At 35.3% G+C, this 63,791-nt stretch overlaps 5 protein-coding genes and 1 long non-coding RNA gene across 7 annotated transcripts; 1 reads left to right on the top strand and 5 right to left on the bottom strand.

The window, feature by feature from the left end:
- Nucleotides 1-5,896: 5,896 nt before the first annotated feature.
- Nucleotides 5,897-8,000, bottom strand: LOC125202121 (CBS domain-containing protein CBSX3, mitochondrial-like). Its single transcript, XM_048100462.1, has 6 exons — nucleotides 7,844-8,000; nucleotides 7,019-7,289; nucleotides 6,861-6,942; nucleotides 6,430-6,503; nucleotides 6,294-6,354; nucleotides 5,897-6,209 (listed from the first exon to the last, which is right to left on the bottom strand). Exons 2-6 carry the CDS (start codon nucleotides 7,274-7,276, stop codon nucleotides 6,067-6,069), a joined length of 618 nt encoding a protein of 205 aa, XP_047956419.1. The 5' UTR covers nucleotides 7,277-7,289; nucleotides 7,844-8,000; the 3' UTR covers nucleotides 5,897-6,066.
- Nucleotides 8,001-20,223: 12,223 nt separating this feature from the next.
- Nucleotides 20,224-20,751, bottom strand: LOC125195202. Its single transcript, XM_048093389.1, has one exon. It carries the CDS (start codon nucleotides 20,749-20,751, stop codon nucleotides 20,224-20,226), a length of 528 nt encoding a protein of 175 aa, XP_047949346.1.
- A 265-nt stretch (nucleotides 20,752-21,016) lies between these two features.
- On the bottom strand, nucleotides 21,017-23,140 carry LOC125213610. Its single transcript, XR_007174976.1, has 2 exons — nucleotides 22,615-23,140; nucleotides 21,017-21,240 (listed from the first exon to the last, which is right to left on the bottom strand). It is a non-coding gene; the product is annotated as an uncharacterized LOC125213610 (long non-coding RNA).
- A 288-nt stretch (nucleotides 23,141-23,428) lies between these two features.
- On the bottom strand, nucleotides 23,429-27,691 carry LOC125201995 (MLO-like protein 1). Its single transcript, XM_048100304.1, has 14 exons — nucleotides 27,346-27,691; nucleotides 26,849-26,906; nucleotides 26,540-26,769; nucleotides 25,539-25,655; nucleotides 25,378-25,438; nucleotides 25,160-25,254; nucleotides 24,960-25,034; nucleotides 24,766-24,854; nucleotides 24,645-24,694; nucleotides 24,506-24,546; nucleotides 24,162-24,371; nucleotides 24,012-24,079; nucleotides 23,866-23,926; nucleotides 23,429-23,766 (listed from the first exon to the last, which is right to left on the bottom strand). The coding sequence occupies exons 1-14, from the start codon at nucleotides 27,469-27,471 to the stop codon at nucleotides 23,533-23,535; spliced, it is 1,515 nt and encodes a 504-aa protein (XP_047956261.1). The 5' UTR covers nucleotides 27,472-27,691; the 3' UTR covers nucleotides 23,429-23,532.
- Nucleotides 27,692-34,812: 7,121 nt separating this feature from the next.
- Nucleotides 34,813-41,365, bottom strand: LOC125219090 (auxilin-related protein 2-like). Its single transcript, XM_048120961.1, has 8 exons — nucleotides 40,436-41,365; nucleotides 37,518-39,144; nucleotides 37,267-37,411; nucleotides 37,073-37,170; nucleotides 36,911-36,976; nucleotides 36,143-36,232; nucleotides 35,525-35,701; nucleotides 34,813-35,335 (listed from the first exon to the last, which is right to left on the bottom strand). Exons 1-8 carry the CDS (start codon nucleotides 40,990-40,992, stop codon nucleotides 35,297-35,299), a joined length of 2,799 nt encoding a protein of 932 aa, XP_047976918.1. The 5' UTR covers nucleotides 40,993-41,365; the 3' UTR covers nucleotides 34,813-35,296.
- Nucleotides 41,366-59,167: 17,802 nt separating this feature from the next.
- LOC125201707 (TLC domain-containing protein 4-B-like) lies at nucleotides 59,168-62,502 on the top strand. 2 transcript variants are annotated; one of them, XM_048099929.1, is made up of 9 exons: nucleotides 59,168-59,386; nucleotides 59,571-59,684; nucleotides 60,178-60,266; nucleotides 60,340-60,475; nucleotides 60,790-60,864; nucleotides 61,065-61,186; nucleotides 61,277-61,352; nucleotides 61,814-61,873; nucleotides 62,123-62,502. In XM_048099929.1, the coding sequence occupies exons 2-9, from the start codon at nucleotides 59,598-59,600 to the stop codon at nucleotides 62,255-62,257; spliced, it is 780 nt and encodes a 259-aa protein (XP_047955886.1). In that variant the 5' UTR covers nucleotides 59,168-59,386; nucleotides 59,571-59,597; the 3' UTR covers nucleotides 62,258-62,502. The 2 variants fall into 2 exon arrangements, with proteins under 2 accessions (XP_047955886.1, XP_047955884.1); XM_048099927.1 differs by lacking the exon at nucleotides 59,168-59,386 and having other exon boundaries at nucleotides 59,413-59,684.
- The last annotated feature ends 1,289 nt before the right edge of the window (nucleotides 62,503-63,791 follow it).

The following is a 63,791-nucleotide window of genomic DNA, read 5'->3' as shown; positions in this document are numbered from 1 at the left end:
AACATCAACACTTTGCGTGAGTATCGTTTTTATAGTTGTTTTTTCATTTTATTTATTTATGTTATTAACTATTCACGTTTTATTTGTTACAGCTTCAGACATTAACCCGTGTTTTCACATCACGCTCGGTTTTGACCCAGCGGACGCCGTAGAATTAATGCATGGTATTAACAGAGTTGTTCTTGACTGCCTTAATGATTGCGGTGAGATTGAACGTACGGTCTTACCCTCCATATAGCGCACTGATGTGGATAATATGTTGTCAAAGCAGTATGCCTATCCATGGCGGTTCGCCCGAAAAATGCCACAGGAATATGGCGTATAAGTATGGCGGGATATGACGGTCATTAATTAAATATATAAAATAATATTTATATATTCATATATAACTCAAAAAATTAGAAGATAATAAAAATATAACATTAAAAACTTTAAAAATATGTAATAAAGCATAAAATAGAATGCAATTATATAAAAGTCTACTAATTAAAGTCTTTAGTTCAAGTGTTCAACAAAACATAAAACCATGATAAGCTCTATAGACATCAATCATCTAGCTCAACATAGTCTTCTAGTTAATCATCACTATCATCGGCATCCATTTCATCTTCATCCTCCCTTGCTTCATCCTCTTGATCTCCACTTACACTATCCTCAAATTCTTCCTCTTCCAATTCTTCATCTACAAGCTCAAGCCTTTTCCCTCCCCCTTTCCCTTTTCTAGGTATGATAGGTTCTTTTTTCTTAGAAACTCTAAGACAACTTGAACTAGATGTAGAAGATTATTTCCTCTTCTTTGACCTGTATATGTCCTAGACCCGAAGCCTTATACACCATGTTCCAATCAAGTGTATCATCATCATCATGAACCAAATGATTACTACCATCAATATCATCATCATCATCATCATCATCCAACTCTCCAACTAGCCACTCATTGCTCTCATCAATATCATCGAGAATAATACGATCAAATCCATCGGTTGCACTAAGCTTGTTCTTATCATGCAAGGAGCTGACTGTTGGTCGCTGGAGGCCTGCTGTTGCTGGAAGGTGTTCGGCTGCTGTAGGCGGCGGCGGCGGAAAGTGGCTGGGCAGTGGCTGAGTGGGGATGAGTTCGGTTTAGGAGGCAGATTGTGAGTAGGAGGCTGTAGGGTGCTGGGCTGCTGGAGGCGGCGACGAGTGGCTGGGCGGCAGATTGTGGAAGAAATGGAGATGGAAGAAGCGGCAGATTGTGGAATGAGTAGCCGTTGGTTGAATTAGGGTTTAGTCTTTCATTTTAATTAAATATTAAATGGGTTAGAATTGTTGGGGTGGGCTGGTTTAGTTTTGGGCCTATGCAAAATTCAATTAAAAAGTAAAAAACCCCATTAAAAAGTCAAAATTGGCCTACAATACCGCCATGGCGCCACGACCGTGGCGGGCATAGCGGCCACCACAAAAAATTGTCATGTATCGTTGTGGCGATGACATTTTCATTAAAAACTGATATGCTATAGCGCCATATCCCTGCCATAGCCGCTATTTGATAACTTTGGTGGATATGTCCCGGGATTTTATCCGAAGAGCTCGGGGTAGTGGTCAAAGAGGTGTCCGAACAGGCGGGCATGGTTATTCACGTCATTTCAGAATGTCCCAAGACAAGTAAGGGTCATCACAAGCCGCAAATGAAGAAAATATGAATTCTGATGACAACTTGGATTTGGATACACTCGTCGACAACGTTGAGAATGAGCCACAAATGCAGAATTCACCAGCACCAGATGCCTCTAGTTGGTTTCCTACCTGGTCAGACGCGCCTCAGTCAAGTTGGGTGACTCTAATGGATAGAGCTGGGTTACCATTGCAGCCTACTACACACCAGCCTACTACACGAGATTCATTCTTTGCAGGTGTTCATATCATGCACTCTCCAACAAATGAGGAAATTGATGATGATGCTCTACAGAGTAGTGCATAAATGGATCGTCCCAGGAGTAGTGCCTACATGCGCCCCACGAGCACTGAACATATAGACCCTCCTAGGAGTAGTGTACAACTGGATCGCCCTAGTCGTAGTGCACATACATCGCATCCCGACAAGGAACGCTCCAGACCGAGTTTCACTCGGACATTTATGGACATGTTACCACTTAGAAGGTTTAGACGTGACAACAGAGGAAAGAGCCCGACTAAATATACACCATCATCCTTTAAGTAAGCCGTTATTGGATTGGTTTTGAATTGAGTTCGTCTTTTTTTTTTTGCGCGATGTGTTTGTACTTAGTTTATTTGGTTTTATTACAGGTGGTTTGTTTAATAAATAGGGTAAACTCTGTCGAAATTTTTTATAAAACTTAGTCGCATATTCCTTTTTTAGATGTCCTACTTAAATTCACGTCTTGCAGTCCAACATCTCCGCTCCTCAATTACTTCACCCATTATCCATACCCATTTCTTCACTTCGGGGACTTTGTGTCTTTGTAACACATTCGATATGACGTGCACTAAACAGTATCGGTGATAACCTACTGGTACCTCTTTCCACACATCAGAGTGCATGGCATTTATAATGCCTTGATGTCTGTCTGATATTATGCACACTTATTTTTCATACTTTATAATATGTACTCTGACAAGATTCAAAAACCAATTCCAACTCTCATTGGTTTCTTCATCAACAATAGCAAAAGCAACAGACAAACAGTTCTTATTTGCATCGTAACCAACTGCAGCAAGTAATTTACCTTTCAGTCTTCCACGCAGGCGAGTCCCATCAATTGATAAAACCGGCATTGCTAGTTGAAACACCTCTATAGCTGGCCCAAATGCCCAGGATACGTAGCGGAACACCATTTTATTACCTTGACTCAATATAGGGTCATGCAACCACTCAACGATTGTCCCAGCATTTTGACTTTGCAACTCAGTCAGGTAGATAGGGAGTTGTCTGAATGACCCCTCCCACCCACCATATATAAGCTCAATAGCTTTTTTGCGAGCATACCATGCTTTCTTGTAGTTGATTTTCACGTGAAATTTATCTTTGATATATGTAACTACCGCAGAAGGCTTGAATTCAACATCGTTTTCAATTTGATTCCGAATACAGAGAGCAATCATGGATAATGTAAGATTATCATGTTCACTTGGATCGTGATCTCCCATACAACAATGACGATCAACCCATGAGTTGATGGACCAACTACCATCGCGTTTCTTAAACGTTGCTTTAACCTCCCAATTACATGGGTGTCGTTAGCCGAGGTCCTTGCCTTTTCTTTTCGGACCAAATGGGTCCCTACGAACTTCATGTCATCTTCTTGATTTACTATCCATAACCTCATACATCCGACCTGTTCCCACATGCCATAATGTTACAACAGTTTTCGATTGCAATTTGCTATCAAATTTCGTTCCCACATCTATGTCTCATATAATGATCATCTCAATACCACACATCTTCTTCCCCCACTCCATGGTCATCTGAATGTAACCTCAGCGGCCTTCACATGGTAATGATCGAAAAAATGGTAAGTTGGTAACCCTTCAGGCACATAGTCGGGAACAGGTTGCTCCCCACGAAGAGATGGTTGTACATAGTTCTCAACCATCATATCAAGTGTCTCATCATATGTAGAATCTTCACATGATTCTTCACTATAATCAAGATTAGTTGGTTGAGAACTACCTGAATTATCTGACACCTCCATAGTGTCGTCTTGGGGGAGGGGGGACAATCAGAACAATCAGAACCATCACAATTATAAGAACCATCAGAACCATTAAATGCCACATTTGGTACATCTAGTTGTTCACCAACATCCCTCCCAAATATGTTGAATTCAAAGTTACGATGTTCATCCCTCCTAGATGTCCCAACATCAAAACTATGATGTTCGTCTCTCCTAGATGTTCCAACATCATGATGAATGGTAGGTGGTTCAAATTGCAAAGCAGTACTAACATAAGTATATTCAATAAACAGTTCAATTTGAAGTGAATTTTCAGCAAACATATACTCCAACAAATTCTCATCCACTGGTGTAGCTATATAATTGACCACTTCACTAAAAGCCACAGGATGCCTCCATGTTAAATCAATCGTATGTGCATCCAAATCAATTCCAATTTTTTCACATATTATTGAAACTAGCTGATAATAAGGTATCATTTCATTCAATATAATAAATGATTCTGCACAAGGGGGATCATAAGCAACACCCAAACCTAGGAGCTGAATAAGTTTCTTATTCCAATATAAACTCACAAACACCATCAATCCTGCAAAATAAGTACCATTTGTTGCTAGTCGTTGTTGAACCATTCTATACTAGAGGAATTGATATGAATATAGAGAAGAGAGAAATTGGTGTGATAGGAATGAAAATGTTGTGAGTTAAATAGGCAAAAATTACTTTTATATAAAAAAAATTGGGACTGGGGTCTGGCCCCTGCGCCCACAACGCCGGGAGAAGCCGCAACCGGGCGCGACCCCTGTGCTAACAACGTCGAGACGAGTTGCATCTGGGCGCTGCCCCGGGCCTCTCCACCGTCCCTGAGCGCAATCTAGGATCCGCCTACCCCACCTCCAATGTGTGTGAACCCGGGCCGGAACTTAGGTGCGGTCCGACCCCTCTTTTTGGCTAGTGCTGCGGATGGCCTTAGGCCATCCACAATGCAGTGGACAAACTAGGAGTAGGACCGCACCTGGGGCCCGACTCGGGCCTGCATGGTTGGAGGTGGGGGAGGACGGGTTTGGGATGCGCCTGGGGCTGGTGGTGAGGCCTGAGGCTGCGCCCAGTTGCGGTCCGACTTTGCGTTGCAAGCGCACGGGCCATGCCCATTTGCGGCCCATCCCGGTGTTGTGGGCGCTCGGGACGAACTCCAACTCCATTTTTTTTCATAAACTTTGATTCTTTTGATATTTTTTCCTATTTAAACTCAACAACATTTTCATTCCTTCTACATTATTCCTATTAATTTTTTGAATATAATTGTTCAACATTTTTAACTTTTAGGAAATTGAAATTTTTGAATTTTTATAAGGTTTGTGATTTTTAATTTTAGAATAAACAATGAATTTTTCGTAATATAATTGTTCAATATTTTCAATTTTAAGTAAAAAATAGTTTGAAGTTGTGAATAGTGTCAATTTAATATTTGTGGCTTGATGGGGCCAAGATGGCGTCCGCATGATGGTTGTGAGAATTGTGGGAGTTGTGGCCTAGCGCAGAAAATGAAGAAAATAATGACGTGGAAGGATCTTAGGGACTGTCTTGGAATGGGGTCGTGGTTGCCCCTAGACCTGAGGTCATTGCATATTTTATTTGTCAAGTACTCCTAGTGTATTTAGACCATGTACAATGCTCGACTCCAAAATGAGAGAGAGACACGAAATTGTATTGGGTCATTATGAGACAATTGGAAATTTTAGTTGAGCGAAAATGAGAATCATTCATCAATTGTGATTTTTTGAGAACTCTCATATTCTCTACATTTATTTATTATTAAGTTATTGGACAACGCAAGTACTACAATTCAACTGAAGTAATCGAATAGGATAAAAGGGTAAGATAATAAAGATAGCATAAGTGATTTAGCTATTTGGATAGGCACAAATAATACAAGTAGTATTTATATTTGTTAGTATTAGTATGATTTGATTGCTCAATACACAACATCAACTGAGAATACAAAGCAACTAGACAAATTTTGTTCAATTTTTTCTAGTAGATACTGTAATTGCAAAAGAAAATGCGACTAGTGTACCTACTATAATATTATTGCTTATATATAGAGATGTGAGATTGGATGTTCTTTAATTCATATTTATATTCTTTAACCCTAAACCTCTGTGACATGTTTCAATCCAAACACAGCCTAAAATAAAAAATTATAACTGCAATTTAAGTAATTAGAGGAAGAGCAGTAAGTAGTTTCTGCATATTATTACTCACAAATTTTCACATCAATGTCTCAAACACATTTCCACAAGATGCATAAAACCAACAGCAGATTAGTTACAGTGTTAAGGTCCTTTCTCCTCTTCAAACCTCCTTCATTTTCGTCGTCGTCTTCGCGGGTCTAGTAGCCCCCCTGTATGTAAGCGTTCAAGCGGTTCAGCTCATCGCGATGCTCCCTCACAACGGCACTCACCACGTCCCCGATCGACACCATCCCCATCATCCCACCGTTGTCCACCACCGGAATGTGCCTGATGCGATTATCTGCCAATTCAACGAGCCAATCAAGACCTTACCCTGTCACCGGCCAGTTTAGGTATTAATTCTTCACGGAAACAAAACGAGTACCTGTCATCAGCTGCATTGCCTTGAGAACTTTCGTGTCCGGGGTTACAGTGATGAGCTTATTCTGCAATCAACGTGTGGCGTTAGTTCCATTTTTTCATCAGGCATGAACTAAGGTTTTTGAAGCGGAGAAGAATACCTCTTCGGTCATGATGTCCCCGACTTTTGTCGACTTGGATGATCTTCCCTGGACTATGATTTTCCGGAGATAATCTGGATAACATCGAAATTATAAGCACCGAAGCTGCTATGGAAACAAGATACATCACCACAAGCAAGAATTTCATCTATCCGAGTTTCGGTTTAGCATAGAAGATTCCTTAAAAAATCGAGTATCACTTCAATAGTTTACCTAAACGAAATGACCAAACAGTTATCCGATTAACGAGTTTTAAGATTTGAGTTCTCGGATTTCTGCTAACCACAAGAGAGTCCACAACATCATATCTTTTACTCGACTCAATATGTTTATATTAATGAAAAGGAAAGGTTTGGAAACTATTTCGAAGTTGTATTTAAGCGTAGATGTGCAAGATTGAAGGCGGAACTCGTTAGTACTAAGAGAGGTACCTCTTTCAGTGATAATCCCCGCGATTGAGTTCTGTTCCCCTGGTTTAACGACAACAAGAGCTCCCACATTGTGCTGAGTCATCTGCAACAGAGAAACGGAACGGTTCAATCAATAATCCTCACAAGACATCAAAAAGATGCAAATTGCAGATGCATACCGACTTGACAGCATCGTAGACAGAATCATCAGTGGTGCACCAAAGCCAGGATCCGTCCGCGCCCTTCCCTTTGGCGGTCAGAACATCGGAGATCTTGGTGCTCTCAAAGCCGTGCTCCTCAATGCGGGCTGCAGAGGTGGACTCGTGGCGAGAGAAGATGAGCGCCCGCATTGCTGGAGGGACGACACGCACGTGCTGCAGGACAGCGTTCTTGAGCACGCCCCCGTTTGAGAAGATTGCTTTAATTCCTCCTTGCATTTTGCCTCTGGAACTGAAACAATATGATTTCACAAAAATCACAGTTTTTAGTACTCCATCCAAACTAACAATTAGCAAATACTACTATTCTTGCAAGATTCAACAAAACAATTCTAGGAAAGATTGACAAACACAGCAGGGAATATAGATAGATCCAACAAGAATGTGTACACATAAAGCAAAACTGTTTTCCTATATGCTTTATTCTTACTTGCAGAGTCTACCAAACAAGACTACTAAAATGAGGATCCAATACATCTAATCACATACACATATTATATATCCCTCATATTTTTCAGGCTTCAATCATATAAACATTTCAGATTCCAATCTACTCCAATATAACCTTGTACAAAGCTTGATTTTCTCCAACACACACAAAAATGACAAAATCCCATATCACAAAATTCATGAAATCACAGATTGAAAACATAATCAAAACAGAGATAAATCTTCAAGAACTATGTTTTACCCGAAACACAGTTCACATACAAGAACGATTAATCACACATTAAAAAGTCCCATTCTTGACACACACACATACAAAAAGGGGGATAGAGAGAGTACCTGAAGTGATAAATTTGTGGAAGTGGGGAGTTTGGACTGAGTTAGAAGAGTGAAGTGAAAAAGTAAAAGTCACAAGAAGAAAACCCTATGCAGTTAGAGCAATCCCTACTTTCACAAATTTAATAAGACCGCTTCTATCTCTCTCTCTCTATCCATTACGGAGGTCACTCTGTATCAGCAAATGGCCACTTGTCACCTACACCGTGACTTGATCATCATACTTTTCCTATTTCTTACATTTATTTATTACCAAGATCGAAACTTTAATATTTTTTTGATCCAATTTTACGTTTTTTATAAGGATTATCCAACTGCGATTAAATTGAGATTGAAGATTGAAACGGTTTTCATTGTAGGTGAAAACCCTTTAATATTTTCAAGATCCTGTGTTTGTTATGCAAATTAGAAATAAGATTAGGACGAGAGGAGTTTGGTATATTGGTGAATCGACAAGAGACAATAAGTGGTGGGGACAATGTTACATATTTCTGGTATGAAATTATTTATTGAAGTTAACAATATGTGTCTTTTAATCATAGTACATTGTCACGTCGATATCAAAAACTAATTTATTGCGAATCATTATATATTTAATTAGATTCAATGAATTACATCGTTTTAGATTGAGATTCCTCTATTAATTTTATAATAACTAGAATAAGTTAATAAATAAAAAAAGGGGTAGGGATCGAGTATATATGATTGAAGACTTGGTAGTAGATGATACTACCTGCTAATAGTATAAAATTGATAAAGTAGAGAAATGTATAAAAGAAAGAGATAAAATTAGTATTATTAGTGGAAAATGAATTTTAAAAGTGATGAATCTATTAAAAATAGAAGGTGATTGATTTTGTGGATAATTCAAAATGAAAAATAATACTACTCATTTTGATAAGAGTTTAAAGAATTAAAAATAATTACTCATTTTGATAATTTTTCTAAGGAATGGCAGGGAAATTCGGAGACTGAGAAATTATGTGTGAACAAGTACCTGACTAGTATTATATTATTATATACAATAATATTCTATGCATAGAGGCGTCAGACAAAGGAAAATCAATTAATAAACGAATATATCGTAAATATAAAACGAATATAGTAAGTAAAAAACCGAATGTATATTTAGGGTTTGTTGATATCACTATTGGTGAGTGGTCCTAGTATTGATGCCTAATTGCCCATAATGAAAAATAGATGTTGGAAGACATAAAATTATGACAAATGAAACAAAAATATTTAATGACAAATTATTTAGGCAAGATTTAAGGTGAGACAAGCTTGGATAAGAGGTTACAAATTATACAATATTTAATTAGCTGGGACCATATATAGAGTAATACTATTAAAATATATCAAATCCATGAGTCATCTTGCACTTGGAACATATCCATTACCTCAAACCATAATAATATATTAATATTTGAAAAGTAGGGATTCCATTATATCCAAAGCACTAGATTAATTAAATAATTGAAATACAATTTGGCAACTATCGATAGAGAAACTATCTCCTGTCCCACTCCATTACCATCATAATAATAATCTATATATCAATCAATGAATTAAAAACTTATTTCAACTGTTTGATGCTTTCGTTGAATGCAAATAAATACTATATATGATGGTTTAAATAAAACTAACCTGCAAACCATACAAAGGGAGTTCACATATCGACGTAAGCTTAGAAATTTGCCTAAATGTGATAAAGTGATTAGTAAACTTGCATGACACACATTCAATTATTTAATCTTTAAAAAGTTTATTACACGTTAAAAAAATTGCTTAAGAACGCGATATAACAACGATGTTTCAAGCAATTTTTCATCGATGCAAACACAGAATTAATTGAACCAAAAATCTCTATTGACCAATTAAGCACAAAATTACTAACAAAAATCTACATTTTTTATAGTGAATCAATATCTCATACCTGCAAAATCAACTAACAAGTGATTCTGATTGTGATCGCTGCTGCTCAACACAAGAACAAAATTAGAATCGATTCTTATCCAAGAGGGGAGATCTCCGGGACCAGCCGACGTCCCTATAAATAATTTGAAACGCGGAATAAATGCTCATTTCACTCTATTCTCCAACTACCTGTTATTAATTATTGTATTCTTTAACGATTTGCAACAGAATTAGCATACAAGAATATAGACCTAGATTTTTAATAGAATTTTTAGGTTGAGCAGTAAATAAACTTTACTTGTGTTCGATTTTTGCAGGTTTATCAGATTGTTGAATCCATATTGTGGAGGTCCATTAGTATTTCAATATGTTGTAGGAACTATTTCTAGTACAATTATTTTATAGAAGAAAGCTAGGAAATCTGCTTGTAGAGACTTCACGTATTATCTGGTGACTTTTTTGTGTTCAAGTAAATGAAAGGGCCCAGTAGATGAATACCCATTTGGACTTTTGGATTGTTGGGCTAATGAATTTTTATTATTTATAGCCCAATTATAATTATATAATCTATATTAACTAAGTCTAGCCCATTTCATTTTACATTCTTGAGATCAGTCAATGCAACACATTGTATGATCTGAGATGTTACATTAATCGCGTGGAGAGAGGGGCAAAGAAAGGTATGGGAGTTTCCTTTATTGATTGGATGGATTTCATAAAAATAATCTTGTTTGATTAACTTATCCTTCAAATACTCAATAATAACCAATAAAATTAGCATTATGGTTCAATTAGGAACACCAAACTAGTTCAGATTGTACTATAATAAAATCATGGGATACGTATCAACTAGTCATTGATTAAACTAAAAGAATACAGTTACTACTACATAGATGATATATATGGCTTATGGCATCATGTTTCCATTAATGAATTGCAAGCTAGATGCTCATGTCACAACTTCATTGTTAGTATGAAAGTAAAATCAAATTCCTAAACACCCAATAAAATTTAGACTCAAATCCAAATGCAAATGAGATCACAAGTGAGTCCTACTTCACTTCAGATTCTATTAAAAAACACCGTCTACACTCATACACTACTTGCTAGCTTATTCATTGTAGTATTAGTTATTAAACAATTTATAAAATTGAAATACAAATGAACAATATATAACGAAATTATTCCATTAAAAAGCATCCTAAAAATTAAAAAATTACAATTATAAAAAAATTTAAAGTTCTAAAAATAGAAAAGTATTTCATCGACCTTGGTGCAAAGTGCAATGATCATGTCGTTGTGCATCTCACATGCCATCTACATCGATAATGTATCCCTTCAGTTCGACCAACTGTTTGACCTGCATAATGAGGTTGAGTGCTAGGAGACGGGGTGGGTTCCGCACCTCTCCCACTCGTGGAGTTGTCAACATGTTGGTCACTTATTTATTTATTGTCCACATGTTTATAACTTGGTATATTTATGTTTATTAAAAATGGAGCAAGGTTCAAACCCATTTCCATACAGAAAATAACCCTTAACCAATTATACAACCAAGTTAACATGTATTTCTAGCCTGATTTATGGTATAAAACAGTTTCATGTATGCTATTGAAGCATTTCTATTGATCAACGTTGAGAGGTGTCGCCAACATATTACGGATGATACAACTTGTGTTGGTTGTGGTGGAGCTCAAGAATCCATTGATAACGTCTTGAGATATTCTCCATTTCTATCCAAGAGATATTTGGTTCGGGTTTATTTCTATCCTATTTTAGTCTCAGGCTGATTGAAAATCAAAACTTAAAGGAAAGAAGTAGATGGTTCCTCTTGGAGTACACTTTTTGGTTGATTTGTTGGAGTCTATGGAAGAATAGAAATACCAAGGTGTTTGAGGGTGAGACGTGCATGGTCGGTGGATAGCATGATGAGTCAGAGTGGGGCTTGGGAATGGGTCAGTGCTCAATTATGTTACACGCAAAACCGTGATCAAAGTTTGAGTTGGTTTAGGGGTTCTAATAACGAGCTGATATAATCGTGGTTTTTTTATAAGTTATAGACCAAACGAAAAACATTAAATTCTTCACCGGTTGTTCGGTAAAGATCACCTCCAATATGGTACTATAAAACATCACCTAATACACCAACAAGAAATTAACATGCGGATATTATTTAAAAATTGATAAAAATACTGCCACTCCAAATTCCTTCGCCAAACACCCTTTCTCTCTCTACCTCTCATCCCCACTCAAACTTGCATTTTAGCAATTTAAACCGGACAACATCAAAATCCGGCGTCTTCAATTTCGACGGCAATGATCTCCCTTGCTGGAATTCAAAGAGTCGACGACCTCCACTGCGGGAAGCCGATGATGGTGACGAATCTGAATTCAAGCAATAAAATTGAATACAAAGAACAGAGGTAGAGAGATTTACAAATTCTAATCAAAACTGAAAGTACTGCCACATGCACTCCCGAAGAAGAGAATGCAAAACAATGTTGAAAAACTTCCCGTCTCTTTTCTTCTTACATATTTGTTCTTTTGTGCATTGTGTAACCATGAATTTAATCTTCCACATTAGCATAAATCATCAATATAGTTTCAGATTGGAAGCAATGCTTGAAAATTAAGAGGGAAAAGAGAGATTTACTGGTGGTTGCAAATTTATGAGGGAAGGGAGAGATTTATAGTGCAGTAAGGGTGTTTGGCGTGAGTAAATCTGGAGTGGCAGTATTTTTATCAATTTATAAATAATATCCACATGTCAATTTCTTGTTGGTGTATTAGGTGATGTTTTATAAAATGTCGGACCGTTGATTGTTGCTTCGTTTCATTTGATAGACTAATGACAAATGCTTAACGCTTTATAATTATGTATGTATAAGACTTCTTAGTTCTGACAATATTTTGTGATTGTAATTTATTTTTTAAATTATTTCATTGTTTTTACAGGGCGGACACCCTTCCTAAATTTTTTTTTCCCTTTCATCCTACTGCTAAATCTTTTGAAATTTTAAAAAAAAACAGTCTATAGCCCTTCCTAAATCAATGTTATTGAAATTAAATCTGGAAATCAAAATTTGCAGATGTGAGTTGAGAAATATTTGGTTGTTACTGCCGTTTTGGGGAAGAAGATGACCCATCCAATTATAAAATAATTGATTATTCCTTGAAGATTGACCGTTGATCTATAATTAATTAGGTTGATAAAGGGTTTCTTGTGCTTTAATATTGTAAATTCCAATGCTTACTCTTGTTATTTTCTCTTTACTTTCTTAAACTACAAATTAAGAATGAAAATATGAAAATACATGTCATGATTAATTTTCTTACTCTGACTTAGTCCGAGTTTTAAGAATTATAGGAGTATTAGAAAATGAATGAAAAAAATTTGTGGAATATGAGTTATACTTTTATATACTAGTTTTACTACGAATTTAAAAAATTATATTAGAAAATGAATGAAAAAAATTAGTGAAATATAAGTTATAATTCTATATAATAGTTTATAATAAATCGTGATTAGGATGAGTTGGTAGAATGTGAAGTCCACTTATCGAAATAAAAGAATAAATGAGACCATTATTCATAGATGTATGAGAAAAGGAAATAAGAGACAATTATTCGCGGACAAATGAAATATATAGTTCAGTCCCTACTATGATTTTTTTTTCTGCGTCCACTGCTGCTTTTAACTATAGGATTCAATTTATTTGAGTATTTTCATTAGATATATTCTTCAATCAAAAGATCATGATTTTTAAAAAAATATATAAAAATGAATTAATGGCTTGAATATCAGTTTATCAAAAATGCCACACAGTATTTTTTTAATACTATATTTTCTTTTCAAACGTAATTCAGTGGCATCAGAGATAAAGTCTTTACTCTTTACTAGTAATTATTTTTCTAATTAGAGAAAAACACTTCGAAAGAATGAGAGGTCATATTCATAACTGGTTTTTGGACCACCGGACCACCACTGTCTTTATCATCCTTGAATTTATTGCATCAATTTATTAGCCAACCATACGAATAGTCACTAAAACTGATTATTATTTAAGTACTCTAATTAATTAATAACGAAATTAAAAAAGTACATTAAAAACATAAATAAAAATAGGACCTATAATGAATTTCAACTTTTATTTAAAAAACTACTATAATGATCTAAACTTGATTATAAAATATTTCTTCCATCTCGTAATAGTTGAATCGTATTTCTTTTTAGGACGTCTTAAGGTAATTAAATTATTTCTATTTTTTTTGGCAAAAACTTTATTGTAACACCCCTAATTGAAAACACATTTTGGTACCCTTTTTTTTTTTTTTTATATACATATACACGATTTGTTTAGCTATCCACAAAAACATACATACTTAGCAAACGTGTAGAAAGAAGTAAAAAGTCCCCTATTGCAATCTACTCCTGTACATGCCCCGACTAACATATCTAGGGAGTTACTCACACGCAAAAAAATTCGCTAGTGACCCGACTTGAGCAGCTGTACAGTAAAAAGGGTTAGCCCGATCACCTAGTCTGCATTGGAAAAAGAAAGATGCGGAATGAGCTTCAACTAATTCAATAGTAACTCATCGTTAGAGCACAAATTCTGGAGTTAAAGTGAACATTCAGTTAATGACAACCATAAGTCTCTTCCTCCATAACAAGCATCATCATAACTATGTACATATGCCTACTTTCAAAAAAAAATTGGAAAAACAATGCACATCTTACATTCGTGTCATTATCCCTTAAATTCCCTTAAACTTATCGGAGTCATAATCATGAACGATATTACACAATTGATAGGATATATCCCACGATAAATTTCACCACATAATATATCAGTCTACAAACAGTTAATCGAAATAAAACACACAAAATACATATCTCCATCATATCCAACATCCACACGTATGCAGATTTTTGAAGATATCATATACATCACAACACACATATTATCATTAATTAGTACTCGTTTTTCTGGAATATAGTTAGTACTGAGTCCGAGTACACATTGTAGACGAAATATGGTCGTATGAGGCTAATTCTCCACACACCATACATCAATTTATATTTCCTCCAAGTACATCGTACATCATATTTTAATTCCTCCAATCACACCTCACAACAATTAGTATTTTCACCAAATCACATCGTACATCATATTTTGATTCCTCCAATCACACCGTACAACAAATTGTATTTTCTCCAATCACATCCTACCTCGTAATTAAATTTCTCCAATCACACCGTACATCATATTTTAATTTCTTCCATCACACCGTACCTCAAATCGCATTACCTCCAATCACACCGTACATCAGATTTTAATTTCTCTAATCACACCTCACAATAATTTGTATTTTCACCAGATCACGTCGTACATCATATTTCGATTCCTCCAATCACACCGCACAACAAATTGTATTTTCTCCAATCACACCATACCTCGTAATTTAATTTCTCCAATCACATCGTACATCATACTTTAATTTCTTCCATCACACCGTACATCAGATTTTAATTCCTCCCATCACACCATACATAACATTATATCACCTACAGTCAGTCATACCATGCTCACATACCATTTCTTCCTGACCTATCATCTATTTCATATTCATACTCTTATCCCATAATTTATAACATAAACAACTGACTCAACTATATAAAATTACATAATCATTTCTTTCAGTAACACCACTCAACATACTCAAGTGGTAAATCATCTATCACATTCTAATATACCATCTCTGATTGATATCCAATTTCAGTTTCCAATATAGTATCTCTGACTGATATCCAATATTCAGTAGGTAATCACATAACTTTACTCATAAATTAAGTCTAAAGTAGAGTATATATATATATATATAACCTCAAAATCCAAAATGTCTTGATATTGGAATCGCCTTACTCCTTCACCTTCGTCTTCTCCTTGCCCGTATTAGTTCTTGAGGTGGTATTACATTAATTAGAGATAAGTCCAGCCTAGACTCGCCGGAAAACGGCGATAACAACGCCGGAATCCGCCGGACAGCAGCAACACAGAGAGGAAAAAGAACTGGCGTGTGAACCGGTGACGCGAGGGTCGCCGGAGAGAGCTTATCGTCGTGCGTGTATGTGTGTGAATGGCAGTGAGTGTATGTGTGTGTGTGTGGGAACTTGGTGAATGGATATGTATGTGGGAATGTTCCCGTAAGTGGGTTCAAAAGAGATTTATATCTCTTAACTTCTATCATTATCCTTTTAATTTTATTTCTATTTCTATTTCCTTTTTCTTTCTTTTATTTCATTTTCTAAATTTCACCCCACACAACGATATACTATCCACAACATATACTACACAACTTCTAATTATGTCTATTTAATATTTGCATTTTAACTGACTTAAATTTTTGTTTTATACTTTATTTTCCGGGCTATTACAACTCTTCTCCTCTAAAAAAAAGAATTTTGTCCCCGAAATTTATACCTGATTAAAATAGATGCGGATATTGTTCTCTCATTACATCCTCTGGTTCCCACGTAGCCTCTTCGATTTTGTGGCTCCTCCATAATACTTTGACTAGTGGAATCTGTTTATTTCTAAGTTCTTTTATGTCTCGAGCCAATATCTGAACCGGTTCCTCGTCATATGTCAAATTTGGTTGTACCTCAATCGAATCTGTTTTAATTATATGAGAAGGGTCTGATCGATACCTTCTCAGCATTGACACATGGAACACATTATGAATCTTTTCCAGTTCCGGGGGTAAGGCTAGTCTATAAGCTACTGGACCCACACGTTCAAGTATTTCATATGGACCGATAAATCTAGGGCTCAGCTTACCCTTCTTCCCAAAACGAAGCACTTTCTTCCATGGTGAAACCTTCAAAAAGACTTTATCGCCAACACTGAACTCAATATTTTTTCGTTTCAAATCTGCATAAGATTTTTGCCTATCGGATGCTTCTTTCAGCCTAAACCGTATTAATCGAACTTTATCTTCGGTCTCATGTATCAGATCTGGTCCCAAAATCTTCTTTTCACTTAGCTCAGTCCAATACAATGGCGTTCGACATTTTCGGCCATATAATGCCTCATAAGGTGCCATTTGGATACTCGATTGATAGCTGTTATTATACGCAAACTCAACCAATGGTAGGTACTTCTCCCAACTACCATCAAAGTCTAAGATACAGCTTCGCAACATATCCTCAAGAGTCTGTATTACTCTCTCTGATTGGCCATCAGTTTGTGGATGGAAAGCTGTGCTAAAATTCAATCTAGAGCCCAAGGCCTTCTGAAATATTTCCCAAAATCTTGATGTGAACCGTGGGTCCCTGTCAGAAATTATAGAGGTAGGTACTCCATGTAATCGTACAATTTCATTAATGTATAATTCAGCTAGTTTTTCCATGGAGAAATCAGTTCTCACAGGAAGAAAGTGAGCTGATTTTGTCAATCGGTCAACAATTACCCATATAGAGTCCTTTTTCCTGGGTGACATAGGCAATCCTGACACAAAATCCATGGTGATTTTATCCCATTTCCACTCCGGTATCGAAATTGGTTGCAATAGACCAGATGGAACTTGATGTTCAGCCTTAACTTGTTGACACGTTAAGCACTTCGTCACAAACTACGTGATATCTCTTTTCATTCCAGGCCACCAGTAAAATTCCTTTAAATCCTGGTACATTTTAGTACTCCCTGGGTGCATCGAATACGAACTATTATGCGCTTCACGGAGAATATCACTTTTCAGCCCGTTGTCATCGGGCACGCACAATCTTTTTCTAAAATATATACATCCATCAGGACTTTGTTCGAATTCAGATGCTCCTCCCTTGCAGATATGTTCCAATTTAACTTTCAACTTCTCATCACTCCTTTGCGATGTTTGAACTCGTTGTATCAAGGTGGATTTTACTCTTACTTCCGCCATCAAACTACCGTCATTCAATGCTCCCAAATGTGCATTCATAGCCCTCAAAGCAGAAAGTGACTTTCTACTTAGTGCATCGGCCACGACATTTGCCTTACCAGGGTGATAGTCAACTACACAGTCGTAATCTTTGATGAGTTCCATCCATCTTCTCTGCCTTAGATTCAACTCTTTCTGTGTGAGTAAATATTTTAAGCTTTTATGATCTGTATATATAGCATCTCTCGCCGTACAAATAATGTCTCCATATTTTCAAGGCAAACACTATAGCTGCTAACTCCAAATCATGTGTGGGATAGTTCTTTTCATGAATTTTGAGTTGTCTCGAGGCATAAGCTACCACTTTACCCTCCTGCATTAATACACAGCCTAAACCATTGTGTGATGCATCGCTGAAAATTGTATAGTCTTTGCCTGATTCAGGTGGAATCAACACAGGCGCCTCCGTGAGAATCGCTTTCAGCTTTTCAAAACTCATCTGACATTTGTTATCCCAACGAAAAGGAACATTTTTTTGAAGTAAAGTAGTAATGGGTTTAGCAATTATCGAGAATCCCTTCACAAATCGACGATAATATCCGGCTAAGCCAAGAAAACTACGAACTTCAGTAACATTCTTCGGAGGCTTCCACAATACTATTGCTTCAATCTTCTTTGGATCCACCCGAATTCCTGCAGCCGATACAACATGACCGAGAAATGTAACTTCCGGCAACCAAAATTCACACTTACTTAACTTGGCATACAGTTGCTTATCTCTGAGTGTCTGCAGTACTGTCCTCAAATGTTGTTCATGATCACTTTTAGTTTTGGAATACACTAATATATCATCGATAAAAACTATCACGAACTGGTCAAGATATAATTGAAATATTCGATTCATTAAGTCCATGAAAGCAGCAGGGGCATTTGTTAGCCCAAATGGCATGACCTTGAACTCATAATGTCCGTAACGGGTTCTGAAAGCCGTCTTGGAAATATCCGAATCTTTAACTTTCAGTTGATAATACCCTGACCTTAAATCAATCTTCGAAAATATGCTTGCCCCCTTTAGTTGATCAAACAAGTCCTCAATTCTTGGCAATGGATATTTGTTCTTGATTGTCACTCTGTTTAATTGCCTGAAATCGACGCATAATCTCATTGATCCATCCTTCTTCTTCACAAACAGTACAGGTGCTCCCCATGGTGATATACTCGGACGAATGAACCCTCGATCAAGTAATTCCTGAAGCTGGGCTTTCAACTCTTTCAGTTCAGCAGGAGCCATCCTATATGGTGCCATGGAGATAGGGTTTGTTCCTGGTGCAACTTCGATGGCAAACTCAACTTCTCTATCCGGGGGCAAACCAGGTAATTCTTCAGGGAACACATCCGGATAATCACATGCTATTGGTATTTCTGGTAGCTTTGGGTCGGCTGTACTCGTATCCCATATATATGCCAGGTAGGCCTCACAACCTTTCCTAATGATGTGGCTGAAATCACATTAGATAGGTAATTTGATCTTTTTCCAACCACCAAGATTTCATTATTGTTTGAGGTATAAAGAGTCAATCTTTTTTGGGAACAATCCACTACTGCACGGTGTACGCATAACCAATCCATTCCAAGTATGATGTCGAACTCGTGAAAAGGTAACTCCATCAAATCCGCCGGAAATAAAGACCCTTGGACACTTAGAGGACACTCTCTATATATTTGATTCACTATCAAACTTTTCCCTAAGGGGCTAGACACCTCTATATCAAATTCAGTCTTTTCAAGAGGCAAATTAAATTCTTTTATAAGATTGTCACATATATATGAATGTGTTGAACCAGGATCAATTAATGCAGTAACAGATATATGAAAAAGTGTAAATGTACCCAATATCACGTCTGGTGCATCATGCTCCTCTTGGGCCCGAATTGCATAGGTACGCCCTGGTGCTCTTGATGTAGCTCCAGATGGTTCCCTCTGACTCCTACCAGCTCCAAAACCTCTTCCTGAACCACGTCCTCGATAGTTAACTGACTCAGATCTCACATATGTAGGTGCTGGAGCATTCACCTGTCTCGGACAATCTTTCGCATAGTGATCGCTTGAGCCACATCGAAAGCATAAGCCTGCTAGCCTCCTGCACACTCCAGGATGACGTTTCCCACAATGTTCACACATGGGTGGGCTATCGAACCCACCTGAGCTAGCCACCGAAGGGGTTGGTGCTCTCTGTTTGAATTCAGGTCCCTGGTTTAGGCTTCTTCCTCGGAAACGTGTCGGTGCTGAATACCCACTTCTCCTGTTATCTTTGAACTTCTTGCTTGAAAATTGCGATCCGGAGTAAGATGCTTCTGTATGCCTTTTACCCATGCTCTTGATATCTTTCTCTGTTCCATCTTTCGAATCCAAGGCTTCCATGTTTTGCGCTAACTCCGACAATTTAGTCAAATCATCTTCTCTTGCTCCTATCACTAATTTCTGGATATTGTCATTTAGCCCTCGTTCGAACCGTCGACACATCTCTCGTCATTAGGAACAATCTCTCATGCATATCGAGACAAACGTTGAAATACACTTTCATACTCAAGAACGGACATGCTACCCTGTACCAAGTGGAGGAACTCCCTTTTTCTTTCCTCCATGAACTTTACCCCCACATATCGCTTTCTGAATTCTTTTACAAAGAATTCCCAGGTGATCATCTCCGGAGTGCATCTCTCTACTTTGTTCAACCACCATATATATGCTTCTTCTTTTAGTAATGCTACAGTACCCTGTAGTTTTTCTTCTTGAGTACATGGCATGAAAGTGAAGATTCGCTCAAGTTGTTGTAACCAGTACTCAGCTGCATTAGGATCATCAGTTCGCCTTCCTTTAAAGTCTTCAGCTCTATTCTTATGTAATTTTTCAACCACCGAATCTCGAGTAGGAGTTGTTGTTCCTGCTATCTGGCGCAAAGCAGTCGCCATTGTCTGTAATATATCGTGTCCCGGGATTGGGACATCATTGTTTACAGGTTGTTCTCCAGCTTCAGAACCTTGCATCATACTTTGGGCTTCATCCTCAGCCATATTTAGAGTTTTAGATTCACCACTTTAGAATCATACACCTATATATACCAGCTGCATCAGGTCACTAGCTCATACACAATAAACTCTTTTGTGGCATATACAAAACACATCAGACCTTATCTAGTCCTAGAATCAACCTAACCTGTGCTCTGATACCAAAATATGTAACACCCCTAATTGAAAACACATTTTGGTACCCTTTTTTTTTTTTTTTTTTTTTTTTTTTTTTTTTTTTTTTTTTTGTTTTTTTTTTTTTACAAAAACATAAGACTATTTATATTTATATACATATACACGGTTTGTTTAGCTATCCACAAAAACATACATACTTAGCAAACGTGTAGAAAGAAGTAAAAAGTCCCCTATTGCAATCTACTCCTGTACATGCCCCGACTAACACATCTAGGGAGTTACTCACACGCAAAAAAATTCGCTAGTGACCCGACTTGAGCAGCTGTACAGTAAAAAGGGTTAGCCCGATCACCTAGTCTGCATTGGAAAAAGAAAGATGTGGAATGAGCTTCAACTAATTCAATAGTAACTCATCGTTAGAGCACAAATTCTGGAGTTAAAGTGAACATTCAGTTAATGACAACCATAAGTCTCTTCCTCCATAACAAGCATCATCATAACTATGTACATATGCCTACTTTCAAAAAAAAATTGGAAAAACAATACACATCTTACATTCGTGTCATTATCCCTTAAATTCCCTTAAACTTATCGGAGTCATAATCATGAACGATATTACACAATTGATAGGATATATCCCACGATAAATTTCACCACATAATATATCAGTCTACAAACAGTTAATCGAAATAAAACACACAAAATACATATCTCCATCATATCCAACATCCACACGTATGCAGATTTTTGAAGATATCATATACATCACAACACACATATTATCATTAATTAGTACTCGTTTTTCTGGAATATAGTTAGTACTGAGTCCGAGTACACATTGTAGACGAAATATGGTCGTATGAGGCTAATTCCCCACACACCATACATCAATTTATATTTCCTCCAAGTACATCGTACATCATATTTTAATTCCTCCAATCACACCTCACAACAATTAGTATTTTCACCAAATCACATCGTACATCATATTTTGATTCCTCCAATCACACCGTACAACAAATTGTATTTTCTCCAATCACATCCTACCTCGTAATTAAATTTCTCCAATCACACCGTACATCATATTTTAATTTCTTCCATCACACCGTACCTCAAATCGCATTACCTCCAATCACACCGTACATCATATTTTAATTTCTCCAATCACACCTCACAATAATTTGTATTTTCACCAGATCACGTCGTACATCATATTTCGATTCCTCCAATCACACCGCACAACAAATTGTATTTTCTCCAATCACACCATACCTCGTAATTTAATTTCTCCAATCACATCGTACATCATACTTTAATTTCTTCCATCACACCGTACATCAGATTTTAATTCCTCCCATCACACCATACATAACATTATATCACCTACAGTCAGTCATACCATGCTCACATACCATTTCTTCCTGACCTATCATCTATTTCATATTCATACTCTTATCTCATAATTTATAACATAAACAACTGACTCAACTATATAAAATTACATAATCATTTCTTTCAGTAACACCACTCAACATACTCAAGTGGTAAATCATCTATCACATTCTAATATACCATCTCTGATTGATATCCAATTTCAGTTTCCAATATAGTATCTCTGACTGATATCCAATATTCAGTAGGTAATCACATAACTTTACTCATAAATTAAGTCTAAAGTAGAGTATATATATATATATATAACCTCATAGAGTATATATATATATATATTACCTCAAAATCCAAAATGTCTTGATATTGGAATCGCCTTACTCCTTCACCTTCGTCTTCTCCTTGCCCGTATTAGTTCTTGAGGTGGTATTACATTAATTAGAGATAAGTCCAGCCTAGACTCGCCGGAAAACGGCGATAACAACGCCGGAATCCGCCGGACAGCAGCAACACAGAGAGGAAAAAGAACTGGCGTGTGAACCGGTGACGCGAGGGTCGCCGGAGAGAGCTTATCGTCGTGCGTGTATGTGTGTGAATGGCAGTGAGTGTATGTGTGTGTGTGGGAACTTGGTGAATGGATATGTATGTGGGAATGTTCCCGTAAGTGGGTTCAAAAGAGATTTATATCTCTTAACTTCTATCATTATCCTTTTAATTTTATTTCTATTTCTATTTCCTTTTTCTTTCTTTTATTTCATTTTCTAAATTTCACCCCACACAACAATATACTATCCACAACATATACTACACAACTTCTAATTATATCTATTTAATATTTGCATTTTAACTGACTTAAATTTTTGTTTTATACTTTATTTTCCGGGCTATTACATTTATTCTCTTTCTTTCTCTCATACTAGTACTATATTAGTATCTTTATACTTTATTCACTCTCTACTTAACCTCTAAACCCTCATTTTTTAATTTGTGCCAAAAATTATGTTCCAATTAATAGATTCAAAGACAAAACCGAAAGAAAAAAAAACTTTAGTAACATTTTTCATTTCAAAACACATTTTGGTAATATTTTCATTTTTCAAAAACCTATAAGGTGCAAACTCATTTTTGAAAAGTCAAATTTATGAACAAGCAGATATTCATCCTATAATTGCTTTGGTGATATTAGCAAACAAGGGAGGCTCAGATAAATACAGTATCAAAGAGTCTTCATTTTACTACTGTAGTTTTTACAACCCTTTCTCACGAATCGTTAGCTGGTTGAACTTCGTTTTGTGGTGGTGGCGCCGCCCTACGGCCGAAGGCGGCAGCCATCTGAACTCCCGCCGACGAGCCTCCTTCTGTTGAGCCTCCTTCGGTCGAGCCACCACCGAGCGCGCCTCTCAGCCCTTTCTTCCCCTTGACCTTCTGCGCCCACCCGATGAGGCCGGCTTGCACGTGGTCGTCGAAGATCGACTTCTTGAAATTCGTTCCCATCTTCGTTCGACACAAGCAGATAGATGAAGTTTTTCAGTGGTGAGTTTATCGAGTTATAACGACGCTAGATGCACGAGGAGATCCTGGAAAATTAATTACCTGTGTGACGAGAGCGTAGAGCGGCAACGTGCTGTAGCTGCAGAGAACCTGAATGAATACACTGCAAAGAAACGCAACGGTTCAAGACTCGTGAGAAGCGAGTTTAGCAACGAGTTTTTCAGGAGGCAGAGGAGGTGAGGATTTACCCGATGATGAGGCGAGGAATGATATACCGGACGTGTCCCATTATGCATGAGTCGAAGCCGTATTGGACCTGATAAAAACGTCGAAATGAAGGGAGTTGTTTAACAGTGAACGGAGTTTAGAGTTTAGGATTTAGAGTTTGATAAGCTCACCCAAATCCAAAAGAAAAATGCTATCTCAAAAGCATTTTGGAAAAGAATGAAATGGATCAAGACGAGGACGATTTGCGGCCGGCTGAACCAAAAATGATCGTCGGATGGCCGTACAACCAGTTCACCTTCGATGGCAATGTGCTTTTCGGCAACCTCGTGGGCAAGCTCACTAATCACGTGCTCCAGCTTGGTGCCGACAGCAAGAAGGAGCTGCAAACCGAGATCATTGTATTGTCACGAATCATGTTATCATTTCATTGCAGAAACATGGGAGGATGAAAGCAAACGGACAGATAAAACATGGAGAGTAACAAATAATGTATTGAGCTCTTGAGGGTACTCACAAAGAAGGGAACGAACGCGATCCAGAAGTAAGTATGCCAACCTGCAAAACGGGAGATTATCTCGTGTTAATGTGCCTTGTTTCTAAGGCTACGAGAAAAAAATGTGGAGAACAGTCGAGATCTAATAAGAGTGTCATACCATTGACGTTCAACAGCAAGAACACGATGACAAAGACCCACAAATACCAACTGCAGAAAAGACCAAGAGGAAATGAATCAGATGCACAAGCAATATTCAGTCCGGATAAATGATGAATCACCTTATGCCAACGACAATCTTGAAGTCGTCTTCCAAAGCACGAATCATGTACTTGTGGAAATTGAACTTCGGACTCCCTCGACAATGTGTCTGTGAGAAAAGGAATAGTTTTTATATTAGCACATGCCATCTAAAACTGAAAAGAAACAGAAATAGGAAGCGACTCAAAGATGAAGAGGAACGTAGGTTGCATACCGTTATAAAACCTAGTCGAAGAGCTGCATAATCTGACTTGGTGACAGAAGCATAAAATTGCTTAAAGAAGGCATGCTGAAATGTATTGAAGGGAGAAGTTAATAATTTCTCATAGAAGGCAACACGAGAATGGTTGTGTCGAATATAAATTCATAATCTGGAAAGTTATTGGAATTCTTTAGGATAAAACTTCAACTTACCAACCATCCTAATATGGCGGAATTTTTACCCACTCCCAAAAATCGCTTCTTGATGAAATCATGATCTTGAACACGCGTGACCTTGTGTTTCAGAGCTGCATATCGTAATCCATGATTTAGATGCAAGAATACAGAAGCTCGCACCGCTTCTTAAAGTAAGAACGGTAGAATACACTCAAGGTTCAAGTTAACTAATCTACAATGCAGTGAATCTATACCGTTATCCACATCATAATTATCTTTGGATATAGAGTCTTCCCAATGCTTCCATTGCCGTATCTACACATCAGATTCAATATTATTCAAAGCCTTACAAAAAAAAGGACTAGCTGAACATCCAACACAAGTCGTAAAAAGGTGAAATAGCTACACTGCTCACCTTTGCCCCTCCAAATACAATAGTGAGGACGGAAAATGTGACATGGACAATCGCTAGAACAAAGATAAAGATGTGTAGATGATGCAACGCTTCCAGAGATAGCATCGGAACTTTATCCTGCGGATAAGATGGGTAACAGATAAAACAAGTAGTTGCAAAACCCCCATGACTCTATAAAACATGAAAAACATCCAAACATATGCACAAAATGTTGTATAGCATATTAACGTGGAAAGGAGACCACAGACTGTAGGTACATATGATACCATAAGAATGTAGAATCTCTAATTTCACTTCAGAAAGTCTACTGTCAAGATTTGTAGTTGAGAAATTTGGAAAAAGTTACGAGTTTCCAAATTAGGCGAATTGATGTTTGGGAAAAACGTAAGAATGAAGCATACTACGGTCTGAACATTGGGGGATAAAAAAGATAAATTTATAGTATTTGAGAAGCAATATTTACATGAGTACAAAAACTAATTACTCGTTCTAGAAATGTGGGAGACAATTTTCATTAGGTACATCACCTCACACCCATAAATAAAATTTGGATCCGGGAGCTAAATAAACACAGTTTAAGAGGCTGAGATTCTCGAACCAATAAACTCATATGTGATACGACACTTCTTCATTTAAGCGAAACTACCAAACATGCTAATGAATTTTTTCTCTCATATACAAATGTATCAAAAGCATGTGGCAATACACATAATGATAGACCTGCAATGCCATTCTTGGAAAATTAACTGAAACATTTACCATGTTCCAAAATTCCAAAGTCACCATCAAACAGTCTTACCCAGAAAAGGACAGATAAACAACATGTGCTCTCGCCTCTCGTACCAAAATGTGTCTCAAATATGCACATGGTTAACTAAAACATCCATATATCAGAAGCAACTAGACTGTCTACGCACGTTCTCTCCACACTGATGATAAACACTCGAGCACAGTAAAGAAAGGCATCTCCTAGATCGAATTTCATGAGAAGAGATAGATACCTTTGCAGCACAATAACCAGCAGCAGCTTCTTCTGCTAGCAGGCGCCGATGGCCTCCACTCACTTCTGGGGTGGCATGAGTGCTATTGGATCCTTCGCCACCAGAGGAAGGTCTAGCCGAGAGCGAACATGGCAGGAAATCATCCATGACACCAGGACTCACACAGATCTTGACTATGCGACCTTGAAACACGGTCATCATAAGAGATATGAACCCGAGCAGCATCAGCTCTGTCTCCACCCAAAAATTCTTCATCAGTTTTTGCAGTATAACTAAAAAAAATGGCATAAGCAGAAGATGAAGGGATACCTTCTTTAACTTTCTGTACGGCTTCAAAGAGTGGCTTTTGCTTCTTTTTCTTCAAATACTGCAAATTTTTAGCAAGCATTGATCCACTTTTAGCAGCAGCAGATATTTCAAGAAAGGGCTAAAAACAGAATCTTTCAACAAAAGGGGAAATCAGACACATAAAACACACTGATCTTCTTCAAATAGTAGTAACTATTAACAGTGACAGTTTCAATAGCACACCCAAGAATTCAAGAAACGCCACATAAGAATAAATATTTTTTTCAGAAACAGAAACTCCCAAAAACATGAGAATCACAAAATCCACCACTTCCAATACTTTTTTTTATATATAAAAACCATTTTTTTAGTTTTCTTCACAAATCACAAATAAACTCAGATCAAAAAAGCAAAATCAACCATTTCCTTCTCCGAGTTACATTCTACAATGGGACAGCTCTACAAACAAGGCTACGACAAAAAAATAAAATAAAATAAAATAAAAATGGGTCCTTTACCGTTCCAGTGTAGTGAATGAAGCGTTCAACGGCGAGAGAGATGGCGACGATGACCGTGCAGACGGCTGCGACCACCCACGTCGGAGTGAACTCCAAGCCCACCCCTTCTCCTTCTCCGCCGGCCATTTTCCGTTAAAGGTCGAGTCTTTTCGCGAAACCCACTTCAAATCACGACGGAAAAGGGGGCAAAAAGCATAGAGATTTACAGATTGAAAAAAGTGGTGAGGAATAAATAACAATGGCGAGTCGAATTAAGGCGCTGAAGATAAATAAAAAAGAAGAAATAGAGACAGGTGTGAATAGTGATATAATAATGGAGTTCAATTAATCTGAGTAAATGCAGGCGAGATTTATCTCCGCGTTAATTAGTGGAGTTTTGAGTTAAGAGAGTGAATGAATTTCCACAAAATTCCTCTGATTATTGCAGTTGGCATCATACTAGAGGCGTGTTTGGTTTGATAAATAAATAAGTGACCGTTTATTTGCCTAGAAAGTCTTTTTATATTACAGATTACTATTAATATAATTTTCAAAATTATGATTCTCGATAGTCGATATAGTATATTATTTATATGTGTTTGAATATAGTATCTAAGAAAAGTTATGAGATTTTAAACCTTGATAAATATACATAATTGTATGTACATGATCGAACTTATTTAACATTTTACGTTGAAAATCAATTTATAAACGTTTAATGATTTAAAATAAATTTCATACTAAGCATCTTGCAACACTTTAAAAAAATGAAATTTTAACTTAAATATTTTTTTATTTAAGGAAAATTTTTTTACTAAATATTTATAATTAATTCGAATCATGCTCTAAATCATGTTACTAATTGAGTTAAAATTTCTATATCACTTTTGTCTTATTGCTACATATAATACAATAAATAACAAAACTAATTTTTGATTGAATTTAATTAAATTTAAAAATTTAATTATATTATGTAGATGTATGTACATTTATCTTTTCTCCTACTTATTATGATGCATCTGATTAATAATTATTTGCTTTGATTATTACGTCAATTAGTATGTTAATTAGTTATTTAAATTTAATTAATTTATAAATTTTAAAATCTTGATAAAATAAATAATTTATCAAAATTTATATATATATTTTTTCTTTTTTTAACATCTTAAACTTTTTTAATAAGAAAATATGAATTGTATTATTTTATAGTACTAGTATTTACATGGGTTGTTCATTTAATTTATTATAGAGTGGGGTAAGAGATTCTTTTTAGAAATCGAAAATAATAGGTCGATAATATATGGCTTGAATATTTTCAAAATAATAAAGGAAATTGAATATGATTCTAAATTTCTAATCAATTTGACTACATTTGTTGGTGTAAAAAATGAATGTTTTATGGTAAATGAGTTTGCCTTTCATTTTTTTCTCTTTTGACCTTTTTTTAATGGAAATTTGACTTGATTTTTGTTATATTCCCATGGATTCTAACAATTAACTTATCTACAGATTGAAAGTACCTTTTGTGAAATAGTAGTATTACTAGAAAATAAGAAATCGAGAATATAACGCTTTTATTTATCATTTGTACTAAAACTCAATAATATTAAAGCACGCCTAATCAATTGAGTATCCATGCAGCTCCTTTTAACCTGTATTTCTAAAAGAAGAATCAGATTCTCAAACTTGTTAGTCTTTAAATAGACGAGGATGAGATTCAAAAAATTGAAATAAAAAATAAACATTAGTTACACTCAACATAAAATTGATAGTTGAATTAAAGTTTTAGACTTTGATGGCTAAGTTTAAAGCATTTCACACCAAACAGATCATAGAGGTTGTGACCAAATTATTATATCACACGCTTTACACGCGGTGGACCCCCACACAAATCAAATCAAAGAGTGGAAATGTTTTGTTTTTTGACAGATGTTCTACTGTCTTAGCGTATATTAGTAGTAATACGGAATATTTTATTTTTCAAATTATTCTCTTATGAAAATGGAAAAAACCAAGCTTTTGGACTGCACTGTCAATTTTTGCTACCGATTTAGGTTCAAACAATTTACTAGTAATATTTTTGTTTATCATTTATAGTTGAATGATGGATCTATTTACTTCAAATAAATAAAAAAAGCGACTACCATTTATAACTTTATAACTGAATGATGGATCTATTACTAAAATGAGACTTTAAATTGCAGATAAAATAAGTATTTTCTTTTCTAGTGAAACTAATAAGTCCGCAGGACATAATTCAATTGGTTGGAGGAGTAGATTTTCCCAAACTATTGTAACTGAATCATAAAAGTTGATTTCCTCTTTTTTTTTCCAAAGACCATTTTAATTGTAACTCGAGAATATGCTTAATTATGTTTGGCAAAAATTTGTCAATTACAAATAAGCTGGCTAGGAAGAGAATGTGTCAGGACACCTGGGATGGAATGAACTTAGCCTGATCAGGCGAACTTTATGAAAATGAACTTAGTAAGCTCGGGCCTTTAAGAAAAACCCCCGTGTGTTACTGTAATGGCATGATAATAACTTTTCTTATATGTGTATCTTTCGGCAATGTGTTCACTGAGTACCCCGTACTCAGCCCTGCATGTATTTCTAAATGTGCAGGTTGAGCAAGTGATGAAAAGGTGGCTGAGTGGAGTTGGAGGTCGTCTCATCTCTTTTGTAGAATTTTCGTGGCATGTGTCTTCATACACATGACCATGTGGTTACAACTCCTTCCGCTGTGCTTTTGTCGTAGTATTTTGTAGTAGATGGGTCATAGGAAGAACGATCAGTAATGAGTGATCTGTGATAAACACTCTTTCAAATTCTCATGATCTTTCGTTGTCTTGTGAACCTCTTCTATCTTATGAAAAAGTACTTGCAAGTCTATTTGTAAATTCTTTCGTCCCCTTTCTATCCCCTCTTCTTAATTCCCTCCCCTGGTCATGATTTACCGAGCAATGCTATCCTTAGTAAAGCGCGGTCGTGACACCTGGCTAGAAACAAAAATGTTACTACTTGATTTTAAATTGAAAAATGTTTTGGAGATATAATGGCATTGCCATAATGAAGATAAAATAGTAATTATGTATTACTACCTCCATTCCCTAAAATTTGCTATATTTTGACCCGACACGAGTTTTAAGAAATGTAATAGAAAGTGAGTTGAAAAAGTTAGTGGGTTGTGAGTCCTACTTTTAAAGTATTAGTTTTATAATAAAATGTGAGTAGGAATGAGTTAGTGGAATATGAGGTCCACTACCAAAAATGGTAAAAGTAAAGTGTATCAAATTTTCATGGACGGACCGAAATGGTAATATGTATCAAATTTTCAGGGACAGAGGTAGTATATGATATTTTTATTTATGTTTTTACCCTTTACATTAAAGTATTCATTAAATACACTTATTTAAGGACATTACACACTAATTATGCGTTTACAATTTTATTAGCATGCAATCCTCATAGTTGTGATGACAGTTTTTTATATCTTATTGCAATTATGTTAGGACACATGTTTAAAATTTTAAAATGTTGTAGTATTTCATTGAATCTATTTAGTGTACATTTATCCACCCAATAAAATAATGATATACTCCGTATTTATTAGAAGGGAACCATATAACAGATTTTCTATCAAATTAGTTTAGAGCTTTTATTTAAGAATTTTATAATTTTAATCTTTATTTTCAAAATATTTAATTTCTTTTAAAATCTTAATTTTTGAAACATTACATCGAATCTTAATAAAAAAAATAATCACATATTCTTAATTCATCTATTTAATATTCTAAAAATATAGAGTTTTTTTCTTTGTAAATTATTAGAGTTATAAGATCAATTGCTAACTAATTAGCAATTCCAAACTAAGACTAAATCTTAGCCATTAGATTAGAAGATCTAGTGGTTGAAATAATGTCACATGGATTATATTTTTAATTAAGAAAATAAATAAATAAAATTAGAGGGTATTAATGTCAATTCCCTCTCATTAAACTCATCTTAAAACTTTAAATTTACGTAACTCTCTCGATTTAAATTATTTTTTCGCAAAAAATATATCAAATTAAAGATAACTTTATAAGGATTCCAACGAGATTTCAATTTAATATGTTCCGACAACGTTCGGATGATGAAATTTGATCTTTTTTATTTTAGTTTCGTAAATGTTGATAACCAGATTTTTATCAACAAATACATCGAAAAATCTCAATAAATCCATTTTAAAATCTCAATAAATATGTGTTGATATTTTCTTGTACTAGTGTTGATATTCTTATGTCATATTGTTGATATTTGTAATACACTACGTTGATATAAAAAAACATTCACGAAAATTATCATATGATAACATAATAACGATATTACCCTTTTGTTGATATTTTGTCTACTATTTATTGAGATTCGTAAGATTTAATCTCATCCACTTATTTTAAACTATAAGGGTGAAGATTTGGTATTGATTTTGGATTAGAGTGCTATAAGCATTAGAATATGACCCTTATGCAATAAATTAAAATTTGATACATAGCGGAGTATATAATAATCATACTGATTGAGTTTTTGGAAATGATTTTAATTCTTTACGTTCAAAATTTAATTTATTTAATTCTTAATAATTGGAATGCTATAATCGAACATCTAAAAACAATAATCACATGTTCTTAACTCGCCTATTTGCTATTTTGAGTTATATTCTATTTTTTCTAGTATAAATTATTACTATAATTCTTCGCTCGGTTCACTATATCATGCAACAAACTAAAATTTGATATATGATAGTACTAATACTAGTTGAGTTTGCAGTTTTGATTTTAAAAACTTTTGTAATTTTAATTTTAATTCTTCTAAATTCTAAAATTTTAGTTATTGTAAATTCTTAATTTTCGAAATGTCACAACTAAATCAATAATCACTTATTTTAGAAAAAATTAAAACATGTGATTGTTTATATTCTTAATTTTTAATATCAGTTAGTAGTTGATATATAATAGAAGTACACTAAAATGAATTAAAATGTGAATAGAAGTCTCATCAATTATTTTTATTTTAAACAATTCCTAAAATTATGGAATCTAATCTTATTCATTATTTTGGAAACGATAGTAACATATATCTTGATATATACATGTGGTCATTTTTACAACTTAAAAATTTAATAGTTTTATAATAATAAAATAATTTGAATGCAAATATATTATTTCAGTGTGATAACAATTAAGAAATTGAGTGCAAATACATGTAGTTGTTTTCATAACTTATAATTTAAAGGGAAATTGGTCTCTAAAACCATGAACTTTGCCTAAAATTTGGTATTTCCCATGAACTTTGAAATTGGTATATAATATCACGAACTTGTTTGGTATTTCCCACGGCATGTTTATTACTATATTTGACTAACTTACGAGGCTTTTATCATACTTGACACAATTAAATCAACGTGGTTTTCAACGTGACTTTTTATGCTACGTGTTATGAACTTAAAAAGTGGTTTCAAATATTATAAAACATATTACGGTTGCCTATGTTAAATAAGATTTTGATGAAAATATCTTATTTGAGTGAGTTCGGGAAATACCAAACAAAATGCAAAGTTCGTGATATTATATACCAATTTCAAAGTTCATGGGAAATATCAAATTTTAGGCAAAGTTCATGGTTTTAGAGACCAATTATCCTAATTTAAATGATTACTTATTACTAATAAAATAATTTGATGTGAATGACTATTTTTTTTGAATGATAACAATATATATATATAATTGTTTATATAACTTAAAATTTAAATATTACTATTTAATATAATTTTAATTTATTTAATACATTAGACATCAAGTATTTTTTATAACTTACAAATTTTGTAACTATTTGATAATAAAATAGTTAGATGACAATTACTATTATAATTATAATTTACAAATTTAGTTGTTTAGAATTTTAACAATTATTTAATAATAAAATAATTAAATGTAAATACTCATTATTATTTTGTTGGATATCAATAAGAAACTAAGTAGCGAAAATAGTTGAGATTTGGTTAAAGTTTTAATTAAAAAACGTTAATCTTAATTGATAGTACTAACTATGTATTAATTAGTTATAGATATAGATAATTAATTTGATTAGTTTAATTTTATTAGTTTTCATTTCTTGATAAACAGTTATTTTCCTTTTTATCTAAAATAAGGGTATATTAGTACATATTTATATTAAAATTATGGAAAATTGACATAAGGGCATTATAGCATAGAGACATTATGTCTCTAAATCACTACTCTTTTAAATTTATGTTCCAATCACTGCCGTGTAGATTTTAGAAATTTTATGATTTTTTTAGTGGTCGTTATAAAGCTTTTTAAATTGAAATAGAATCAACAGTTTTCAATCAATATATTCATTAATCAATCATAAATATCTTTGATCAACGCTAGATAGCAATTAAATTATTAGTCTATTACCAATTGAATTTGCTTCAATTAGTGGAGTATTTCATTGCGCATGGATAGCGTCAAATTTAACTGACAAAATATTCCCTCCCATCTTCGAATGTATCCCATATTTTCTTTTCCGATTCATCATCATTACATATCTTATTTCCTTACATTCCAATAACTTTTGCACATACTTTCCTCTTAATTGGGACAGATATTAGCAAACGAGGAAGTATTTGTAGTTCGAACTAAATTGGATCTCTTATGCAATATTCAATTTAGATAACAAGATTGATTAGGATAAATATTAGTGTTATACTACTAGAATCGTATAAAGAACGGGAATAAAAATTAAAACTAAGTAGTGTTTACAAGGTACAAATTCTATTAACAGAAATGGTCTTAGCATGAAATTGGAGTCTTTATGCTGAAATGTTATAGTGGTAGTTTACCTAAAGAGAGTTTTAAAAAATATCTGAAAAGATTTTTCGGATGGTATAATGCAAACAACAATGTTTACATAAATCATATTCACGATACTCTATTCCTCGACATAAAAGCGTGCACAATACTCTATTCCTCAACATAAAAGCGTGAAAGTACTTGTGAACAACACAAATTTTAATGCAAAATCGATAAAGTAAGAAAAAAAAGATTGTTAACATATTGTTAAACAAAAATGAGATTCGGCCCAATCTCACTATAGAGAAAATTTAACATCAATAGATATAGACTAATTTTAGGGGCAATTTGGTACTGAAGATAAATAAATCAAACATGATAAAAACATACATTTTAGGTAATTTTTAATCGTGTATCTTCAAAATTAGTTATCTATCGAGCAAACTAAAATGGAAAACATTTATTTTGTGGACGACTGGAGTACTGAATAGTGACAACACTAGGTCATATCTTACACTCCAAGTTGAATTGTCAAATGAATACTATTAAATCCTTATACAGCAAGCACGTCGTAAGAAGAATCCAAAAAAATCATTCAAAATCTCAACCACAAAATCTCAACTGAACAAGAATCTCATTATATTCAAAATCATACAAAAACAAACCAAATTTATATGCACCTTCAGATAAATCTCAACACAATAATAATACAAGGAGAATTCATTAATATTCTGAGTACTCAACAGCTCAGACATAATAATGCAAATGAATAGCTAAAGAAATCAGCAAAAGAAGAAAGAAAAAAAATAATAAAGGCAAAAGATGAATGATATAACAACCAAAGGTAACTTAAATTGTTCCACAGCACCACAAGAACTGAAAAACAACCACTTAACTTTTGCTTGGATCTTCGATGTTGACATCAATATACATCGAGCATACATGTACACGCCATTCGAGCATACCCGCAGCATGGAGGTCTCTTTTCTCAACCAGCACTTTGCAACAAGCAAAAGAAAGCACAAAAATGTAGGTGCATCATCGCACCTCTAGATTGAGAGCAGGGAGAGAATCTCATCCGTCGAATGGCAAGGTTGAGAGGTAGATGACTTGAGTACAAGAATTTGTGGCAGTATTTAGAAGAGCTCCTCTGAGTTGAATTTATTCCAAGCTTCCTATTAGGGCAAATTAAACTCGATATCAATGGAGTTTCTAGCAGAAAGTAAATAGTGTCTGAAGATGAATACCCAAAATTATTTCCCAGCTTACCATGTTTGTGCTCAATAATTAATCAAACATGCAACATGTGGATTTTTTAGATAAGAGTTTTCGGAAATGGTAAAACCTCATCATAAGAAGAGTACCTTTAGCAGGTCAAACACCTTTTCAGCAATGTATTTCTGTTGGAGAGTAGCACCCTTTTGCTGTACCTTGTCGGGATGAATGCAAAGAGTGGCTTTCCTATAAACCTTTTTAACGGAGGCACCAGTGATCAAGTCTGTCAACGACACAGGCTGCCAGCCACATTCAGGCCAAAGCACCTGTCACCCAGGGTATACCCGGTTTGCATTTTATAACCATTTAGAAAATACCAATTTCATATTAATCTAAATAAAGCACACCCAAAATAGAACTATAGCCAGGTTAAGAATTCTGCCAATATCTAATACTCCCCCTGTCCCACCATAAGTGATTCGTATTCCTTTTTGGGACGTCCCATACTCCCATCTAAAATGAGTCATTCCCCTTTTTAGCAATAAACAACACATTCACTCTCTCTTACTGTTGAGATTCTCTCACCAACTTTATTCTCTCTACACTTCTCTACTTTATTCTCTATCCTACTTTATTCTCTCGCCAATTAACTCTTCAAACATCATTTTCTTAAATCCCGTGCCCAAAAGAATGCGGCTCATCGCAGGACGGAGGGAGACTATAATTTATAAAGATCGTATGTAAGATAGGAAGATAATCAAACACACATATTGCAACGTTGATAGCAGCGCACGCAAATTTGTTTCCTTTCCAGCTGCCCAACGCTTGATTTCAAAATCTAAGGTCTCAGCAATCCTCTGCAACCAAATAAGATTGTGGTTAAATTGATGGAACACCTCACACACAGAAGACATATCAAAAGGAGTAGCTTGAGTTTGCAATCAGACATTTCGTGAAAAAAAAAAACTAAAAAATACTAATACTTTTCGATAAAAAAGTACACTAATTTCAAATGGTTATTTACTTAGTTTTCAACTGAAACTCGTACTTTATCAAGTGTGGATGTATTCCTCTTCAGAAGATGAGAACATAAAGGGGAAAAAGTATTAGCATATTGATACTTGATAGAGATGAAATCTGTAGATTTCTTGTTTAGATATTATAAATTGTTAGGAATATTGTATTCAAGCCTATCCTTTAGACTATTATAATTAGTTAGGAGTCTTCATTAGTTCTTATGAATAGGGCTTTGTATTCTTCCGTTTAATTGTTCAGAATTATATTAAGATTTCAGCTTGATAGCAGTGGCCTTTTCAGAGGATAGCCTCTTAGTCATAGGATGAGAGTTATCTTTATCTTTGTTTATTTTCTGCCTTATGTTTTCCTTCTTTTGGTTCTTCCTTTTTCGATATTTTTTATTCTTGTTCCAGCAGTACACCATAGGCCTTTTCTAATACACATGAATCCTTTGAAGGTACATAAGCAATTAGCTATGTATTCACGAGAAAATATCAACTTTTGTTTCAGAAACTCACATGTCTTTCTTCTTGTTCCCTCTGAGCTTGAAGGTCCCGCTGATTTTTTTCAGCCAATGCTTTGGCCTAAAACCACACGATCAACAACTCAATAATAGAAATAATAGAATGAAGAATGACAAATAGAAGATGAAGAAAATTCTAAAGTAACATAGCGTATACCGCTCTCTCTTGAGTGCGTTGATGGCGTTCCATTCTGGCTCTTCTTCTCTCTTCATTTTCTCCTTCAACTTCCGGAAATTCTCCAGATGTTGTAGTAGCTTTGGAAGCAAAGTAATTCCCATGGGACAACAGTCAGCGACAAACAAATGCTAAACAGCATTTTGACGTTAAAATGACATGACAAGGTGATATACCTCCAAAAATAGAAGATAGGTCATCAACAAAGTTGCTAGTGGAAGAAGCTTTCTTTAAGTTAGACGATGCCCCAGTTGATGGCGGCGTCCTCCTTGCAGCGTCAGACTCACCCTTGCTCTGAAACTGTTGATCAAAGAAAGGATCCTAAAACATAAACAAAGAGAAGAATACGACTTAGTGTCAATGCAAAACCTAATGAATAGGATCAATAACTGTGATATGTAACTGAAATTCATGCATTAACCCTTACAGTTGAGCTTGTTCTTGCTCTTGGTACACTGCTTGCTCGATTCATGCTGAAAAATGATTCTAAATCATTGTCGTTCTTTTGTTGATTCATCTTTGCAGCTGAGGCAGCCCTTTCTCGAGCTTCTGCAGCAGCTCTCTCCCGAGCCTCTGCTGCAGCCCTTTGAACAGCAGCTCGTTCAGCTTGGCGCCTCGCATCTGCTTCTGCCCTTACTGCTGCAGATCTTTCCCGCGCTTCTTTCTCCCTAGCTTCTGCAGCAGCCCTTTCCCTAGCTTCTGCAGCAGCCTTCTCCGCCCTTCCTTTAGCTTCTGCTGCAGCTCTTTCGCGGGCTTCAGTTTGTGCCCTCTGAACTGCTGCTCTTTCCGCGCGTCCTCGGGCTTCAGCATTCGCTTTCTCAACAGCAGCCCTTTCAGCTTTTAATCGAGCTTCAGCAGTCGCTCTTTCACGTGCCTCGGCTGCTGCTCTTTCACGAGCTTCCCTGGTAGCCCTTTCTACAGCTTGCCTAGCCTTCTCCCTCTCAATCTCTCTTAATTTCTCCCTTTCAAGTCTCCTTTGCTCCTTTTCTTCCTCTTCCTTCTGTCTCCTTTCACGATTTAATCTCTCTTGACTTTCCCTATATTCCTCCTGGCTACCTTGTTCATCATTCTCAATTGGCCCAGGCTCTCTATTTCTGGAAGCTTTTGCATGTTCTCTTTCACGGACTTCCTTAGCATGTCTGAATTTAGCCTCTGCTTTGTCCATAGCATCCTTCATAGCAGCAGCTGATGCAGCTGCGGCAGAGAAATCATTGGTCTCTGTACCGTGGTGTAGATTGGCACTTTCGTCGAAACTGTTATGTGACCTACCACTGGCAAAGTCATCAAGCTCATCAAACTGTGAGACGGGAGGGCTCTTGGCAGAAGGCCTGGTTTGGGGGTGTTGATTATAATTTGATGATGATACAAACCCATCACTCTGCTTTTGGAAACTGGAAGTAAAAGAACCTGTTTCTGACATTGAAGCTTGTCGAGGTATGGGTGGAGGTGGTCGTGATGGTGGTGGAGCAGCAGTGGGTTGTGTAAAAAGAGGAATCTCTGATACAGTCAGCCATACTTCATCAGACTTATTTCCTTGTCCAGATGTAGGAGACATATCAACCTCTGAGACCGTTTCATAATATTGGGGAGGAGAAGTTTGACCAGAAGGTTTTTGAAAATCTGAAGAAACATTTGGCACGTCAAACAAGGGAGGTTCCTGATCTACAGGAACATTGTTCATGTTGTTGCTCTCCGAAAATCCAAAATAAGAGTTCTCCATCGGTTCTCTGGCAGTAGCAGGTTTGGGTGTTTCAGATCGAGAAGGACTCCCACCCTTCTCTCTTTTATCCTTTCCAGAGGAAAATGATGCAGGTTTTGCAAAAGTGCTGAGAGGATCTATGTAATCAAATGCTCCTCCACTACCAGATGAAACTTCAGCCCTCGTGCTCCTAGATTTATTAAATTTACTAATTTCATCAAGAGGATCTTTAGGTACTGTGAACGATGAGTGTTGTGTCGAACTTGACTCCAGAACTACAAAAGGATCATCCAAGCCATTCTTTAAGCCAGAATTTGGCATAGAACTCCATCCTGACTCTGGTACTGATCTGGTTCTACAAGGAAAGCAAAGAAGCTTCAATGGCGCCTGGTAGTAATTTATATATTCTAAACCTTATTTCAGAGAATCTTAGTAAACATAAATTAGCCAGAATGAAACAGTATTATCAGCCCCGACAGTGATAAATATATTGGGAAATTTACATAAGTGTAATTCTGTGTGTGGTCAGAGAAGGGGCAGTTCAAGGAATTCTCTCAATTTGGGTTACATAATTCAATTAAAATCCACAATGAGGTATCCAATAGTAAATCCAAATCTATCCAAATCTAACCTTGACGTGTCAATTGTACAAAAACATGGGAGTTCATTGTGTCAAGTTGTCAATCAATTCTCCTTACTCCAAATTCTTTCCTACAACTAGTAAGTAGTAAGATGACTACAGATTATGAAAGTATTTCTTTTGCAAGAGAGGACTACTGGAATCTAGTAACATTAACTGCAACAGACAGACTAGTTCCCTTTCAGGCAATTGATCTTGATTCACATGACATATCTGCACCACCCAAAATAAACTGCCTGTTCTTAGCTGATTGCTGATTATTCAACAGTTGGTGATTCTAAGTTACTAGTACTACTTAATGGCAATTTTTTATTGCGGAAGAAACAAAAATGAAGTGATATCCAGCCATATGAAATCAGGGGCAAAGCACATGAAAGATTGAAAACTGTATCAGTTGTAGACATGAATCCCGTCCTTCATTCAGACCCATAAAGAACCAAATGGATTTCTATCATAACTCTCCTTCCCTTTAAAACCATTGATGTGTACATCAAGCTAGAAGGACATTGTACATTACTAAACCAACCAAGAGTTCATATTTGTGAAACCATGATGGATATTTCAGCTAACATGAACTCTGTGAGCAAAAATTACTAATTTTGTAACATCATATATAACTCAAACAGCAATAATTTCCGACAACTGCAAGGTAATCTTTAAAGCCTTGGTCTTTTTTACCATAATACAGAAACATCAAGATGACATACGCCAAACAAGCAAATTGATGCTGGAAAAATACTGCAATCACATGTTCATATTTACTAGCATCAACAAAAATTCTACCGCATTTACAGGTGACACGTATTAATAATACATGAATTTGCAATCAACCAAAAATGAGACATAATATCAGAAACCAACAACAAAAGAAACTCATTGTGTATTCAGGCCATAGCAATATCAATCGAACACTTATTTAGTGCGCCACATATTGCATACTTGGGCCAACAAACTAATGTGAAGACGAATCAGAGAGTGAACACATAATCAGATCTTCAGAATTTACCTGTCTCTAACAGGGGAATTGCTACTCGCAAACCCAGCAAATAAATCATCATAGCCCTTCGAACTTGAGCTGCTTTTAGCACCACTACTAATGTTTTCATCCCCCACTTTTTCCTTCCTCCCCAAATTCCCCAACAAATCATCATATTCCCTATTTGGACCATTGCCCATTGAAGGCGAGGACATGGACACAAACACGTCATCGTCAAATTTCACAGAAGGGGGCGGGGATTTGCTCTTCAATCCGGGGAGCCCATCGAATATATCCTCATCGTATACCGGCTTATCATACACCGGCATCGATGATTTATTGCTACTACCATTCTTCGGCTGTTCAGCCGCAGCAGATGACTTGAAGATTGAATCATAGTCAAAATCGCTCTGCTTGTTCATGCCACCGAAGTTTGAGCTGGAGGTGTACTTTGGCTGGCCGCCGAAGACGTCGCTAAACAATGGATCGTCCATCGATCGACGCTCCGGCGCATTAGACCGCATCGGATTGGATTTCCCCCGAGCTCCCAATCCAAAATCGCGGGCGAGCACATCCAGATCGTCCATCCGAATAAATAAAAAAGCGGCAGATCTAATTTGGAAAATGACCCCAGCCAGCAACCAAAATTGGCTGGATCCGGAAAAAATCGAGCACGATCGGATGTGGAAAATGCTCCAATCAGATGGATTTCACCTTGATTGTGAATGGATGCTCGTTGGAGTGATGATCGCGGTCTCAATTGAGCCTTCGGCGGAGGGAAATCTGAACCTATACGCACAGAAAATGGTGCATGTATAGGCAGAGATCAGTGGGGCAATTAACTGTTGCAACTTGGGAAATGGAAAGAGAGGAGACGAAATTCGATTTAGGGTTTTCAAATTTTTCTCTCAAGGATAAAATATCTCTCTCTCTATATCCTTGTTCTTCGCTGTCCGACTCTCTCCATTGCCAATTTAATTTAAGTTTTTCTTGTTTCATTTTTGTCATTTAATTTATGTCCGTGTTTGCAAAAGTAGACTTGACTTTCTAGTTTCTATTAAACTGAAAATTCACTACACAATTTACCTTGAGCTAATTATATGGATTTATAGTACATCTAATTAGATTCATTAATGGATACAATCATTTATTTACAACGCAATTTGTGATTAAATCTACGTGTCGCCGTGTCGCCTTAATTGGAGAAAGTTAAGATCGTTTTGCGAAAGTTGCGCATTCCAGAGAGTTTAACCAGGCCGAGCGTTTTGAAGATAGAGGACTGCCCGACTAAGCTTTTCGGGGATTCACACTCGAGAGCAATGTTTTAAAAACCGGACCGGCGAGCGAACCGACGAGGCTACTGGTTCACGGTTCAACTGGTTCAACTGGTCCAACCGGTCGAACCATCGGTCGAACCGTTTTACTGTAGCATATATATATATATATATGAGTATATAATTAAATACATATTTATTATAAAATATTTGATTTCAAAACATGTTAATTAACAAGCATTAATGCAATATATAATTTAATTTCAAATAATATATAGATATATAAGTATAGATAAAGCATATATATATACCAATTATTAACGAGTAATACCAATAATATAAAAATACATATTCATATGTTTATTATATTATGTATTAATTTTCATGTTATGAACACTTCTTCCATTATATATACTTGTTATTTTATTTTCAATCTAAGCATCAGTAATTAAAACTTTATTTGAAAGTTAATTAAGATTTATTAATTTTAGTTATGATATAAAATATGTATATAGCTTTTAATTATATATACAAGTAGTATATAGTTGATTGTTGATAGTTGATATAATATGAAGTAGTACATATTAACAAAACAAACTATCCCATATTGAAAAAATAAAGGCAAAAGATTGTACAAGATGACTATAAAACAAGCTTTTCATCCCACATTGAAAAATGAAAGAACAATCTTGTGGAATACTTCTATAAAGAAAGACACAAATGATTTTTTAAGCTAGATTTTATAAATTCATAGGCCCAATACAAGTATGGGTTAATATAAAATAAAAGTTTAGTGTAAATTTTTTTTAAATTGATTTTTAATTCATTTTTAAAAATCAAAAAATTTGGTAACCGGTTCAACCGGTTCCCGGTTTCCGGTCCAACCGGCCGGTTCACCTAGTCCAAAACGGCTCAACCCTCCGCCGGTTTTATATGGTCAATCGGACCGGAAAGGTCACCGGTTTGCGGCTGAACCGGTCCGACCGGCCTGTCCAAACCGGTTTTTAAAACACTGCTCGAGGGAGTCTTCAAGCTCGGGCAATCTAAGGGCTTGATTTGGCCTGGATCCTTTTTTTATACGGACTTGTTTTATTTTTGTTTTATATGTACTCCTAATATAAAAAGTCATATTAGAGTTTTTCCCCACCAACTTTTGAACATTGTAAAACCCTAGAAACTCTCTAAGATCTTCCTCTTCAACTTTGAAGATCTTTTGTCAGGCTAAGATTAATGTTAAAGTATATTTTACTAGTTCTTATGTTGCTAGTTTAGTGAGTCATTTAGGTTTTTGCTTAGTGAGTAAAATTTGGGCTATAATCATTTCATTGTCTTGGAGAATCTCCAAGGTTTCGAACCAGTAATCTAATTCATAGCACTTTCACATTCTTTATCCACCGTAACTATTTTAAATGTATCTTTTTTTTTTTGTTTTTGTTGGATTATTTTGAATATTGCAACTATGACAAGGATGCCTTATTGGTATTTTGAAAGAAGCTGTGGAGGTGGAATATTATGCATTACCAATAAAGAAAGTTGTATTCTTCAACTATGCAATAATATAATCTAGCTTCGCCCCCATGTAGTGGTATAATTGTTCATCTGAAGTACAAAATTGTAAAAGTGAAATATTCAGAAGGAGTATCGCAAATATGATTCATTTGTCTAGCATCTCAAATTTACTTTGTATCTTTTTCCGAGCAAGAAAAAAGATAAGGTAACTGGTGAGCAGTGTTGAAAGTTCGAGTAATGAAATTCGATGCCAGTTATGCCATCACAAAAGATGCAAATGAAGACACAACTTTCCAAGAAGATGGAGTGTAAGTTAATGACATTTATAATGATAAATTTGTAGAACCTCCACGTTATGACCCTAGTGGTGCAATGGTTCTAATTTTGAGAGAGATTGCAGAAGATGAAGAAAAAAAAGAAGAAGAGGATGACGATGACGAAGACGAAGACGAAGAATAAAGTTTTCAATCCATGTTGGCCTCATTTTAATGCCTTCTTCTTTAATTTAATTGAATTTAATAATATTTCGAACTTTATAAATAACCATTTTATTGTTAGTAAGGACATGCTTGATAAGATAGTAATATCAAGATAAAGAATTATATGCGGGTATTTTTAATTGTTTGATAACATATTTAAGCTTAACTCAAAGCATTACATAAGATAAGAGCCCGCCTCAATCTTGCCAAAATGATAACTTTAACCATGTTTATGTAACCAACCAATTTGTCAAGTTAAGCAATTGTTATATGATACTACAAAAATTTAGATAATTTCTTTTCTATTACACAATAAAGCAAAAAATCTTATCTCTGCATATTTGGACATGAAGCCTATGCCTGCTTAATCGGTTCTCCGGTTCTCGGGCACCCGCAATCGGAACCGGAACCAGAACCGGCCGGGCAATTGAGGAAGCGGGAACCGGAAAACTCGTTCCGATTCCGGTACTAGTTCTAATGTTCTAAAAAATTTTGGTTCCGGTTCTACCCGGAACAGACCGGTTCTTACCCGGAACCGAATAATAAATCAATTTTAGATTTTCAATTTTAGATTCTAATAGTATTACAAATATCAAATATAAATATAGTACTCCCTCCGTTTCTTCATAGTTGAGTCATTTTTTCATTTCGGAAAGTTTCTTCATAGTTGAGTCATTTCCATATATGGTAACTTTTTTCTCTTTCTTACTTTACTCTCTCCTACTTTATTCTATCTACTTTATTTACTTTATACTTTATTCTCTCTACTATTTCCTTTCTCTTACTTTTTGATCTATTTATTTAACACACCCAACATTCATTTCTAAACCTCCGTGCCGAAAAGTTCCACCTCAACTATGAAGAAACGGAGGGAGTACATAACTTTTCCTAATAAATAATACTTCCTCCGTCCCACATTTATAGTCACATTAAGTTATGGCACGGGTTTTAAGGAATTGGTGGAGTGTGTAATTAATGAAGTGAGAGGTGAAGTGTGTAATAAATGAAATGAGATGATAAAGTGAAATGATAGAGTGTGTAATAAATGAAGTGAGACGATAAAGTGTGTAATAAATGAAGTGAGTTGGTTGAAGGTGGGTCCCTTTTTGACTTTTTGGTTTTTTATTTTTGTTTTGATTTGTTTTAATGTAGATAATGACATTTGGGTGTAATTTTAGTGAATAATGGGGTAAAATTTTATGTCCAAATATGGAAAGTTCTAAATGTGACTATAAATGTGGGACGGACTTTTATGGCAAAATGTGACTATAAATCTGGGACGTAGGGAGTAATCGAATATCAAATATAAATATGGTACATAACGTTTCCTAATAAATAATAATATTATATTTATAGGATGTTAGTATCTTACGATAAGTTTAAGTTTCTCCTATTTATTATATACCCCAACCTTTTCTATTCACGCCTCCATCCCGCACACGATCATTCGATCACACTCTCAATCTCTCACGCCGCTAACCCTCCTCATTCACTCACCGGCGGATCTAGGGGGCAGGAGGGGGCGGTCGCCCCCTCCCAGCCGTTTGGAGTGCCTATATTTTCCCTTGAATCAAGCCGAAAATAGCATATCCGCTCTCTCCGTGGAGCGTGGAAATATACTTTGTTTTCATTAAATGTCATAAAAAACATCGTATTCTAATGGTTTAGTTATTAGGTTTTTCACTAAGAGGTCTAAAGTTCAACCCTCGACAAGAACATATTTTTTCCTTTCTTTATTTTTTTATTTATCAATTAATATTGCTTCTTATTATCAAAATAAAACCTTTAAATACTCTATGAAATAAAATTTTTTACTAAATTTACTAATTTGCATATACTCCGTATTATTTTGTTATATTTATATTTTAGTTAAAATTATTTTTAATACTTGTTTTAATCCTAAAATTTTTATAATTTGCGATCCAATTTACATCTTATTCTCTACTTAACAAAATAAACATTTAAATGTTTGTGAAATCTATATATTTATTACTTCACTTATATCACTTTTATATATAATATTTATAATGATTTTGAATGTATATAATATTTACAATAATTTTATGTTTTAGGATGAATAATAAGTACATATTTGCAAGCTAATACATGTTTATATTTTATTAACGAATCTAGTGATATTTAAATATTACTCCCTCCGTTTCACTTTAGGAGTCCCGGTTGAGTTGGGTGGGAGTTTTAAGAAAATGTTGGAGTTTGTAGAAAATGAGGGTGATAGTGGACTTTGGGACCCACTTTTTGGCCATTTTTAATTCAAATTTTATCCTCTTATAATGAAGTGCCAATTCTACCCTTAGATGATTTAAATAAAATTTTTATCTATATTTACTCCCCAAAAACTGCCGAAACATACCCTCTGGATTCAAATTTTTGTTATTCTCTTTTCGTTATTCTCATGTCCAATTTTTTTTTGTTATTCTCTTTGGCAAAATGAAATAACACTACTATTCCTAATAATTTAACTTTAATTTTTTTTTATATCCCAAACCTGCCAAATTAATATGAGTGAGAGACAATGGAAATGCAGAACCGAATCAGGTACTACCGAGCAATTTGGGCACAAATCGGCACTGATTGACTCAAAATTGGAGTCAAGTGAATGATCTGCCGACGGTGGGAGAGTGGGTGGAGGTGACGGGGTGGGGCTCACCGAATCAGGTACTACCAAGCAATTCCGACACAAATCGGCACCGATCGACTTGAAATTGGAGTCAAATGAAAGATCGGCTGACGGTGGGAGAGTGGGTGGAGGTGACGGAGTGGGGCTCGCCGAATCAGGCACCACCAAGCAATTCTGGCACAAATCGGTGCCGATCGACTTGAAATTGGAGTCAAATGAAAGATCGGCCGACGGTTAGAGAGTAGGGCTCACCGAGAACTGAATTCAGGGACAACGGTGGAGAAGGTGTCCGTCTCCGTTTGATGGCGGCGGCGTTTGGTGGTGGGAGACATGACAAAGCGGTGGTGGTGGTGATGGCGGCCGCGAGAGGAATAAGGGCTTCGTAGAGAGGGGAGCAGTGGTAGAATTAGAGATCGAAGAGAGTGGGTAGAGGCGTAGAGCAGAAGTGATGAGTAAGAAATGGGTGTGGGGGAGTTAACGGGGGATGGGGGGAGTGTTTAATCAAATGTATTTTTTATTTTTGTTTAATGGCACTGTTGGTAATTAATTGGAAATTGAAGGGTAATTGTTATCTACAAAAATGGAATGTCCATCCGAGACTCCTAAAGTGGGACGTCCCAAAGTAGTAAACCGGGACTCCTAAAGTGAGATGGAGGGAGTAATATAATATTATTTATATTTTTTAATATTTAAATATTAAATTTATTAATATTAAAAATATTAAATACCGCCCCCTCCGTTTCCGAGGTCTGGATCCGCCACTGCATTCACTCGACGCTGCTGACCTTCCTCGCCGCCGACGACACCGTTTTTCTTGAGTTTTGAAGGTAGTTTTCTTGCCCTCTTGAGTATATTTTCGTGTGTATATAGTTTTTGTGTGTGTGTGTGTGTGTTGCGTGTGTGTATATGTCGCACGCGCGTGTGTATGTGACTGTGTGCGTGTGTAGGGGCTGTTTATATTCTTCGCTCGGTTCACTATATCACGCAACAAACTAAAATTTGATATATGATAGTACTAATACTAGTTGAGTTTGCGGTTTTGATTTTAAAAACTTTTGTAATTTTAATTTTAATTCTTCTGTATTCAAAAATTTTAATTATTGTAAATTCTTAATTTTCGAAATGTCACAACTAAATCAATCAATCACTTATTTTTAAAAATATTAAAACATGTGATTGTTATATTCTTAATTTTTAATATCAGTTAGTAGTTGATATATAATAGAAGTACACTAAAATGAATTAAAATGTGAATAGAAGTCTCATCAATTATTTTTATTTTAAACAATTCCTAAAATTATGGAATCTAATCTTATTCATTATTTTGGAATCAATAGTAACATATATCTTGATATAATATATACATGTGGTCATTTTTACAACTTAAAAATTTAATAGTTTTATAATAATAAAATAATTGAATGCAAATATATTATTTCAGGGAATGATAACATTAAGAAATTGAGTGCAAATACATGTAGTTGTTTCCATAACTTATAATTTAAATGATTACTTATTACTAATAAAATAATTTGATGTGAATGACTATTTTTTTGAATGATAACACTATATATATATATATATATAATTGTTTATATAACTTAATATTTAAATATTACTATTTAATATAATTTTAATTTATTTAATATATTAGACATCAAGTATTTTTTATAACTTACAAATTTTATAACTATTTGATAATAAAATAGTTAGATGACAATTACTATTATAATTATAATTTACTTATAAATTAAATTTAGTTGTTTAGAATTTTAACAATTATTTAATAATTAAATAATTAAATATAAATACTCATTATTATTTTGTTGGATATCAATAAGAAACTAGTAGCGAAAATAGTTGAGATTTGGTTAAAATTTTGATTAAAAAACGTGAATCTTAATTGATAGTACTAACTATGTATTAATTAGTTATAGATATAGATAGTTAATTTGATTAGTTTTCCTTTCCTAATAAACAGTTATTTTCCTTTTATCTAAAATAAGGGTATATTAGTACATATTTATATTAAGATTATGAAAAAGTGACATAAGGGCATTATAGCATAGAGACATTAGGTCTCTATATCACTACTCTTTTAAATTTATGTTCCAATCACTGTCGCGTAGATTTTAGAAATTTTATGATTTTTTTAGTGGTTGTTATAAAGCTTTTTAAATTGAAATAGAATCAACAGTTTTCGATCAATATATTCATTAATCAATCATAAATATCGTTGTTCAACGCTAGATAGCAATTAAATTATTAGTCTATTACCGATTGAATTTGCTTCAATTAGTGGAGTATCTTTGTAGGGGCTGTGTATGTGCGTATATGTCATGTGTGTGTGTGATGGAGCTGTGAGTGTGTGCATGTGTTGTGTGTGTGTATATGTCGTGTGAGTGTGTGCTTGTGCCGTGTGTGTGTGTATATGGTGTTGTGTGTGTGTAAGGTGCTGTGAGTGTGTTTATAATGTTGTGTGTGTATGGTGTTGTATGTGTGTTTATGGTACTCTGTGTGTGTATACGTGTTGGGTAGTTTAGGGTGTTGTGTGTGTTTAAGGTGTTGCGTGTGTGTCTACGGTGCTGCGTGTGTGTCTACGGTGCTGCGTGTGTGTGTTTATGTGTAGCTTATAGTCATTACGTCCGTGTATAGTGTGTTTATGTATAACTTATAGACTATAGTTATCAACTACTTATTTTGAATTGTGGCAGATGTCTGAATCTCATCACTAACACAAGTTATTCCTGATTTTGATCAAGATGAAGACATGTTAGAGGATATTGAAGTTGAAGAACTACATCTTACATCAACGGAGACAGAAAAAAATGAACGGAAGAAATGGAAAACTAGAGTGGGATCTGATGTGTGGCAAGAGTATACAAAAGTCATGGTTAAAGAAAGAGCGACCCTCCAGTAGAACGATCAAAAACCAAATGCAACCGATGTTTGAGACTTATTGCGGCTGATCCAAACAAGCATGACACATCATCATTGTGGAAACACTACACATCATGCATGAAGATGCATGAAGCGAACAAGTCGCAGACAGTGCTTAACTTGGACAAGTGAGGATCCTTGATAAGCTGGAAATTCAACCAAGACCATTTAAGGGAAGCATTGGTTAAGATGCTTATCCTTGACAAGTTACCTTTTAGATGTGTTGAGCGAGAAGGTTTTATCCTATTTATGAAAGAAGCTCAACCATTGTACAAGATTCCAAGCAGACACACTATTAGAGAGGATTGTGTAAAGATGTACTTGACACAGAAGATGCATCTGAGGAATTTTTTCGGGTTAAAAGGCATGGGAAGAGTGTCACTTAAAACTAATAGTTGGATCGGCTGCAATAACACAAACTTTATTTGTGTCACGGCGCATTGCATCGATAGCTCATGGAATTTGCACAAAAATATCATTGGCTTCTCAAAGATCAATAGTCATAAATGTGACGATCTTGTTTCTGCAATCACCGCTATTCTTCATGATTGGAGACTATTTTGTTGCACCTTGGACAATGCTGCCACCAATGATTATGCAATTAAGGAGATGACCACAAGGTTCATAGAGAGGAACACGCTTCTTGCTGGTGGTTAGTATTTCCACCAGCGATGTGTGGGACACATACTCAATATTGTTGTTGAAAATGGATTAGAGGAGATAGGTATGTCGGTTAGACGAGTTAGGGAAGCCGTGAAGTGGATAACAGCCTTTACCATTCAAAGACACTGCAAATTTATATAAGGTTGAGACTTCAAAGTTTTTGTGCATGGATGTTCCCACTAGGTGGAACTCGACATACCTTATGCTGGAGTCAGCATTGCCGTATGCGCCGATAGACGATAATACGACACGAACCCGCACGAAATTAATGGGTATATGTCAAAGCTTATTGGGTTCATGTCCTTATCGTGTCGACATGATAAGGGCACGAAAATTTCGTGTCGTGTTCGTGTTACACGTTAAGAAATAATATTAATTATATTATACTCCCAACGTCCGCCATTAGGAGTCCCGGTCACTTTTGTGCAATCGTTTTATAAAAATGATAATAAATAGTTAAAGTGGAGAAATGGTAAAGTAAGAGAGAGAATAACTTAGGTAAGACTCTTCTCAACATTATTCTCTCTTTTACTTTACCATTTATCCACTTTAACTATTTATAATCATTTTTACAAAACGAGTGTACAAAAGTGATCGGGACTCCTAATGACGGACGGAGGGAGTATAATATTATTATTTGTTTTATTTTATTTTAGTATTAGGCTATTAGGCATTAGCGACTTAGCGTGAAAAACTGGAAGTATATTTTTCATTTATTCACTTTCCAATTAGGGTTCAGCATAGCAGCGCCACACTCTCTAATCATGATCTCTCCGTCTCCGTCTCTGAGTTCGTCGGTTTGCTCGTCGCCTGTGTTCACGACTTCATTGCACCGCCACTCTCCACCGCTCTCGCCTTTGTTCGTCGATTATTGGTATGTTGCTTCTTCATTCCTTTTCTATTTTCCGTTTCTAGTTTCTTAATTGTTGTAATCTATTGCTTCTTCATCTATATTCTATACAAATTCTTGATTAACTCACCTAGTATTATGGTCTTTTCAATCATTTTTCCTATTTTATTTGAGAATTTTAAGTGTTAAAAATGAAGACTACAATAATACTAAAATGGTGGTACACTAAGATTCTAATTTTTTATGTCAATTGTCAAAGTTAATAGGTTTTACTTTTTATTTATTTTGGATTAAGTTCCAGATTTGGAAGAGGGTTAAAACTCATATTTATGCTCCAGATTAAGTTCACAACTTAATTTGTAGTTCTAGATTTGAGTGTCAAAAGATTTATTTTGGATTAAGTGCTGATATTTTCGTAATTTGTAGTCTAGATTCACTTTTTAATTCCTAATTTGTAGTCTAGATAAATTCATTGTTATATTGATTTTAAATATTCAAAAGTGCTGATATTTTCGTTATGTGCTGATCTTTGTTCTTTAGATCTTGTAGTTATGTCCATCAACTTTGGGCGTGGGAGCAGCTCCAAAATCAGTGAAGGCTCTCCAACATCAGCAAGTCAAGCCCCACATGGGTCAAACAATGATGAGGTCCAAGACATGGACTTGGAGATATTGGAGAACCCTAATTTGAATGTCCTTAAGCCACCAAAGTCGACACAAAGAAGAAAACTCAGGTCAGATGTATGGAATCACTTTGAAGTTAAATTGGATGGTTATGGTACAAAGACATGTGTATGCAAATATTGTGATCATAAATATGAACGAGTTGCAAGTAAATTTGGAACAGGAAACCTGCATCGTTATTTGGATAGTTGTCCTAGAAAGAAAACTAAGGATATTGGTGTGATTTTATTTGAGGGAAAATCAAAGTTTGACCCTATGCATTTTCATCAGCTGTTGTGTAATGCCATAGTTGTTCATGATTTGTCATTTCGATTTGTGGAGTATGAACACATTGTTGCTTGTTTTCAGTACATTAAGCGGGATATTAATCTGATGACTAGAAACACGATAAAGGTTGATGTCTTAAGAATGTATGAAAGAGAGAAGCCTATTATTAAGTCTAGATTAAGTGAAATACCTGGTAGAGTCTGTTTGACCTCTGATTGCTGGACTTCCATTACTAGTGATGGTTATATTTCATTAACATGTCACTTCATTGATGAGGATTGGATCTTACAAAAGTTGATGTTAAATTTCTATTTGATGCAATCACCACATACTGGCAAAGCATTGTGTAACAAGTTGTTTTCTATGACATGTGATTGGGGGCTTGAGAACAAAATATTTTCTTTGACATTGGACAATGCTGCTGCGAATGACCTTTCAATTGAATACTTGATCAAGCAAATGAATTTGAATAATTCACTTATCAACTTATCAGTAAGGGTGAATTTTTTCATATTCGTTGTTGTGCACATATTATCAATTTGGTTGTCAAGTTGGTTTGGAAGGCATTGATCAATCTGTCACTAAGATTTGTGAAAGTGTCAAGTATGTGCGAAGTTCACAAACGAGAAAGCAAAACTTTTTGGAATGTGTGAGCAAAGCAAGTTTGGCGACAGAGAAAGGTTTGAGGCAAGATGTGATCACAAGGTGGAATTCAACCTTTTTATGCTTGACAATGCATTATATTATAGGAAAGCTTTCATGAATCTGGAACTTTATGATACGAAATACAAGTTTTATTCTTCTTCAATAGAATGGGATAAAATTGAGAAGATTCGTGGCTTCTTGTCCTTATTTTATGATGTCTCTAACTTATTTTCGGAAAGCAGCTATCCTATAGCGAATTTATATTTTCGCCTGGTTGTCATGTGCTATAATTATTTGAAGCAGAATATAAATAGTCCAGATGAGTATATCAAAAAAATGGTGGGACAGATGATGCCAAAATTTAAGAAATATTGGTCAGATTTCAGCATGATTTTGACTATTGCTGTAGTCTTTGATCCACGTTATAAGCTTCAATTTGCGGATTTCTTTTATAAGAAGTTGTATGGATCATCAAATAGCCGTCAGTTTTAGCTAGTGAAACAAAAGTTGTTTGCGTTATTTGAGGAATATTGCACTTGGTGCATGGATAACGTTGATCATGCTAGAAGTGGTGAAAATGTGAATAGTGACTTTGCAAATGCAGATTCTTTGACAGTGGTCGAGAAAAGTTATTAACTTTTGTTATATATTATGAATTTTAATAGATTTTATTGAATATATATTCATTTTTATATTATTTGTATCTTAATTGTAGGAGTTTAACTTATTAGATGTTGAATTTGGATTGAGCCAACCGAAGTCGCAATTGGAGATATACATGGAGGAAAAGAGATTGGATGTCAAATCCAATCTTGATATTCTTAATTATTGGAAAACACAACAACTCAAGTATCCACAAGTTTGCTTGCATGGCTCGTGATATTTTGAGCATTCCAATAACGACAGTTGCTTCTGAATTTGTGTTTAGTGTTGGTGGAAGAGTTCTTGATCCACACCGTAGTTCACTCAAGTCGGACACGGTAGAGGCGATTATATCCACTAGAGATTGGCTGTTTGGAAAAAAAATGTATTCTTATTTGTTTAATTCATGCTAAACTTATTATTATAATATCTCATTAATTCTTTTTTTTCCTTTCGATGCCATCAAAGATGATATACCAACAAATGACTTAGCTGAAGACTTTTAAAATGCTAATGATGAAGCTCAAACTGGAAGCTCTACAGCCTCCACATCCACCACTTTTGCTACTTGAAAGCTTTATAGGTTAGACTTTATACTTGCTTAATTTTTACAAGCCATATACAATGCTTCAATTCAATTGTTCCTTATGTGTACACAGATGCAAAGAAGAGTTTGCTGGTTGGTTGCTACTTTTTGCTTGCTGCAATGATCAAGATTGTTGGAACAAAGAATGATATATGTTGCTGCAATGACCATGAAAATTTGGAACAAAGAATGATGCATTTTTTGTTTGGATTTTTCTATTTGTTGGACATTTAATTAGATTGTTTGTTGAACTAGTTTTGTTTGCTATTTGATGTTTCCTGGATTTTTAAACAGATTGTGGAATGATGGATTTTTCTTTGCAATTTGCTGGATTTTAAATCAGATTGTGTACTTAGATTTTAAGTTTTTAATCTTATCGTGTTATCAGGTTCTTATCGTGTTACCAGGTCGTATTATTATAGTGTCGTTATTGTGTCGTGTCATATATGTGTTGTTATCGTGTCGTGTTGACACGAAATAGTTCGTGTCGTTAATGGGTTCGTGTCGTGTTCGTGTCTGAGGGTAGCGGGTCATGTTCATGTTCTTGTTTGGAGTTTTCTTAATGGGTCGTGTTTGTGTTTGTTGTTATCATGTCGATACGATAACGACACAACACGCACGATTTGCCATCCCTATGCGCCGGTGATGGCTCTCTTTGAGAGAGTGAACTCAACCTTTGTTCGAGATTTGTTGCAGAAGACATACAATAAGAAATCCATTGGTGTGCCTGAAGAGCTCGATTGGCATGAAGTAAGGAGGATGTGTGGTTATCTCAAAAAGTTCCACAAGTTGACTGAAGAGGTCTCTGCCACCTCATATCCTACATGACACACATTCTTTAATGAAATGTGTAGCATCTTCACTGTTATCAGGCGCATGGAGGGACATGAGGATGAAGATATAAAGAGAATGACCATAAGCATGAAGTCAAAGTTGGGAAAGTATTGGTTAGAGGATGAAGAGCTAAACCCGAGAATGAACAAGATAATGTATATTGCAGCTATGTTAGATCCGCAACAAAAGATGAAACATATGCAAATATGTTTGAAAACAGTGTATGGGGATCGCCGGGCTGTTGAGTTGGTGGAAATGTTAAAAAAAGTTAATGTATGACTTGTTTGAGTTGTACCAAAGTGAGATGAATGTCAATTCAAATCAACCACCAACACCTGGATGTACAGCTGAAGACGACACAACTAGTGTGTGGGTAGTCACTGTGTGCACAGAAAGAAACAGGATTCCTAGATCCAGCAAATCCGCTAGATCACTCGGTCTAGGAACTCACTGGTCGTTGGAAAATCCTGGTCGTCGGACACACAGAGCACTTCTTCAAAAACCCTCAACCACTTTACTAGAACCTAGCACAGAGAAGTAGAGATCGATCCCACAGAGATGGATGCGTAATAATCATGCTCAAGGATTTGGGAATTGTTTTTGGGTTGCTGCTGCCACGCATTTTTTTTGGGTTGAGGAAATTAAACTTAAACTTGGAATTTTAAATTGCTACGCTAACAGCTAGATCTAGGTGAAATAACAAAAGCATGCACGTAAACTAGAACCGAACAATCACTAGATCTGAGAAACTATTCTAATTACCTAGATCTGGGAAATAAACTGACGATGGGGACCATAACTGAAAAAAAAAGCAGAGTACGGACGAAAAGCTGGAAAAAACAACTAACTAAGGTACTAACTAACAGCGACATCATCTTCTCCAACCAATTTGCATAAAAACTCAGAAGAAAACAACATGAGCGAAATCGGAACAGAGCAGACTGGATTTTAACAATTTTAATGAAGAAGAATTAAGAACTAAACAGATCTACGGATGCTAGACGAAGCAAAACAGAAAGCAAACAGAAAACTCAAAATCCATGCATAACTCGACTTCCCCTGTTCAGATCCAACCTCGGACGCTAAATCCACTCCGGATCCAAGCATCCGACACAAACTCCAGCCAAAAGAAACATTTCATAACTTCAGATTCAACCAATAACCTTCAATCAACAACAACACCACAGATCTACTGCCAAATTCCCAGATCGAGCACCAAAGTAACAAAAAACAGAGATCAACATGCAACTTGCCGAAATAAAACTCTTAACAGCAGGATCAACGTAGATCAACACGAAATAACACAAATATAACGGAAACTAAAAAATGCATAGATCATCAGTAACATCAACAGCCAAATCGACTTCCAAAAGTGAAGTTCGACGAAATAGAGTGCAAAAGAACTGAAATTAAGTAGATTGTATCTTCGCCCTCACGCGGATGGTGTTACGACGGAATTTCTCTGAAGAATTGACCCCTTGAAACCTAAAACTACCCCAAAACTCCCATTTCCCAAGTGTGTGTTGTGTGTGAGCTAAGAGTGAACGAAAAAGAGTGATATCTTGTGTGTTGCATGCTCCTCTATTTATAGGCGTTGAAGTGGTGCCCAACGAGGTATAGATAGACTTTGTTGCCCTCAGCTATTGACTCCCTTCTTCTAGCCTTCTTTTCCCTTAGGTTCTGCTCACTTCTACTTCATTTCTTCGCTAGACTGTTTCCTCCAGCATCTCCTGGATCTAGCGATTCTGTCACACACCTGGCTTAGAAACCGTGTTAGACCCATCAAAATGTAATGTTTTTCACTATATAACCGATGCATGAAATTAGCCTTATCAACAACTCAAACTACTGTACCAGTAGATGAAGATGGTTTTGAAGAGGTTCATTTATCTAGTTTGGTGACTATTGATGAAGAAGATGAAGAGGAAGTGCTAGATCGGTCAGAGTTGACTTTGTACTTTGCAGAGAAACAATACAAGATGAATATAGTGGAGGTTAGCAATTTTGACATTCTGCAGTGGTGGAAGTTAAAAACTCCCCGCTATCCCGTTCTATCTGAGATGGCAAAAGATATATTGGCCTAAGTTAAAAACTTCACGAGTAAGTGTCCTAAGTTGACTTGGCTTGGGTTTTAAGAAATGCAATGGAAAGGGGGTAGAAAAAGTTAGTGGAATGTTGGTCCTATTTGTATATATTAGTTCTAAATAAAATGTGAATGAGATGAGTTAGTAGAATGTGGAGTCCATTATAAAAAGTAAATAAGACACTTAATTGTGGACGAATAAAAGAGGAAACTTGAGACACTTAATCGTGGACAGAGGGAGTAATTGGATATTATGGGGGGTTGGTACTAGTAGATGCACGAACTGAGGATTTCACAATTTGAGCTATAGTACATATTTACGAGCTGGTTTTTATTATTTGATCTTTAACTGGTACTTATCGTGTTGGCATTGCTATTGCACTATATTGGCTTCATTGAGGTTTTATCAGCTGTTTTTGTTTTTCTGCATTCAGATTCACAAATGCTGAACTTTGTTTACCTATTCTGTGTTTAGCTGGATAGATTAGAAATTTAGTACTGACCATGACTTTTCTCTAGCTTAGTAGTTTAGCAAATGTTGTGAGATTTCTTACTTTGTTGGCTTAAGAAGCCGAGAGTCATCATTCTGTAAATAAATAGTAAGTATACTTTTGTTTTCAGACCTATAAGTTAATCCATGACTATTGTAGTATGATTTTTCTAAGTGAGTGGACTGTAGAAAATCTCTTTCTTGATGCATTCACATTTAACATAGATTTTGTGTTCTGAGAAAGTTGATATGCAGCTTTATACACTTTTCTAAGCATGAGGTATGTTTGACTCATCCCTTTTTGTTTCACTGTTCAACAGATAGTTGTTTGCCTGTTTAAACATAAAGATTGGTGAACAGTTACAAGCTCTACTAGCTCCAGCAATATTACCACTGTCATTTTTTGAGTTTGCAGGTAAACACTTAACACATGGCTTGATATTATGGTATATATCATTTGATGTGAGTACGAAGTTATTTTACCATATCATACATTGTCAATTTATGCATGCACAAAGTTAGTTAATATGATGAGTACTAGTGATTAGTTTGATGCTATTACCACATTCAATCTCAGATACAATCTCAGTAAGTATTCAATCCTGATTTTGAAGTTTGAGCTTAATTCAACTTGATGGTTGTGTGTGCCAGAATGCATGTTTCTTGCTTTCCAAGACACAATATCTTTCTCCCCGTTGTGCTTGCACATTTTGAATTTTTTTCGTGTTTGTTTAATGGAAGGATGACGTTATGGTAAGGGCCGAAGAACATCCGGCTCAAGAAACAGAGAACCCGGATCATGAAGCCATCTTCGTGGAACTTTACAGGAAGGTGAAGAAGAAAAAACAAAATTTTCATTGAAAAGACGCATCATTCGCTCTTCCATCTGTTGCTCCCTTTTAGCCACTTCCTCCCGCGCCATTGCAATTTTTCTATCTAAATCAACTTGCACCTGTTGTTCCCTCTTCTCCGCTTTCTCCCGCACCACTTCAATTTTCCTATCTGAATCGGCTTGCACATTTTTAATTTGCAGCTACATTTGTTCATGATGTTCTTGAACTCGTTGCTCAACCATTTCATCAACCTTGTGCTCGCGGACAAGCATCAAGCATATACTTCCCATTGGCCACTTACTCATTCGTGGGTTCTGCCACTGTCAATGCTAGCAAGGTCGATGAAATGGCTGAGCAACGAGTTTAAGAACATCGTGAACAAATGTAGTTGCGAATTGAAAAAGTGCAGGCCAATTCAGATAGAAAAATTGCAATGATACGGGATAAAGCGGAGAAGAGGGAACAACAAATGCAAGCTGATTCAGATAGGAAAATTGCAATAGTACGGGAGGAAGCAGCTAAGAGGGAGCAACAAATGGAAGAGCAAATGATGCGTCTTTTTAATAAAAAACTCGAACAAATGAAAAATGTGTAGTTTAGTTTAATTTTGTAAGACAATCTCTATCTTATATATTTTGTAAAACAATCTTTATCATTTTAATGTTGTCTAAACTTTGTTTACTTTTTTATTCATTTGATAAATATTAATTTTTTTTAATAATTAAAATATACTCCCTCGGTCATATTTTAAGTGAAGTATTTCTAATTTGACACATGATTCTAGTAATGTTTTTTTTCTTGATAAATATTAATTTTTTTTAATAATTAAAATATACTCCTTCGGTCACATTCTAAGTGAAGTATTTCTAATTTGACACATGATTCTAGTAATGTTTTTTTTCGAGGAAAGTGGAGACAATATAGTAAGACTAGAGAAAAATATAAAGAGAGTGATATTTTTATAATTAGAAATGTGTCATATGGTAAATACGTCAAAAAGAAAATTACGATGTGGTTCTTTAATTTTGGCATAAAAAGTTGAAATTTCAACGTTGATAGAAGAAAGACACACGCATCCAAATATATAACTTAATTCAAATAGAACAAAGTTTGTACTTTGTACTATATAAAATAAAGTGACCAACCACGACCTTACAATTGGAATACGTAAATAAACCCAAAAATGTTACTTTCGCAAAATCATCAAATAGTAGTATTAGTTCATATTTTCACCAAGTCCAAGTAGACCCGATAACCCGTGTGCCATAAAACAAAAACGAGAATGAAAAATAAACAGAAATAAAAGGTGGAATCTCAATGATTACGTCGATTTTTTTTTTTCTTTCAAAATTAGGTCAAAGATGAACTTTTTTTGTCGAAGAGAATCCAAACAAATAATTCCCACCCAATTTTGATCGTTTCAAAATTCCAGCACTTTGTTCATGGAGAATAAAATCAAAAATTAAGCGTAAATTTTTTCTTGCCTCACAATCAATATATATAGATAGATATACGTAGCAGTCATTTTCCCTCCTGTTGGTTATACACATTTTTCTATTTACCAGGTAAATCAATCATGTGTCATAGAATTTGATCACTCTATATATCAGCTCCACAATTTTTGATGTATTTGATTGCTATTGCAATAATCGTTTTCACATATAAATATTTGGTTGAATCCTACACTCTTCTTTCTTCCAGTTGAATTTTGATCACTTGTTTCACCTACTGCAACTCTCAATTCTGCAGGGGAAGGAAAAAGGGGGAAAAGATCATATGAAAACTGAGCTGATGGATATGGTTCCAATCAAGAAACTGCAGTGGCTCTCGTCTGTTTTTTGTGGGATTTTTATGTGCAAGATTGTGAGTCTGCTTTTCTTGATTGTGTTGAATATGCTGTGTGTAGATTTCATCTCCTTAATGGTATTGTTGTGTTGATGGAATTTAGAGGTGGTGGACTTATGGTAATCGGTGTTATTTTTCTTCATTTGTTTTGTGTATGTCTATATTAGTATCATGGGAATAGAGATTGAGTTGTTGTAAAAAGAACTTTGGATGGGACGGATGATCATATAGTCGATTTCAAGAACATGGCCGCGTTGTTCTATATTGAGTTATTTGTTTCTTCCGTTGTCAAATTGTGTGCATGTGACGAATTTAATGCTGTTTTTTTTTTCATTTGTGTTTCGCTGGAAATCAAGAATTTCTCCTAGTCCGGTCTAAGGTTGATACTGTGTGGTTGGTTCCTATATTGACCATCCTCACGACACTAAATGCGACAATGACCATTGAAATGCCCACAGCTAATAAGCATGTTTGTTATTTCTGAATCCCCTTTCTTGTTTTGTTGTTCAAGGTATATGACTTAACAGGAGCAATCAGTGCTTCATTTTTCAAGGGATACAGCAAGCTTAGCAACAAAGATAAGCTCGAATGGAACAATAGGTAGTAATTCTTAGTATAAGTTTCATTGTTTGCTACCTTGGATTTGGTGTGTTACTATTGGCTGGTTGTGCAGGGGGTTCTCCACTTTCCACTCCATTGTCGTAGCTGCTGGTTCTCTGTATCTGCTTCTGTTTTCAGATCTCTTTGTCGATAGTGAAGATGTGTTGTTTATCAACAAGTCCTCGACTCTATCAGAAACCATAATGGGGGTATGTTTCAGGCTTTCAGCTAATGTAAATCATTGTAATATTCTTGAAAATTTACAAACTATGTTGGGTTTTATACGACTAATGAGAGGGAACAATATTATTCCCATCTGTATTTCAATGCCTCTGGTTTCCTGTCTAGCATCTTTCAGATGTTTCTCTATTGGTATTCCATCGTCCAATGTGCTCCTTTAATATAACTTTCCCCTTTTGTAAATTACTAATATAAACTCTTTTGCTTCTGTATTTTGAGGTTTCCTTCGTGATATAGAAGAGAACGCATTAACTTAGATGTTTCCTGTCGTTCAATGTCACAGGTATCAATTGGCTACTTTCTCTCTGACCTGGCAATGATTATTTACAATTATCCAGCTTTAGGTGGAATTGAGTATGTAAGTATGAGAACACACCCGAATTCATCAGAAATTTCTTTTCTGAATCCCTGTTTAATCTATCGCATTGTTTCTAAAGTACATAAATGGGCTACTGTAGTATCTTTCGTCTGACTCAAGCTTTTGAAGGGCCTTATTAATTTTGATTAATCCTTCACTTTTTGGCTGATAATAACATATGTGCTCGTCCGTTTTGCTAGATCCTACATCATGGGCTATCCATGTTTTCCATCGTTCAGTCCCTCTTGAGTGGTCAAGCACAATTTTACATATTCATTGTTCTGTTTACAGAAATCACTACCCCGTTTGTTAATTTGAGATGGTAAGCTTAGGAGACATGAATTCGCCAACCCATTTTTCAGTTCCATTTTTTTATTCTATGCATCTATTCATTCTTTTCACACACATTCAGGCGTCTTGATGTTGCTGGACTGAAGAATTCAAAACTTTACATTTACAATGGTGTGGCGTTGTTCATAGGGTGGTTGGTATGATCTATCAAACTTGTTTCAGTTTCAGAAGACTCGTTCGTTTATTTCTAGTCTAAAAATTAGGTAGTACTACCCATGCAAGTCGCAACAGCTAGATGAAAATCATTAGTTGAATAATTGTTTTTAGCCAATGACCAGTCATCAAAATATGTGCTCAAAACCAACCTACTGTCTTATTACTGCTGTAGAAATCTGTCTGTATAATGGTTTTAACTAGATAAATGGAGTAGTTAATTGAGTGAACTACAAAAATGGTGCCCAGAAAATGGCAATCGCACCTTTTTGGTATGTCCAAAACAATGGATAATCACATTCTAGGTGCCGTTTTTTTTACCATTTTGCCCCTGAGGCCATTAAGGGCATATCAGTCTTTTACTTGGTCGCTTAAGACACCTAATTTCTTTGGCTGTCATATTTTTACTGTCATCAGTCTTAACATGTGAACTTGTTACTTTCAGGTTGCAAGGATCATTTTGTTTGTGTTCCTATTCTTCCACATGTTTGTCCATTTTGATCAGGTGCGTGCATGCATGTTTACTGGTTAACTCTTCTTGAGTTACGTTTTATCATATTTGCCATCTAGTAGTAATGCTATTCAAAAATTTTAAGTTAGCATGATTCCGTCTTCTTGAATTTGAAGCAGTAAATTGTCAAATATAATAGGAATATTTAGGCTTCCTTTTAGAGTATTTGGATATTGGATACTGCAGCTAAGGTTTAATTTCTAGTGTGTGCCTTCTTATAAGTGTTTTCTGCTCATCTCTCAGGTGAAGAAAGTCTACTGGTTGGGGTTCTACAGCTTGATTGCAATACCTTCAGTGCTGTCACTGATGAACTTGTTCTGGTTCTGGAAAATCGCGAGAGGTATGGTAAAAACCTTGAGAAAGTCGAAACAGACCTAAAATAGTGATAAAACTATCTAGGATGTAAATTCTTTTGAGCTGGCCGTGCTGAGACTTCGGTTTATAGGATCTATACGCAAGCAACCAACTGTAAAGTCGCCCCCCCCCCCCTCCTCTCCCCACGTTTTAGTCTTTCCGAGCTATAGCCCACAAAATATGCAAGGCTCGGACCCTTTTCGTGATGAAATCTTTGTACAGGGATGGTTCTGTGTTCTTATGAAAGTTTGCTGCTTTTGCCAGTGTCACTTTAACATTGTTTGTGCCATAAGATTAAATTCCTGATCTGTTTTGTGGTATTTGGTTGAATCTGTGTCATATAAATTATTTTTTGGAAAACAGATGGATATTTCTTTTTTGAAAAATTATTTAAATTATTTAAATCACATGATAAATAAGAATTGACTCGTTAATTTTTGTCAAACAAATAATGGAGAATATTGGTAAACAGATAGGACTTTGTACACAATTCAACTATGACAGCAAGAGGGAAAAATTTGTCTATGGCTATCTTTCTTAGAAATTTTTATATTTTTAATTGGAGATTTGAATTCCATCGTTTTTATTGGTCCATTGATGTCGACGAAGGCTATTCTTGTGCTCAGTGGCGGAGCCAGGAATTTAATTCTGGGGGGCCCAAATTACTATATTAAAATTTGTGTAGTATTTTTTTGTCAACGACACGGAAATAGCTCTGACATAAGTAATAGAGTGTTGCGCGCTAGAGATAGATAATGACACCGGCGGACCTACATACAATGGGGGAGGGGCTTTAGCCCCTAATGAATTCAAATTTTTAACTTTTTCCTACTATAAAGTTCTAAAATTTATTCATATTTTGTGCATATTATTATATAAAAGCCCCTATTAATAATCCAAACTACATACAAATTTATTTTTAAGGTAAATTTTGAAAATTTAGCCCCTACTCACATTCATTTTTGCGTCCGCCACTGGATAATGAGATAAATAATTAAAGGATGAGTAATAGAAAATTTAGAGATACGGTAACAACATCGACCATCGAAAAAGTTAAAAAATAATATTTTTATAATAAAGATCATTGTACTATTGAAACTAGTTTTACCAATAATATATAGCAGTATTAGTACTTATATATTTTCAAAATTAAAGAATTACTTTCTTCTATTCTATATTTTTTTTATAATTGTAAGTAAAATTATTTATACAAAATTAATAGCTAATAAGTTTATACTCTCTACGTCTCTCTGTAACGGAGTCGTATTCCTTTTTGGGTTGTCCAACTGTAGCTGAGTCATTTCTTTTTTTGGCAAAAAGTACTTTACTCTCTCTTCATCTCTCAATCTTTTTTTCTTTTCTACTATATTCTCCTTTTACTTAACTCATTTAAAACGATTTTTCTTAAATTTCATGCCGAAAAGTAATACCTCTACTACAGAGAGATGGAGGGAGTACATATAAAATTAACATGAAAAAGTGTTTACAACATAAAATAAATTTATAAGATTATATAAAATTGGTAGAGAAATTTAAGTCCAAAAGAGGCATAAAAAAT

The sequence above is a fragment of the Salvia hispanica genome, chromosome 1, assembly GCF_023119035.1.
Source record: "Salvia hispanica cultivar TCC Black 2014 chromosome 1, UniMelb_Shisp_WGS_1.0, whole genome shotgun sequence".
In the NCBI taxonomy this organism is placed as follows: Eukaryota; Viridiplantae; Streptophyta; class Magnoliopsida; order Lamiales; family Lamiaceae; genus Salvia; species Salvia hispanica.
The sequence above is the reverse complement of the archived record's forward strand: the minus strand, read 5'-3'. Positions and strand labels throughout refer to the sequence as shown.

Coding starts and splice junctions, on each gene's coding strand:
- LOC125219090 (XM_048120961.1), bottom strand. CDS start 40,992: ATGGACGATCTGGATGTGCTCGCCCGCGATTTTGGATTGGGAGCTCGG. Junction 39,145..40,435: donor AATTCCCCTGTTAGAGACAG/GTAAATTCTGAA, acceptor CTTTCCTTGTAG/AACCAGATCAGTACCAGAGT. Junction 36,233..36,910: donor GGGAACAAGAAGAAAGACAT/GTGAGTTTCTGA, acceptor ATTTGGTTGCAG/AGGATTGCTGAGACCTTAGA.
- LOC125201707 (XM_048099929.1), top strand. CDS start 59,598: ATGAAAACTGAGCTGATGGATATGGTTCCAATCAAGAAACTGCAGTGG. Junction 61,187..61,276: donor CCGTTTGTTAATTTGAGATG/GTAAGCTTAGGA, acceptor ACACACATTCAG/GCGTCTTGATGTTGCTGGAC. Junction 61,874..62,122: donor TGTTTGTCCATTTTGATCAG/GTGCGTGCATGC, acceptor CTCATCTCTCAG/GTGAAGAAAGTCTACTGGTT.
- LOC125195202 (XM_048093389.1), bottom strand. CDS start 20,751: ATGGCTGAGGATGAAGCCCAAAGTATGATGCAAGGTTCTGAAGCTGGA.
- LOC125201995 (XM_048100304.1), bottom strand. CDS start 27,471: ATGGCCGGCGGAGAAGGAGAAGGGGTGGGCTTGGAGTTCACTCCGACG. Junction 26,907..27,345: donor TCATTCACTACACTGGAACG/GTAAAGGACCCA, acceptor AAAAATTTGCAG/TATTTGAAGAAAAAGAAGCA. Junction 25,439..25,538: donor TTGTATTTGGAGGGGCAAAG/GTGAGCAGTGTA, acceptor TCTGATGTGTAG/ATACGGCAATGGAAGCATTG.
- LOC125202121 (XM_048100462.1), bottom strand. CDS start 7,276: ATGCAAGGAGGAATTAAAGCAATCTTCTCAAACGGGGGCGTGCTCAAG. Junction 6,943..7,018: donor TCTACGATGCTGTCAAGTCG/GTATGCATCTGC, acceptor TCTCTGTTGCAG/ATGACTCAGCACAATGTGGG. Junction 6,504..6,860: donor GGGGATTATCACTGAAAGAG/GTACCTCTCTTA, acceptor GATGTTATCCAG/ATTATCTCCGGAAAATCATA.